General features: G+C 35.4%; 1 protein-coding gene across 2 annotated transcripts; it reads left to right on the forward strand.

Moving 5' to 3' along the window:
* Positions 1 to 2,065: 2,065 nt before the first annotated feature.
* Positions 2,066 to 27,361, forward strand: INTS15 (integrator complex subunit 15). 2 transcript variants are annotated; one of them, XM_074280045.1, is made up of 7 exons: positions 2,066 to 2,403; positions 4,400 to 4,598; positions 5,802 to 6,023; positions 8,369 to 8,534; positions 10,708 to 11,235; positions 17,735 to 17,774; positions 23,706 to 24,705. In XM_074280045.1, the coding sequence occupies exons 1-7, from the start codon at positions 2,159 to 2,161 to the stop codon at positions 23,920 to 23,922; spliced, it is 1,617 nt and encodes a 538-aa protein (XP_074136146.1). In that variant the 5' UTR covers positions 2,066 to 2,158; the 3' UTR covers positions 23,923 to 24,705. The 2 variants fall into 2 exon arrangements, with proteins under 2 accessions (XP_074136146.1, XP_074136147.1); XM_074280046.1 differs by having other exon boundaries at positions 2,379 to 2,737; positions 23,706 to 27,361.
* The last annotated feature ends 30,687 nt before the right edge of the window (positions 27,362 to 58,048 follow it).

Consider the following 58,048-nt stretch of genomic DNA (forward strand, 5'->3'; position numbering starts at 1 on the left):
TAGTTGGGAATAAAGGAGTAAAAATAGATTGGGTACTGATTTTGGAGGGGCTGGCTTGATTATTATATTTAAGGCTAGAATATTAGATCTGGGAAGAGACCTGGGAAATTATTTACACCAAGTGTTTGCAACTTCATTCTGATGAGTTACTTTTGATTTACACAATACCTTGTGATATGTGGTAGGGGAAGAGTGTGAATATTCTGATAATAGAAGACAGTAATATGGCAGTTAAAGGGGGAGATAACTGATGGGGTATTAAGTTATAACAGCAGTAGCTTGCTTTGAGATCACCCAGGTAAAGATTTTAAGACAAGGTTGCAATTGATATGAGAGAAGTTTTTATTGGAGAATTTTTTTTTTAGCAGACCAATTTAGAAAGGTATTTCATTGGTTCAGATATGTTAATAAGAACTTAGTGAGAATAGTGAAAAATGATGACAATTGTAACAATGGGGGATAAATATAAAGAATTTAGAGCACTTTAAGCCTGGGGAAGATCAGATCATTTTCAGTGCTATAAGATGTAGCTAAAGCTGCAAGTCCTAAAAACTGGCTGACTTTAAGCGGAAGAGTTAGCACCATGAAAAACTGACTGTTGGAAGTCACTCTAAAGTAGGGGTTCTCAAACTTTTTAATACCATGGACCCTTTAGAAACTTGGTGAAGACTAAAGGCTCTTTAAAATGTTTCTAAACACATAAAATAAAATGGTATTACAAAGAAAACCAATTATGTTGAAAGAGTAAAAAATACGTATTTATTTTTAAAATAAAAGCTCAGAAACCCCAGGTTAAAAATTCTTAGCTAAAGCTGGATTCCTCATTCTTTACAGGTTGTATTGATCAATCTATCTTAGTTCCAAATTTATTTTATAACCAAAAGCAAACATTTCTAATTGTTTAGCTGGTACTTAAGGAGCAATATATGAGAAAAGGTTTCCAATTTGTAGCTCTTAGGAATTTTTATTTCTAAGGATGCTATGTGGTTCCTGTGGGTATTGACTTTGGCTAACAATGAATACATAGAACAGATATAAATAACATTTTATTTTAGAAGAATTCTCACAGATTTAATTCTGGGCTGCTTAGGAAATTTGATTTCACCAAATCCTATCAGACATGTGATCACATCTTTTAGTTCACTATTAGTCAGAATTTTCTAGTGGCTCAACCATTCATTTTCACTTTGCCTTATTTTATATCAACTTCCTTGCCTATCATTTATTTCTCTTACTGGGATCTGAATAACAAGAAAAGAAGAGAGAGAAATAAAGAATTAGTTAATCAGCTATCTTAAGGGTAAGTTTTTTAAGTAATTAATTAAATTGCCTAGAAGATATATAGGCAATGTAATCACATATAACTAAGTTGTGATTTTTAAAAAATCTTACAAAGATTTTGGAGGCAGGTCATCTAATCCTGGTCTCTTCCTAATGCCATTTTATGGTTACTGACAGTGGACACCACAAGTGGTAAATAAGAAATAGCTTGAGAGAGCACAGTTAGGGAGACGAGGGAGAAAAGACAAGGGAAAAGACAAGTTCCTCAGTGGAACTCACAATTAACCAGGAGAAAGGAAACGCCCTTTTGAGGTTGGAATATGCCCTTAGCTGGCAGGGAGTTAGTACCCTAAAAGAGTTAGTAAAAGAAAGACAACATGGTGGGGGGTGAGAAGAGAGACACCAAGAGTCTTGGAAGGGAGAAGAGACACATGTCTACGCTATCCTTGCTTTTACTCTTTCCTCAACCCGCACCTCTTCCTGGTATTTATTTTGTATATGTAAGTCTGTCCTGCCCGAGAGCAGAGATGTGTTCCCTTTTTTTTTTTTTTTTTTTTGGGGGGGGAGGGTATGCTCGACGAAGAGCCCAGTGCCCGGTACTTAGCAGGTCATTTTATGTTCCTAAACTCACTCATTTTGGGTCTGGTGAGAGACCGCGTCCCCGAGATTGCTTTGTTTTTAAAAGCCAAACCCGGAGACCCGGTCCTCAGGTTACTTACTTTCTAAAGCGGAAGACAGAAGGGTGAGGACAGGAAAGCCCTCCCTCCGGGAGCTTTAAAGAAGCCGGATTTCCTCATTTTACAGATAAGGAAACTGAGGCGGGACTGTGCAAGTTCGCTCTGGGGACTGATAGGTCTTGACGGCGCCGGGTGGGTGGATGAGGTCGAAGAGAGTTTCTAAGATGGGTCGGCCTAAGAAGAGAGGAGGTGGGTTGGGGCCTGAGGGAAAGGGTCCGAGGGAAAGGACTCCGCGCCCCAGCGAGGAGAAGCCGAGGCCCCAGGAGGAAGGAAGCGAGAGGAGCAGGGACTGTCACGGGACCCAAAGCGCTGGCTCGGGCTCTTCGGAGGACTCTCTAACTAAGCGGACCGGAAGTCAGCGTTCGACGCGGCAGTGCCTAAGAGGGTGAGTGGCCGCCTCGGCCCCGCGGGACTCACGGAAGCTTTGTCTCGTTCCTGGCTTTCCAGGCTTCTCTGCTTATCCTCGGCCAGCCTCGGCCTCGGGGCCCTGACGATCTAAGCGCCTCGGACCGCCACTAGGTGGCGTCGAAGCTCGATGGCCGCGCCCGGGTCTGCTTTTGGCCTCGTCGGGCCACCGTCGCTTCGCCTCCGTGCTCGGCCACCCGTCCCGCCGCTTCGGGGCCTCCCGGCTGCTCCTTCGCAGCGTAGTCCGCCTGTTCCCCGAGCCTCAGACTCCCTGCCCGAGGTGGCAATGTGCCGCTGAGCCGGGCCAGGAGAAGGTAGGCCTGCCGGCGGGTCTCGCTCTGAGGCGGGCGCCGGAGCCGGGGCTGGGCCAGGCCGGGCGGGGAGGGGGACGGAGGCGCTTGGGGAGACCGTGACGGAGCCCGCGCCGACCCCTCGGCGGTCTCCGCTCGGCGGGCCGCAGCCTGAGCTCCGGGTCCGCAGGAAGCCCGCGGTCCCAGCCTGCGGCGAAATTTCCTTTTGTCCAGATTCCCGACGGGGCCGGGCGGCCTCCTTAACGAGACCCGGCAGAGCTGGGTCCCTTCTTGCGGAACTCGGGGCGGAATCCCTCGGACCGGATGCTCGCATCTGCCCCCGCTGGATGACGAGGGGCGGCGGTGCAGCGGGAAAGGGCGCCGGGCTCCGGCTCCGCAGCTCGGGGAGGCGGGGATTGCTGCAGGGTGCATGCAGCCCGTGCAGCCCTGCGCCTGGCTGTGAGAACCCCGGCCAGCCCTCTCCCCCTCTGAGCTTTGGTCTCATCAGCACTAGTGCGAAGTCCTGCCGAAACTCACAAGTGCTCCACCTGCCTTGCGACTTCAGGTCACGGGAGGTGTTAAAGAAAGAGGCCGAAAGGGCTGCCCCCACCCCCGAGAGTGGCTCAGCCCGTTTAGAAGCGGCGCCTGTGGAGAGCTGAGCGTTCAGGCTGAGCGTGCGGCACGCTCGCCGCTCTCCGCCCGCGACCGCGCCGATGCAGCGCTCTCCTAGCTCCCCTCATCCCCAGCTTCTGTGGTCAGAGTAACTTCTCCCAGCGTGTAGAAATCCTCGGGTGAGACTTCCGCACAGCTCTTCTAAGCAGGGGACCAGCCCCCTGAGGATGCTCTTTCAAATAGCCCGAGCACGGTCCAAGGATCTGGGGACCGAGCTCAGCATTTGCAGACTGAGAGGCCCTCCCCCCTCCCCCAGCTTGCCTGCCGCCTGCAGCATTTGTGAGAACTAGTCACAGGCACACAGCAGAACTTTATTGCAGGCCTTCTGCATCATAGGTGTCTAGTCAACCTTTGTTGCTTGTCTTGCTTGTATTATTTTCCTTATAGATTGGTAGGAAATGTGTATCAGGTCAATTTAATAGTATGACAGTTGCTGGATCAGAATGAAAGTTTTACATTTTAGTGAGATGAGAAGGTCAAGTGAGGAGTAACCTTTTTTACAAATAAATGGCCCAAGAGATGAATGAGATAGCTGCACAAGCCTGTGGTTGTCCCCTCAGGACGCTCCGTTCCAGAGCTGATACACACACACTCAGCGGATTACTTTCCCCACTCCTTCATATTGCAGATGGAGAAACAATTGCTGAGAGCCTAAATCTATTGCTCAAGGTTGTGTGATGGAACATGAAGCCGGAACTAGAATTAAATTTTCTGACTTGCAGGTGTTGTTTGTATGTAGTTAGCTTCTGTTGCTGCTTTACTTTAAGGATTTGAGTACTGTTGTCTCAAGTGTACTGAAGACTTGAAGACTGGATCTTTGGACACCCAAAATGCTGTTGGTTTGGTTTGAGTAAGCAATTTTAAAATAGGGAAAAGGCCAGTTTAAAATAAAAGGTTTAAAAATTGCAGTCTCAACTTTATCAGAAATGGAGCACATATCAGTAATAGCACTGAACAAATGTACTGTAATTTGGGAGAGAGAATAAGTCATTCCTTGTTTTTGTCCCCTTACAGGACCACAATGAGTGACATTCGCCATTCCTTGATCCGCCGAGATGCATTAAGTGCTGCTAAGGAAGTATTATATCATTTGGACATTTATTTTAGCAGTCAACTCCAAAATGCACCACTTCCTATTGTGGACAAAGGTCCTATTGAACTTTTGGAAGAATTCATATTTCAGGTTCCCAAGGAGCGCAATTCCCAACCTAAGGTATATAGTTAAAATTCAAAGCAGGATAAGTGGCTATCAGTTGTGTTATGTTATATTAATAATTGTTGTGTTATAATAATATAATATTGTTGTTATAATGTATTAATATATTAACAAAATATATTATTATATTAAAACCCTGACTCTCATAAATATTGGTATACTTTAGTGCATCTTTATATTACAGATTTTAAAAATTCTCATTTGTTATTCTCAGATTTCTCTATTTGCAACTTTAAAGCTGTTTTAATGAGTCTAATGTAACAAAAGGGTAACTAGTGCAACGATGCATACCTAGTAAAAATTGCATAAGATAAGCATAAACAAATTGAATTTTTTTTTTCTTAAGGAAAGGAAAACTCTTTTCCTCTTTAAAGTCCTGATGCTTTGAGGGATTTGATTATTGACCAATCTAGTATACTACTAACATTTATTAGTTAGTAAATATGTATCTCACACTGTGCTAAGCACTGGGATACAAAAAAAGGCAAAAGAGAGTAATGGGGGTGGAGGGAACTTACTATATATAATAACTTGTTCCCCTTGATTTTCTGAAGGTAATTTATGAATTCTAATCACCTTCCTTTAAAAAGAAACAAAGATAAAAATAGGCTTACTAGAGTTAAAATACTGTAGTCCATCAGTCAGCCAGTGAGCACTTATTAAGCACCTGTTATGTGTACTAGAAATTTTGCCAAGTGTTTGGGAATATAAAGAAAAAAGAAAAAGTCCTCAAGGAGCTTACATTTGAATAAAGCAGAAGGCATACATATGTAGATATTCTATAGAATGAAGATAAGGCCAGTTTGACATCCATGCTTAACATTACATTAAAGTTATACTTTAGGGGCAGCTAGGTGGCGAAGTGGATGGAGCATCAGCTCTGAATTCAGGAGGACCCGAGTTCAAATGTGGTCTCAGACACTTTACACTTCCTATCTGTGTGATCCTGAGCAAGTCACTTAACCCCAGCCTCAGGGGGAAAAAAAAAGTTATACTTTAGCCCACCTGTGTGAGTGTAACACTGACCCTGATTTTCAGGGTTTATAGCATTGAATTCTTTGAGAATAATCAGAAATCAAACAATAAACAGTAGTTGTGAGATTTTGATAATAAAATCTGGCAACAAAATGCTTATTTTTTTACATGCAAATTAATATAGAAATACTAAGTTTTATTGGATTTCCTCATTTTATTTCACAGAGGCTGAATTCACTTCAGGAGCTTCAACTTCTTGAAATCATGTGCAATTATTTTCAGGAGCAAGCCAAGGATTCTGTGCGTCAGATTATTTTTTCATCCCTTTTCAGTCCTCAAGGGAACAAAGCAGATGATAGCCGGATGGTCTTATTAGGAAAGTTGGTCTCAATGGCAGTGGCTGTGTGTCGGATTCCTGTGTTAGAATGTGCTGCATCTTGGCTACAGGTAAAAAAAAAAAAAAAAAAAAAAAAAAAGCATGATTCAAATAATAACTGTAAGGATAGGTTCTGCTAGGTGACAGGTAGTTTAATGAGTTTTGTTTTCTTTGATATTATATATATTAATTACTATATTTGAATTATAAATACCCTGAATTAATCTGTGTGGACATTACCTGTACTAATACAGGAGACATTCTTTAGATAGCTCTTTGGTATCCTTTATGACTAAAGAAAATACTGCCACCTGGTGGCCACACTTCTGGAAATAAACTTATCCAGACACTACAACAATGATCCTCTTGAGGACAGACATGTAAAACAATTTCCTGGTTTCTGAAAAGCCAAACTTGAAATTTTCAAGTTTCTTAGATCCTTCTATAGTTTCTGGTCCATTGGCAAAGGATTTAGTAACCTAGAATCTCTTCTACACTACAAGTAAAGCACCAGTGGAGATTATTAATTATAGTATAGTATATTCTGATAATCTATGTACTATATTTTAATATAGTACAAAGCTTCTTTAATTGTGGGTTGTGATCCCATTTGGGTCATGTAACTGAATGTGAGGAGGGGTTACAAAATTATGATTTATTATCAATAAATATTTGGTTTTTATACCTATTTTATATACTTATGTACCCAAGGTTGCATAAAATTTTTTTAGGTGAAGAGGGATCACAAGTGGAAAAAGTTTTAAAAGCACTGTTATAGCATTTTAGACATTGTTAATTTCAATAATCTTAAGGAATTGCATCTGCCACAGAGAGAATAAGTGATTAAAGGGAATTTCTCCTTGGAAAGTCCCTTTATTATTGAAATCATAGGTCTGGACCAGAAAAAGTTATTTAATCATTTCTTATTTTATTACATAGTGTAGTTAGGCATGATATTGGAAAGTTAAAAATCAGTTTAAAATAAAATTCCACAAAGCAAGTTTTTAATAGGGATGACTTTTCTCTTCAATTGAATATGATAGAGAATTTTGAAAACACTTTATAACTTTCTGGGTAGAATTTTTTAACATACATGAATATGTTAAGTTAAATTTTAACAAATTTTAAACAGATTTTAGTTTCTATAGTTTTCCTTCCAAAAAAGATGCATGGATAAGCATGGGAAGTGTTATTTTGCATTGAATCATCCTCCTGGCAATGATAATATAACTATTCCTTAAAGAGTATTTATCAATAATCAAAGAAAATTTGAATAATCAGTTTAGTAGTTTCTTAAAAATTAGTAACCTATGTGTATCTGTATGAGTGTCTTTATGTCTATGTCTGTTATGACCACTCTATAAACCAAAATCATTGGCTAAACAAACTTATTTCTCAATCATATAACAGATTATGTACAATATTATATTTTATAAGGTAAAGTAAAAGCTCATTGGATGGTGAGAGGAGGACATATTAGTGTGAATTAGAATATTTTTCAAGTACATGTAATAATTCAAATAGGCTATAAACAAGCTAATACAAAATAGATATCTTTAGTGCTCTACTTCACTCTGAAGTTTACAAATAGTTTGATCTATTAAGCACATCCTTTGCAATCTCTTTTACACTTTTAATATGGTTAGCAAATTTGTGTGGTCTGCTGCAAAGAATGTAGAATGTAGTAAGAGATATCATCTGGAAAATATATGATGGGAAAAGGAGTTGGACTGATTTTATTGAGCATGAGAGATGAGGGCTGCACTACTATCCATAGGGTTTAAATATATAATATTCCTCATATTCCTCTAAAATGCCATTTCTTGTTTGACCAGATCATTGTATGTGATGAGCAACTCTTAGATTAGTGAATATCATGTTTTCTAACCTGGGATCTTGGTAAGGCTACAAAATAATGAACTTTTATATGCTCACATTAAGTCAAGTTAGACAACCATTAAAGCCCTACATATTTCTGATACTTAATTTTGTCAAGAAGATTATCCTGAATTTCTCCAAAGCTGTACTGATAAATCATGAGTGAGGCAGAATCTCTCAGGTTGGAAATGTTTTTATCTAAGAGCTACGAAACCTAAATTTATCAAAGACTCATCACTGACTTTTAAAGGCTATCTACTAAACTGCAATAGGTTTATGATCTGTTGGTAGAGAAAATACCCTCATTCTACCTAAAATTCATATTTCTTTAAAATACTGAAATGCTTCTGTGATCTTTTCTTATTTAAATTTTGAATCATTCCCTGACAACCCATCTCTATCTCTAAAGAATCCTTAAAAAGAACTATGTCAAGAATTCTTTATATCTTTTCTTTCTGTGTGGGGAAAGCACCATAAAAAACTAATTATGTGCTGTTGTAAAGTACTTGTGATTACTTGTATTAAAAATTTTTTTCAGCGCACACCTGCGGGCTACTGTGTGAGGTTAGCAAAGGCCTTAGTTGATGACTACTGTAGTTTGGTGCCAGGATCCATTCAGACATTGAAACAGATATTCAGTGCCAGCCCTCGCTTCTGCTGCCAGTTTATTACAGCTGTTACTGCATTCTATGACCTTTCCTCAGGTAACTTATTAAACAAAATTATTTTCCTAAGAAGCTTTACAGGAAAAAATTAACACTAACTACTTATATCTCCTAAGTTCTATTTCCTTCTTTGATAATGCCCAAATATCTATCTGTATTTAGTACATGTGCAGTATTTTGCCTTTTTTCTTGTTTTATTTACATACATTTTATTGAAGAGAATTTACATACTTGGCTTTTATTGAAAGCCAGTTTGAAATGGTTTGGGTGGGTGGAATTTCCTCTCTTCTTTCAACTGCCCTTTCCAGTATATGTTTATGTTTCCTTAAGGAAGTAAACGGAAACCAAATGATACAAATTGTAGTTGGTAAGACTAGACCCTAAATACCATTTCTAACTGAATTTTGTCCTTATCCTTATTTGATCCCTTTCTCGTAGATTCAAATTGTACACAGTAATAGAATGACTTGAAAAGGCATTCATTGTATTATATATTATATAAATTGTAATTTTTAAATATGACTGATTTGGGGGAAAAGGAAGAAGCAGGGCTGTGCCTATGTTGAGAGTATGGTTTTCTTTCCTTTAGAGATGAGAGTTCCTTAGTAAGATATCATGGAGGGCCTTAAAAATCTGTTGTGTGGCATTTTGGATGAAGCTTGGAAAACAAAACTTTCCAATGGGAAAGTACCACATATGTGTCCTCATATTTAAATTACAGTTCATGACTAACAAGATTACAGTGACTAACAAGTAGTATATTCTTCAATACTAACCTTAAAAACAATTCATTGAAACTACAAAAATATGACTTTGTTTATTCTGCAAGAATGAATATTAGCTAGACTAAGTAGGATTGTCCTATCACCAGATTTCATTTATTTAAACATTACTGTTTCATTCAGTTTTCTCTTTTGCTGTTTTATTAAACATTTAATTTTCTATAATTTTTTTCTAAAAATGATGGAATAAATAAGTAAATGTAATCTTTGCATAATATGCTTTCCTCACAACTTCTTTGCTACCAAAACAGGAAATTAGATATAATAACTAAAGTCTCCCTTCCCTAGCCTTTCACTTGATTAGTTAAAAAGTATCACTAGTTGCTTGTTTCATTTATTTTAATAAGCAGTTTTAATTTAACACACAGTTCATAATTATTGCTTTATCCTTATTAAGTCTTAATAAGAGACTTAGAGTTGCTACTGTCACAATTTCAACTCATGAGAAATAAACTTTGGGACATAAAAACTTATGTTGTTGCCTTAAAATTAAGATGCATTGTGTATCATAGATGGTAAACACAGCATGTCAAATTTTTTTGTTACTTTGGTAGTTTTATTCCACCCCTTAATTTTTACTGACATTTCTTCAAACATTTGATTGCCAAATTTGTGTAGTGTGTTAACTTGGATAAAAAGTTGCTTTCAAATTGCTGTTTACTGTTTCTTAGTATTTTTCACCCACACCTTTAGAATAAAATGAAAGACACTTTATATAGAATTATTGGGCTGCCTTTTAGAAGGAAATTGACCAGAGTTTTATGACAAACACATTTAAGATAAAAATGTTTCATGTCACTTAGATTAGTTAACAGACTTATAGCTGTACAGATTTATATATCTGTACATGTATGGATACACAAATCTTACACAGGTCCACAAATACTTTTATGCTATTAACTATACAGGTGGGCAGATATCTATAGGTATAAATACCCAGTAACTTGGACTGACTTATAAATGACACTCCAAGTTCTCTTAATTTCCACTGGTTCAGGGTTCAGAGGAGCATTTCATTCTAGGAATTACCTGCCCTCTATTACAAACACTTATAGACATTACAGGGTAGAAGAATGATTTAGGCAAGTGCAGAAGTATTGTACTGGTCAGGCTTTGGTCAGGATAGTCTCAGGGATCAAGCTTTGGTGTTTTGGTGCTTGCTTAGTCTCTAGGGTTTATGACTTGTGGCTTTGGGCACTGAGTACCCTAGGTGCAATGGATGTTAGAATACGCTTAGAAATAGACATACAGGAACATAATTACTCTCATGCTTACTTTCTTGAACATGTGTGGGGTATTGTGCATTGGAAGTCTGTTGGTAGAAAGTATTAAACCTCATTTTAAAATTGTTTACCCTAAGCTGTAATCAAGGTTGTATTTAACCTCCTACTTCTATCTTTTATATCTCAGTGGGCTTTTTCTTTTTTCAGATGAACTAATTCCACCTTTGGACTTGCTTGAGATAATCGTCAACTGGATCTTTGAGGATCCTCGTTTGATTCTCATTACCTTTTTAAACACCCCAATTGCAGCCAATCTCCCGATTGGATTTTTAGAGCTCACCCCACTCACTGGACTGATTCGCTGGTGTGTGAAGGCACCTCTCGCTTACAAGAGAAGAAAGAAGACCACGCTACCAAATGGCCACATGAACAATAAAATCACCAAGGAATCCGTAGCAGGAGTCGACAGAGACTTTCACCTTTTGTACTCAAAATTGCATCTAAGTGTTCTGCAGGTTCTGATGATGCTTCAGGTGCATTTGACAGAGAAGAATTTATATGGACGGCTGGGGCTGGTCCTATTTGACCACATGGTTCCTCTGGTTGAAGAGATTAACAGATTGTCTGATGAACTAAATCCACTCAATGCCTCCAAAGAAATCGAGCTGTCTCTTGATCGCCTGGCGCAGGCTCTGCAGGTGGCTATGGCGTCCGGAGCCCTGTTGTGCACCAGAGGTAAGCCAGTGCAGCCTCTTAGGAGCTGTGTCACTCATTACAGCAGGTGACTGGGGTTGTCCTTAATTGAGGTAAAATTCTTCAAATTGAAAGGAGGAAATTGTGATAGATGGTTTAAAAATCTAGGCCCCAAAAGTGACCAGGGTAAAGACTGCTCTGGCCATCTTCTGGATGTAAGTCACACAAATGGGTGGCTGATATTCTTGGTATCCTAACCAGGGAGATTGTCACCAAGAGGATTGAGAGCTTATTGCCAGAACCCCAACATGCTGCCAGTATTAATAGGTAGCACTGATGTTGTACTTGAAGGTTTGCAAAGGACTTCACATCTCTTATTTCATTTGTTCTGCATCACAGGCTTTTCTGGTTTGAGATTTGTACATGGGTCTTTCTAATTCAAAATTTCACATTCTAGGGGCCAGCCAGGTGACATAGTGGATAGAGCACCAGCCCTGAAATCAGGAGGACCTGAGTTCAAATGTGGCTTCAGACACTTAACACTTCCTACTTGTGTGACCCTGGGCAAGTCACTTAACCCCAATTGCCTCAGAAAAAAAAAAAAAATCCACATTACCAGATTTTACAAGGTAGTTAACCCTTGTGATAGAATTTAGGAGTAAGTGGACAAAAATGTTTGCTCCTTAGTGCCAGGAACTTAGCATAATTGGAAGGGTATAGGCTGGATAGATATGGAGATAGCTATTGTTATATCAGGAATACTTTGGGGTTTTTAGAGACCTTTTGTTCTGAGGCTTGAAAATGGAATGAGAGCTGCCTGAGTTTCAGTATGAGCTATACAGTGACCTTCATATTAGCACTTAGGTATATTTTTGGAAAAGAGTAGCTTGAAGAAAAAAAAAAACAGTGAAGGATTTTTTTTGGAGGAGGGCATTCGCCTGTTGATAGCCATCTGCTTTGTTTTCCATTCCTTGCCCTCTCAGAGTATAATGCTTTTAATATTTTTGATATATATTGATTAGACCTTTTTGCCTTTTACTTTCTTGGGATATATACCTAATATTTATACCTATTTTTTGCAAGTTGTTCCCTTTGCCTGAAATGAACTCTCTAAACTTCAATTTAGAATCCCTAAATTCCTTCACAGTTTAGCTCAGATGACATCTACATGAGACATTTCCTGATTCCTTTGGCTATTACTGCTTTACTCTTTAAATTGCTTTGTATTTACTTAGTATAGTTTTAAATAAACTTGTGTGTATACTATGCCCTTTGTGAAGAAATGAACAATGTCATTTTTTTGTTGAATATTCAATGCCTGGCATAAGACCAAGTACTTAATAAATGCTTGAATGGTAGTGGAATTGCTAGGCCCAGAAATAGTAAATTTTCCTGCATTATTCCAACTAGAAATGCAGAAATGTTAGGATATGTCTCAGTTCCATGTAAAAAGCATCACTGTGCCTATTTTTATAGAACCTCTATAGCATTGATTGTATTCCTGTGTCTTTTTTTTGAGTTTGGCCAAGTAGCAAGGTCTTAATTGAAACAATTGTTTTAATTTGCATTTCTTTTACTGTTGCTGAGTCAAGCAGGCTTTAATGTGGTTGTTTACAGTGGGCAAACCTTTTGAAAACTATACTATGTCCATTGCATACTTAAATCCTTAGGTATAAAATAAAGTAACTAAATCAATATTTTAAAATGCTGGACATAAATATATTTAAGAATTTTATTATACTCATAACATCACACTTAAATCTATTAAGCAACTTTAGGGAAGTTGAGTAAATGATTTGGTATAACCTTCAAGAAAATTATTTCTTATCACTTCTGTTTAGCATCTATATGATTTTTAATCATTTGGGGCTGCAATATTGTCAGATGATGCTCCATTCTGCTTTGTCTTTTCCTCATATATTGACAATGCAGAATCATGCCCTGTCTGATATATAGGCATTAATTTACATAGGACTTAATCAGCAAGCATTTTTTCTTTTTTTCTTTTTAAAACTTTTTATTTTTAAAATATATGGATAGTTTTCAACATTTACCCTTGCAAAACCTTATATTTCAGATTTTTTTCTCCCTCCTTCCTTCCACCCCCTACTTTAAACAGCAAGCAGTTCAATATGTTATTAAACATGTGCAATTTTTCTTTATATATTTCCACAATTATCAAAGCATTTTATTCTTTATATTACTATGTTCTGGGTACATATGTAAATTTATGCAAAATAAAAACAAGGGGGAAGCATATGGAGAATCAGAAAGGACTTCATATTGAAACTAATACTTAAATTGAGTTTTGAAGGGAACAGTATTTTGAAGAGGCAAAAATGAGAAGGAAATATCCTCCAGGCATGAATGACTCTATAAAGATTCAGAGATGGGAGATGGTGTTTTCTATACTGTGAAAAAAATAAGGAGATTGATTAGTCAGTTAATTAACAGTTGTGTGGAGAGGAGGAATCTATATAATAGGGCTAGAAAGGTAGCTTGGAGTCAGTTGTGAAGGACTTTACATTGGTTTGTATTTAACCTATAGGTAATAGTGAGCCATTGAAATTGTCAGTCTGTCAACAAATATTTGTCTGTTTATTGAGTAGAGAAGTGCTTAGTCAGAAAATCACTTTGGCAGGTGTCTGGAGAATGTCTTGGAGTAAAATGAAAAAAAATTGAGACAAGGAGACTGTTATAATACTATGTCCTTTTGAATAAATGACTTGTTTGCTAGTGACTAATGTTCATAATGTGGTAATTTTATGACTATACGTATTGCTGCTAGATTAAGTTCCTTTTTTCAAAAAATGGGTGATGTTTTCTTTTAGATGTATAGCCATTCATATCTTTGTAACTTTTTAGCGTAAAGTTATCCTAACTTACATGGTTAATGCGTATATCACATATCACATCATGTATAACGATGTGTATGTGTAAATCACTTAAAGTCCTGTTGTGGGCTTTCTGATTCCTTTCTGAGTGTGATTAAAAGTTTCATTTTTAGTCTTGTACCTTGTGTCATCAGACCGGAACTGACTTCCAACCTGTGATTGGCTAGAGACAGGAGAATCAGGACACAAACAGAAGTTTAATTTCAAAGTGATGAAAGCATTTGCAAGCAAAAGTCCTCCTGAGGGGTGGGTTTAACATCCTGGGGCAAGGCAGTGCTTTATATACCTAAATGGACTGAACCATGACAAATAATTCTCAGGTCTTGAGAAGATTTTCCCCTGACAAGCTCATTCATCCATGGACATTGCAGGTCCTGGGTCTTCTGGGAACAATCTCCAATTTGATTGTCTCACAGAAGACACAGAAATAAATGTCTTACACTTCTATAGGACCAGCTGGAACAAACCAGTTACATTTGTTCAGTGATGAAGAGAGGACTGTGGGAACAAGTGTGGTTCACAACATAGCATTTTCACTCTTCTTGTTATTGTTTGCTTGCATTTTATTTTGCTTCTCTTTTTTTCTTGTTTGGCATGATAATTTTATAAATATATATACATATGTTGGATTTTAAAAATATTTCTACCATGTTTAACATATATTGTACTCCTTGCCATCTAAGGGAAGGTGTGGAGGAAGGGGAGTGAAATTGGAACACAGAGTTTTTCAGAGGCTAATGTTGAAGAATTGTCCATGCATATGCTTTGAAAAATAAAAAATAATATAAAAAGTTTTTTATATATATTTCTGAAAGGAGTTTGTTCCTGGAATTACCAAAGACTCAGGAGTTTTCCCCTTTAGATGACTAATTGCCCAACTCCTTAATGATTAATCTCCACACTTCCAGAATCTTCTAAGATGTTTTTAGCAGTTCTACAAATTTTGCTTATCTGACTTTTTTCTGTAAGTCCAATTTGGCCAATGTTGTAATGACAGGAAAAAATGTCTTACAGGGTTTGTTTGTTTTTTTCTTATAATTTTTCTTCTTATAATCTAATATTCCACAGAAAGCCTAAAGTGGAGTTAGTCTTGTATGTTGGATCTAGTCTTGGATATTGGGACAATTGCTTCAGCTTTGAAAGTTCATTAATCTTTCCTAGTGTTTTCTGGCTATGGCCCCCAGAAGTTTTTCTTGCTGGCCAAATTTTTAAATCTTTCAAGGTAACAATCTAGCTCCACACAACATGACACAAACTTTTTACATTTTACAAAGACATACAGACAACAAGACAAAAACAAACAAGTAAACGTGCAAATCTAATTTTACTTGGTTGACTCACTTGGGGCATACAGAATTTGGGATGTACGGGGGAAAAAAAAACAACAGAGGCACACACAGGCCAGACAGAAGCACACAGAGGGGCCAAATTACAGAGATCTGCCAGTCTCAGAGTTAACCAATAGAAACAATTGGTTAGGGGAAATCACACTGAAACATGCAGGGGGGGGAAAAAACCCACCAAGAGATATACAGCAAATTTATAGACTTGCAGAGAATGGAGGTGTGCTTAGGATGTTCTTAGTGAATCAAGTCATGAGAGGGGCTCTGCAAATTTCCTCACAAAGAAAGATGAGCTTGTTTAATTAAGGGTGAGCCCAGAGGTTATGAGCAGGAAAAAGTAGTGGACTCACTAGACAAGGGAGGAGTTAGATTCTGGAGAAATCCCTTTGGTGTCTAGTCCATCCCCACTAGTATCACAAAGTTCACTTAGCCCTGTTCTTTGTCAAATCCCACTTCTGACACCAGTTAATGTCGATTGAAGCAGAATTGGTCTCTAATTTGTAGGTGGCCAGAGCCTAACGTAGCAGGCTAGAGGCAGGAGAGTCAGGACACAAATAGAAGTTTAATTTCAAAGTGAGGAAACAAACACAAGTAAAAGTACTTCCATCTAAGAAAGAGGGCTTAACATGATGGGGGGCAAGGCAGTGCTTTGTAAGTGGGCTGGACAAATCATTTTCAAGTTTTCAGTAACATTTCCCATGACAGGTTCATGTATGGACAAGGTAGGTATTCCTGGATCCTGTAGGAGCAGTCTCCAACTTGATTGTCTCACAGCAAGATACAAAACCAGTGGAAATAGGTGTGCAGTATCTAGTTTGGTTCACTTGGCAATTACAAGGAACAGGGATTATGAGCATGTCAAGAGATTGATTGATATTGACTCTCAAGTCCCTGGGAAATAGGGGAAATTAGAATCATAAATCCCTCAATGAAACCTGGTCAAAGCAAGATACTTTGCTAGAAGGTAAGATCATCTAGAACACAAAGGATTGTTGTGCCACGCTCAGGGCACAGCCTGCTTGCTGCTTTTTAGCTCTGGAAAACAAGGTATCTCCAAATATTTTGATATCTGTGAAGTATATTTTTGGGACCTAGGCTACATTTATAGTTTTAATTTTTCCCTTATATCTTCCTGATAATTTATAAGATGAACTGATTGGTTCTTGCCCCAAATTCTCTAGGTTATAATTTGAAATTATGTGGTCAACCCATATCTGTGTACCCCTGTCTGTCATAGTCTTAGAATTTCAGATTAACGACTTTTTTGGAGAGTTAGATTATTAACTTTTAGGGAAAAGTAGAGAATTCCACCTTTTATTTTTCTGACTGATTTGATAGACTAGTAATGTGAGAAATATTATTTTGGGCTTCTAGTTTTTTATTTTTATTATACTATTGTGTGATTTTAAATTTTCTTAAAATTTTATTGCATACAATATAAATGAAGAATGTTGTTTATAAATGAAGAATTTAGTTGTGAATAAGTGACCTGATTTTTCACACTGCTTTCAGAAGGGAGAGCTTTTCATATTCTTACCAAGCATTTTTGAAAAAGTATTTGCTTCTTTTGCCTCACTTCTTCAAGACTCCTGAACTCATAATCAGATAAACAAAGGTGTCTCTATGGTTATCCTTCTCTATCAGAACTTTTCACTGTGCAAGCCTAGTAACACATTGCCATCCACATTTAAAGGTCTGAGAGTATATGTGGTAGCTTAAGAAATGTATTGGAGAATGTATGAGTACATTCTCGTCCTGTGTCATACATTCTCTTCTATGTGTCCAGATCTTCTGTGTATGCACACTAAAAACTCTTTACTTTTACATTATGTAAAAGGATTGACTCCCTATGTATAAGAAGAGGATAATTTAATACTTATTGTATAGATTTGCCAAGGCTATATTTGTAAAAACGATCTCTTGGAAATATCAAGATTTATGCCCATAAATCTGACCAGCAAGCTAAACTCTAAAGCCTGTATTTAAAAAGCCAAATTATTTGTATTAGTTTTAAGAGACATTAACCAAGTTTAATAAAGTTCTCTTCATTCTGTGATTTTATAATTTTACTGAAATAAAGATCCCTTCCTCTGCAACCAGTACAACAGAAGTCTGCCACTGTAATTATTGTATTATATAATGTTTATACATGTATGTTATAAATATTATATATGCTAATTTCATTGCCTTCTGTTTTTTTTGTTTGTTTGTTTTTGAAAGCCTATTGACCAAAAAATCATAGAAAACATACAAACCATTTTTATCTTGTATCTGTTCCCTAATTATGTCTCTTTTTAATTTTAGATGACTTGAGAACTTTGTGTTCCAGGCTGCCACATAACAAGTAAGTTTCCATTTTAACATTTTAAACAGAATTGTCTGAATTGGGACCTTGTTATGGATGTGATGTTTAATTTTAAATCAGATCCTTTTTCATGTTGAAATCCTGTTATCCATTTCCTATTAAGTATTTTTGAGAATAAATAGTTTGGTTAAACAGAGATTCTTACATTTTTAGTCAACATGCATGGTACACAGTATACTTAATTCTGCTTTTTATCATTCAGATTTGGTGAATTGGAGATTTAGTTATCATTTCTAAAAGCATAGATTAGACCCTGGCAGATTCATTTAAAATGATGTTACTGATGTGAGATTGATTATTGGTACAAAATATAGTTTATTAATTTACAGTGAGAACTATAGTTTTTGGAGGGAACATATTTCTAAATCCTAGTCATATTACTTTTTCTACACCATTTGATACATGTCAAGGAGGCCAAAAATTGCCTCAATACAAACTATTTGCTAAAAGATCAAGTAGTTATGCCATTCAAAGTATTTCAGTATAATATCAGAGAACTCAGAACTGCATAGTTGTTTAGATTACTTTAACAGGTTTAAATTAGGTCCTAAAAAAAAAAATCACTTGTTTCCACTCTCAAGACTCTGAATCAAGTAGGTAAGGTCCTGTGTCGACCAGTAAGATAACTCTCACATTTTTCAATTACTTTGTTTACATATCTGATAACATTTTCTTTTCAAATTGCTGTAATACTGTGGCTTTTTCCTCTATGTTCACAAGGTTTTTTCCTTTTCCTCGTTTCACAACTTTTATCTGATTCTCAGATCATTTATTTTATTCCTTTTGTGCTTTTTAACATCATAGTCATTTCCCAATATTTTCTTCTCTATCTTGTAACTAAAAAAAACCGCAATTAAGCAAAACTATTTGACAAAGTCTTATAAGATATCTTACATTCCGGTTATAATTGAACCACCTACCTAAAAGTAGGAAGTATATTATATCGTCTCTTTTCTAGAGCCAGGATTTCTCATTGCAATTAATCTAAGTTAATTTGCCTCACTTACATTATTATAGTTATATGTTGTTCACTTGATATTTTCATCATTTCTTTATTTCATTCATCATTTCTTTCATCATTTATACATTCTCAGGTTTCTAGGTTCTTATCATTTCTTATGGAATAGTATATATCTCATGTATATACCACAGTTTGATCAGATAGTCTCAGAGGATATCTATTCCCTCTTCCCACCCCCATTTTCTGGCTACTATAGAGTGCTACTATAAATATTTTATTATATATGGTGTCTTTCTTTCTGAGAAATTCCTTGGGGAATTTACGCAGTAATGAGATCAAAAGGTTATAGATTATGAAAACTTTTAGTTATTCTTGTAGCATAACTTAAAATTGTTTTTCAGAATGATCACATCAATTTACAGCTCTACCAGTTGTATATTAGTATTTTCCCATAGCCTCTCCAACATTGACTATTGATGTTTTTTATTATTTTTGCCAATTTGATTGGCATAGGCAGAACCTCAAAGTTTTCAATTGTAATTACAGTATGACTCAGTTGATTTTTGTCATACAGTTGATTTGTATTTCTTCTGAAAACTGTTTGTAGTCTTTGCCTATTCAGGAATAAAGGTTGTAAATTCTTGCCATCAATTAGAGGAGGAGGAAGTAGGCTGATATTCTTATTTTGCACACAAAGAATATTTTTTAAAAATTTCTATTGGGATGCATAGTTTTATACTGATATGAAATAGTTATCGATTGTCCTCCCAATTAGATGCTAAGCTTCTTGACTATATGGATCATGCCTTACAAAGGACATTCTTCTAATTTCTAATATTAGAATTTGTTTTTTTTTCAGTATCTACAGCTGATGAGCCAGAAGGCTGTAGGGATAGTTCAATTTTCACTTTATAACTTGTTCTCTTTTTTTATATGGTTGCCTTTCTTGTCTAAAGTTATAAATGAAGGGGCAGTGGAATTAATAGTGGAAAGGGAGTCTTAAAATTGTCAGAATGAGGAAAATGTATTTAGCCTTATCTTGTTTAACTTTAGCCTTTAACTTGTTTACTATTCAGTTCAATTCAAACAAGTATTTAGAAGGAATTACATTGGCTATCTAGTCTGTCCTTTTTCTAAAGAAGAATACCATATCAGCACCATAAAGATTTTGAAGATCTCTCTAAGAAAAGTCCTTCAGAGAACTTAAAATTTAATTGTATAGAAAGGACATGGTTAAATAGCAAAATGATAGAAAACTATGACAAAATGAGAGTTGTAGAATCTTAGAGATCTAATTTGGTCCCTTCATTTTTAGCAATTACTGTTTGTGGGTCATTTTACATTATTAAAATGTTTTATGTCCTTTGCCTAGGGAGTGGTGCTAGAATTTTAAATAGTTCACTGAAATCTTGCTTATTTGATATCTAGTATTCCTGATAACTTAGATATCAACTGAGAAGTCTGGGAGAGTTGGTTCACCAAAGTACCTAAGTCATAAATTATAATAGATGTGATATGATTTGTCAGGTCACTAACCATAAGAAAGGAGAAGGCTCATTATTTGAAGATTATGAAAGCCAAGCCCTGAGGGGCTTATTTCCTTCCTACACTAGAAAAGTAGAGTAGTATTAGTACCAAAGCTGTAGTCACAAGAAAAGGATCTGAGGGGCTAATGAGAGAGGAGTGGGGAGAATACAGCTAGAGAATCCCTTGGGGCCTTAGTACCAGACCAAAACCTTCTATAACAGAGACCCTGCTCACAAGCTCAGGCATAGTCTCCACAGCCTAAATTGTGGTGGTTAATACTGTAGGTGACAGATGAGTAAATGGAATGTGCTACACTATGAGATAGGTGACAAAATTTACATAATAAAAGACATGGAGAAGCATAAGAATGGCTATTAACAAAAAAAAAATTAAAAAGTCTGATTTTGAAAAAGTACAAGAAAAGGAAAATTTTGTGACAGTAGGTTGTTCTTATTAAACATCAAAGCTCAGGATAAGTGTTCAAATGATTTGCAGCTTTAATTCTGACTAGAACACCTAAACCATATTTTCTTTAAGTGTTTCTAGATCAAAGAGTACCTCTCTCTCTTTCTGGCAAATCTCTCTCCCTTTTCCTCCCTGTTTTCTTTTCCCTATCTTTAGAAAAATGAGTGCTCTCTGACCTTTGCACCAAGAAACATTCAGAGAAAACATGATTTAGGTGCTCTAACCATATGAAGTTAAAGGCCTTCATTTGTGTTTGTCTGACATGAACAGCATGTGTTTACACACACACACACACACACACACACACACACACACACACACACACACACGTGAGTGGTCTTGACCTAAGGATGGAAACTGAACTGGGACTACAATTAGGTAATAAGAGGTAGAGGTGGGATGTATATAGGAAACTATGTAGAGTTTCCATTAATTTCAATTCCACAAAAGCCCATAATTGCTATTGATACTTTTCTTCATGTTCATTATGTTCATTTCCAAATATATTCTCTTCCAAAAATCAATAAATGAAAAAGTTTTCCTTAATTCCTAGAGTGTACCAGGGATTGAGGATACAGCTACAAATAATGAAATAATCTCTATTTTCAAGGAGCTTACATTCTTTTGGGAGAGATAATTATATACAAGAATGCATAAATATAGTTAATAAATATAACTATATACAAAACAATTAAACACGATAGTTTTGGAGGGAAGGCACTGGCAGTTGGGGAAATCAGAAAGGCATATGAAGCAAATATGTCTCAGCTGTACCTTAAAGTAAGAGGGCATCTCTTAGGTAAGGAGGAGAGTAGATTCTAGGGATGAGGAAATACCAGTACAAAACCAGAGAGATGGCAGATGGGATCCTTATGTGAGGAACAGAGGGAAAACAACTTTGGCTGGATCACAAATTACAGCAGAGATAGTAACATCTATTAAGATTGGGAAGATAAGATTAAAACCAGATTGTATAGGACTTTTAAGAAAGGGAGGGAGGAAACACACTTAGGTACCTGCTATATGGCAGGCATTGGGTTAAGCATTTTATAATTATCTTCATTTTTTTGATTCTCACAACAACCTTGAGAAGTGCCATTACCTCTGTTTTCCAGTTTTACTGGAGGTAAACTGAGGTAAACAGAGGTTGTGACTTTATCAGAGTCATCCAGCTAATAAGTGTCTGAAGTCAGATTTAAACTCGGGGCGCAGAAAATGGGAGGGCTGGGATCAAATGCACCCACAGGAAGGGTTGACTTTGGCAAAGAGAAGAGCTTCCTCTTTGTCTGAGGCTAGGGGAAAGGAAAAAAGAATTAGAGATGATATCAGGAGGTTTTGAGCTAAAGAGAACAGAAGAAGGAGTTCACATTTAATGGCCTTAGGATTATTTTTTCCCCTCAGTAAAATGAGTCATCCCTTATAACAGAGATCAGAAAAGAAAAAAACTTTAGCAAAATCAACCTGCAGCATTCCATATCATATCATGGGCCCTTGCCTCTGCAGTAAAGAAAAATGCATTTCTTCAATTCTTCTCTGGAGCTTCTTGGTTATCATAATGTAATTTTCTTCTGTTTATATTGTAATCATTGTGTTCATTGTTTTCCTGGTACTGTTTACTTTACTTTGCATCAATTTATGTAGGTCTTCCCTTGAAAAAGCATCTTTTTAAAAACCATCATTTGCCTAGAAGTGCTCTGTAATTGTAAAAGAAGAATTAGATTCATAGACAATCTAGAGTCAGATATGAATGCAAGTAGGCTGAAATATATTTTTAGTAATTGATGCTCATATAAGAAGTAGCCAAAAATAGATTATCAAGGAGACATGACTGTGAGAAAAGAAATTGATCAGTATTTGTCATGAGAAATAAGTGAACAATTCTAGGGGTGCGGTGCATTGGTTTCCCAAAGATAGTAAAAGAGCCTGAAGTTCTTCATATTAATTGTATTCTCTTTGGAGTTTTTAGAAAGATTTGGAAGAGACTTATCTAACTTTGTTTCATCTTCTTCAGCTGTTGTCATTGTGTATCTTTTCCCTAGTGATATTTTTCATATCACTTCTCTTACATAATTCTTTGGCAATGTTTTGCAGTCTGCTTGTACTCATTATTTACATCTTGATTGGCCTTTAGATGACCTTCAGGTTAAATTCTCCAGAGATTGATATTGTAATAACTTGTAGTTTTTAAGAGCTTAGGAGAAGCTTAACTCATGAAACCAACCTAAACAGTCCTTAACTTTCAGTTATCCAGAAAGCGATCTTTTCTTATCCATTCCAAATCTGCCAGGTAGCCAAGGCATTATTGAATTAGAATTGAATGGTTTTATTATTAGTTATTCTCAAGAGAACATGAGAACATTTTAATGTTTGAGTCACTGTAGAAGTGTAGGACAAAACAGAGCTATATCATTCATTCTTCATCCATGGAACATTTAGTAAGCAGCCACCATTCATGGGGTGAGCTACAAATATATATAGTTATGTGATCTGTTCTCAAAGAAGTTGCAGTCTTCTAGGGATAAGAAGACACATAATCTGGTAAATGTCATACAAATAAGTACATTAGTGCTGTGAAACCAACTAAAGGAGAGATTTGTAGTTGGGCGGGATTAGGAAAGTGACTTTCAAGTGGATTCTGAAAAAAGGTATAAGATGTCAACAAGAGAGATTGAGAAAGTGAAAAAGTCTTATGGACTCCACAAGTAGATTTGATGTGAGATGAGTATAACTGTTTTAGGGTAATTAGGAAGTTATGTTTTTTGAATCTCAGTTGTTCCTAGTTGATTGTGCTTCCAGTATCTAAAACTTTGTAAAGTGTGAAAGTTTTTCTGCTAATTATATATATATTCCTTTGTTTTTAACAGAGTATGTGCTGTCAACTCTACCGTCTCTCTTAATTCTTCATTTTCTTAAATAGTATAGAATTAGCAAACTAATATTTCTCTTTTACTTTTCAGTCTGCTTCAGCTCGTGATCTCAGGTCCAGTGCAACAATCAACCCATACTGCACTGCCACCAGGATTTTATCCTCACATTCATACTCCTCCACTGGGTTATCCTGCACATGCTGCACACCCTGCAATCCCTGCACACCCAGCTCATCCTGCACTCCCAGCCCATCCTGTACAGACGTTTATACCAGGCATGACTTTTCCATACAGGCCTATCCGTTAACTGACCCATAACTTCCGAAGAATCACAAATCCATTTTCCTTTATCTGGTGGATTTGAGATGAAAGCCTTACAGAGAAGAGGATTACTGCTTCAGTCTTTTAAAAACAAGATCTTTTTTTAAAAAAAAATTCTCTTCATCTCCAACAGAACTATACAGATCTATAAGATTTGGTATTCTTCCAAGATAGCAGTAGAATGGGCACTAGGAAGAAACAGATGGTTCACCATATTAGCCCTAAACTTGGACACATTCTTTAAAATCTAAACTGAATGGATGAAGGAAAAAATTACGGCCCCTCTGCAAAGTGATTTTTCAGTTTTTGTTTCTTTTTTTTTTTTAGTTTACAAGTCCTGTGAGCCTGTTGTTAATGAACAGCACCATTGTATTCACTTGTCAGTGTGTAATTTCAATGACACACAGCTGTCTGAGTCTATAATGAAAAGTGATTGGTTTTTTCCTTTACTGAGCCTTCTCAGAAATGAGAAGCCCAGAAAAGAAATCTAGTCTAAGATGCAGGATTTGAAAATTCATTTCTCCAGCTGCTCTCCTTTCCTTGTAAATGTTTGTAATGAGGCCCTGGAAGATACAGTGTCTATTTTTGCAACTATATAGAATCCAGAGATTGATGTGTTGTGATTGCAAGGCACACATGGCACTTTCCACTGTTAAAGGAAACCTGTAAAGATAAAGATTGCCCCTACAGTCTAGGAAAGGCACATCCTTTTGTTTTCTCTAGGTCTCTGAAATTTCCTTTTATCTGTTCAAATAAATTTTTTTAAAAAGAGAAATCTTGTAGACTTTATGTTAGTAAATTATAAAAAGCCAATTTAATTTGGTCTCAAATTAGATTTCTGCTTCCATGATTGATCATCATAACAAGGAAACTAAATAAATACGACTTTTAATTGATCACTGACAACACACTAATATCTTGCTTTGTCAGTGAAAGTATGATTTTCTGCTTTGGATTTGCTATTACGGTGCAATATTTACAACATAACTCTTCATTAAGAAAAATGGCCTATTGAATTATGGAGTTTTTCCTAGTACATTAGTAGAAGTTCTGTAGTGCTAGTTTTAGGAGGAGTAAGAAAATATTGATAAAAATCAGTTAACGTTATCATTGCATAAGTAAACAAAATTCCAGGAAATGAGAGGGCAGCAATGAATGGCTCCAATTTCATCCTATGAAAATTATGGGACAGATTGCTGAACTTTAATTCTATGACTTAGCTACTTATGACTTCCTAGTTGAAGATTACTTAATTTCTAGAGGACCAGACCAGAGTACTTATGCATTCCTGTGTATTTTTTATTCTAAAGACCAAAATTTCAAACAGCCTACAAAAGTACAATCTACAATATCCAAAGTGCAATGAAAGTGCCGTATTTCATTTATTGACTAACAAACCTTTTAAATGTTTCCTTAAACTTGGAAAGAAGTGGTGCTAACCTTGCTATGTAACTTTTCTTATAGCAGTTCAGCTTTGAATCATCTCTGGAACCTATTTTTTCAATATTGTTCAGTGACTTTAAAAAGTGTTTGCAGAACAACAAAACCAAGATTTTTCTATTTTTTTCAGTAGTTTTTAAAAACTGTTTATTGTGTGGGAAATCTGTTTCTCCCAGTTTCCCATTTTAATACCTGAAGAAAATAACCATTCCTTTGAATTTGATTTCATTATGATTGTTGATTGAATCTGATTCCCTTTTAAATCAGAGTCATAAATTGTTTATTTATATGAGGTACTGTTTTTTCAGGGTTTGGAGAGGTGTGCATGCCTCCATCTCTTGCTGAATGAGCTTCAAAATGTATGTAGAATTGAAAAAGATCAGAATGATGTTTTTTCCATGAAATGGAATGATGGTGCCAGCTGCTTGTGAAAAGCACCAAAAGAGACGTCTAAATTACACTACTTTTGCTTAGAAGGAATTGTTCCTGAGTAAAATATGACACTTCCCTGGCTATTCACAGTACTGTTGAAAAACTACCAAATGCTTCTCTAACTAGTCTTTCCTGGCTCCAGAATTCAATATGAATGACCATCTTACTTGGTACTTTGCAAGAGCCAGGGGAAAAATTTGTCTGGAATGAATGGAAAATAATGTTTCATTTTGGCAGTCAAATGCAAGCAAAATGTAGGAAGAATGAAGCAGATCCTTTGTGTGCTGCCTTTGTGGTGATAAATTGCTTAATACTTTAATAATGTAGTAATTTGTCAGTCCAAAGGTGTGATTGGGGCCATTACTGAATCTATAATAGTTACTCAGAAGCTCATTTAACTTGAGGAACCTACATTTGTTAACATTCTTTAAAGCAAGTAGCTTAAAGAATCACAATTTTTTGAGTGGTATTAGGTTAAGACTTAGTCAGTGAAAAAAGTCATTATATCCTTTATCTAAGAATACTAAATTGGATAGCCAGGATGGATTAGCTAGGTCCAGGATAGCACCTCTTAAAACATGGATTCACAGAATGTTAAACCAAAAATTGGAAGAGACATTAGAGGTCATATAATATAGTACAACCTCCAGCATCTGGAGGAATCCCTTTTATAATCCCTCTGTCAGTCATTCAACCTTCTAATACTAATAGTGATTAAGAGCTTGCTCTCATAAGCCAGCCTTCCATTTTTTAAAGAACTATAATTATTAGAAAGTTATTATTTTGAATCAGAAGTTGCCTTTTTTTTTTTTTTAAACGTTCTCCTTTTGGTCCTCCTGTTTGCCAGAGCTATACAGAACCAATTTAGTCCTTGTATGTGATAGCCCTTGTAATATTTGAAAACCACTAACCTTTTTTTCCTTTAGTTCTCTTTTCCTCGTTACTAAGAGCCTTAAAAGTAATTTGTGTTTATTGTATAGGGGTCTTAAAAAAACATCCCTTGTTTCCACAAAATTAGGTTTGTATCATGGCTAGCACCCATACCATTAATAGAAAGGAGCTCAACTTCCAATTATACTGGAGCATGATGGGATTTATGGGACTAAACTAAAATCAAGTGTTATGAGTAATTAAGAGTGATAAAAGGCTGAGAGTTTGTCTTGAGTTACATATTTTAACTCCTCTGTTGGAACATGTTATACCATCACTCACTTAGTTTGATGACTGTCATACACTATTCCAAAGTCAGTGACCTTTCTATATTAAACTCAGGGCTGCTATGTTTTATGCGGGGAATATCGAATAAGGAATTGTTGAGTGTGAATATTAAGGGAAAATAATATTCCTTTATGCAAGAATTTGCACTTTTGACTTTGAGAAGTTTCTAAATCATGCAAGTGCTAATCCAAAGTTATTTAGATTGGTTGGCAACAATAGATGGTTATTTGAAGAATTTCCAATCAGAGGGTAGAACTATTGGCAATAGTCTGGTATTTTGGATGTTAAGTGCAAACATTGACTACTGATTGCATTAAAGTTTCTGCCTTTATAAACATCTATGTAAAAAACAAGTGTCAGTTCTTGCATGACCTATTAAAATATTGAGTGTGCAAAAGGGAAAAGAAAGGCCCATACTATATTAGAGAACTGAGCAACTTTGGCGCGGGGGAGGATAATTAGACCCAAAAAATGAGTGGAAGGGGAAGAAAAGAGAGAAAAAATACAGGTAAGTGGCATATTTGCCAGTGTGAGCTTGGCAGACCCGTGGATAATGCTTGGCTAAAATTTAAGGTCTTGGAAGAAGGGATTTGGAGAGGATCAAGTGGAAATCAGCAGGGTCATGATCCATTTCTGCTAATTCTGGTGTAGCAACTCTATACAGCAAGAGCTCTAGGTCTGGGTCTTGACTTTCTGAACTTAAAAATACCTTTCCCCCCTTCCAAATTTTTTTTTTTAAGCTCAAATTGGACACCTCTCTACTTCAGCCTCTACATTGAACATATCTGTAAAGAGTTTTTGAGTTTGTGTGATCCTCTCTCCATCCTAAAGCTTTTACCTAGTAAAATGTTTATTCAAGTAAATGTTTATTTTCATAATGACCATCAAGTGCATACTAATCCAATAATTGCCATTATAAAATATGATCAGTTTAGGCTGCACATTTGAGTAAAGCAGTCATGAAAAACAACGTTTACTTTATGTGAGGAAGAGAGTTTTAGATATAGGGATTTACAAAGTATAAATTGTTTAAGTTCCATATCCTCACGGAGATCAAAGATAGAAAGGACATTCATATGAAAAGATTAACAGTATAATTGTTTTCAAGTGACTGGTAGGTGCTGTCTTTAAACTTATAGTTTAGTAAGATGATGACATGTATAGTAAAATCTGTATAGAATTTGAGGGCAGAAAAATTAGGTAGAAGAGATCATTTGTAGCTCAGAGTATTGGAGAATACCATAAAGGAAGTAGCATCTGAATTATGAAGGAAAATAAGAATTTTGAAAGATAGGGATGGGCATATCAACTTTCATATGGATTAGCAAATGCTGAGACACATGAAAGAGTAGTATGAGATTAGGAAATTATTATTTTACCTAAGAATGGAGTGAACCGTTAGGAGAAATAGGTAGTATGAGGATCTGATTGTGGAGGACCTTGATTACTAGAGTAAAAAAAATTTACTTTATGTTCCATGTAATTAGATTTTTTTGGCAGTAGTAGTATGGGTGTGTTGGAAGCAGGAGGATTAACGAGGACATTGGGTGAGGGGAAATGAGTGTATAAACCAAGGGTTTTTAACCTCTTTGTCATAGACCCCTTTGGCAGTCTGGTAAAGCCTATGGACCCTTCTCAGAATATTTTTAGACTTAAGCATGTAAGATTACAAAGGAAATCAAAGGCTCTTGAAAAGTATAATTTTTTTATCCAAGTTCTTGAACATGTGTGGGCTTCATAGTAGGAGCCCCTCACCTAAATCAAAGTGATTGCATTAAGAATGAAAGGGAGACAGATAAAAGAAACACAAGACATAGAATTGCTAGGATTTGACAACTGAGTTCATCTGAAGGAGGAGGGACAAGTCAGAAGATTGAAAGGTTTCTACCATAGGTGCCTAGGAATATTGTGGAAGAGAAATAGAAGTGGAAAATTAGGAAAGGGAGGAGGGAAAATTGTCTTTGAAGTGATAGAAGCCTCAAACCTCATGAAAATCCTGCCCTGAGCATAGGTTTAAGTCTTCTGTAGGGGACGATTATTGAAGTCCTAGACCAAGAAATCTCACATATTGTGTGATTGAGGGACCCACAAAAACACAGTATTGGTTTGGTAGTGTGCCTTGGGAAGCCATGCTGCCACCCAGGAAAGTAGAATGTGGACCTGAAATGTGGAAATGGATGAGCTTATCAAGGTAGCAAAGAGAAGAAAAAATGGAAAGTTGTGAAGGTAAATGATAGTAAATTTAGGTAGATTTGGAACTAGTAGAATGGTGTCATTGGTTTGATGCTAAATTGGGGGAAAAAGTTCTAGATGAATGCCCCGGGGAACTCTGCTTTTAACTATCTTAGATAAAGATATAATGGCATATTTCAGATTTGCAGGGGACACAAAGCAGAAAAAGAAGGCTAATGCTGGATGCTGGAAGATCTTGAAGTCTAGAGCAATGAGCTGAGATTATATAGTGAATCCACAGGACTAGATTCAACTGCCGTTTACTACTTGTGTGACCTTTCACCTTTTTAGACCTCAGTTTCCTTATCTGTAAATTGAGAAGTTTGAACTAGATTGTTTGATTGGCTTTAAAGTCCATTTTAGTAAGAATATGTCTTTGACTTAAGTTTTGCAACATTCTAACAAGTATCATGTGGAGTTGCCGTGTAGCTGGACAATAATTGGACAGAAAGGGCTGGAAGTTTTAGTGAATTTCAAATTGAGTGAGTCCCATACTATTATATGGCAACCACAAAATTAATGCCAAGTTAGCTTTCATTAAAAGAAAAACAATGTCCAGAAATAGGGATGTGATGCTGCAGCTATATTCTGTTCTGGTCAGAGCATGTCTGGAATTGTGTGTTTTGGGTGGACATTTTAAAAGAAACATTGTCCAGAGTGGTTGAACCAGGACTCAAATACAATTCTCAGATAATTCTTGCTTTCCATAAATGCACATTAAGCAAATTCAACTACATGTAAAGAGTTCTAAAAAAATTCACAAAAAATTCCAAACAAAAACACCCACCTATGTTAACTTTCTTGTATAGTTCTGTGCTTACTCTTTGCTTCTGTCCCTCCTCTCATTGCTCTATTGCCTCCCTCCCACCTCTACCCCCCAAAAAAAGCCTCCAAGTGAAAGCAGAAAAATGAGACCACCGCTGCCAGATTGGGAGCTTGGCTTGAGATCTGCACAAAGAGAGACCTTTGCTCACTTCAGCCACCAGCCTGCTATCCAGCCTCTGTGTGTTTGTCTTCTGACAGTTTGCTCAGGTACTGTGTATCTGTTCCTGGCCCTGACACATCCTTGAACCATGTGCTAGCTGCCTCAGTATGGATTAATAATAGCTAGCATTTATGTAGCACCTGCTGTGTGCTAGTCTTATACTGTTTTATAAATTTTATCATGTGATCCTCCTAGTCCTATGCTAGGTACTATTATTTCTTGAAAAAATTGAGGTAAGTAAATTACTAGCCCAAGGTCACACAGCTAATGAATATCTGAGGCTGAATTTGAACTCAGATCTTCCTGACTCTAGGTCCAATACTCTTGTCTGTGGCCCCACCACTGAACTCCCTTGTGCCTTGTGCCTTCATGAACAGTGAAGTGAAGCTGACAAGGTCAGAAGAGAGTATGTATGGTCTCTTCAGTCTCTTTGGGTTCTTCTGGTTCCATCTTCAAGAGAGATGATGGACCAGGTCAATAAAAGAAGGAAGACTCTGGGAAGAAGCTAACATGTAGAAACTGAATCACGTCCTTATTCTTGGCTCGTTACTTTCAGGAGCTTTCCTCTTGGAAGAGCCTGAATTCTCTCTCCCAATGAGAGAGCTTCAATCTGTATTGCCTGGTATATATTCTCATGTATACTTTGGAAGATTTCTATTTTAATATTGACTAGGATAAATGGGTATCTGCCATTTGCTGTTGTGACTGCGTTAGTACCCTGGATATCTTAGAATCAGCCAGAGTCAGGATAAGCAAAAGTCTTTATTCTTGGTCTTTTGGGGTCTGGGTCAGGGGATGAGATATAGGAATCTACACACCTTTCTCTCCACTGCCAAAGAATGATCCTGCCTGTCTTACTCCACCCTCTGATCTCTCTCCCCCTTCTCTATCTACACCCACAGATCCAGCCAGCACAGAATAACTGAGCAGGGTCATCCTCCAAGCATGTTAATAGACTATTGTCCAATTGGTAATTAGCCTCAAGTGCTCAGTTATCTCCATTAAGTGCATCTGCTCAGTTCTAGCCCTTTACAATTTGCTATGTGTGTTTACTGTGAAACTGGTATTTGATGGAAAGAAGGAAGTCAAACCTTAGATATAAAGTTTGGATGGGTTCCCCTTTCCCCAATTAGAAATAGCAATTAAATTCACATCCCCTAGACTAAGAATAATAAATATATACAATATAATATGGAATCTTTGTAATATGTTATTAGTAATATAAATAATACAATAGCGGGCCAGTCTCTTGCCTCCAGCCTTCCATTTCCCCTTCTGTAAGTAATTAAAGTTTTCCTTAGAGAAGTGGGGAGTGGAGTGAGGGGGGAGGAGATGCGACAAACTCCTACATATATAGTCCGGTTTAGGTCTGCTTTGAGCATCGGAGATGTTGAGCACTACGTCATACAGCCAAGCAATATTAGGCCTTCTTTATTCATTACCCCTCAGTGCCAGTATCATTATACCTATCTCACCGGGGACGAAGCAGAGAGCGGGAGAGGAAGAAAGGGACAGAGGGAGGAAAAGTCAAGTGAAGGAGAGACAGAGAGAGATGGAAGAGGAGAAAATGCGAGATGATAGAGACAGATTTTGTGTGTGTGTGTTGTATGTGGTGTGTGTTTGTGTGTGTGTGTGCGCGCGCGTGTGTGCTCCCGCGCGCAATAAAATATGAGCAGCTAAGGGCAGGGCCTTAACTGGACCAAGGACAGCTTCCTCACCTCTGATTGGTCCCAGCGCAGGCTCAGTGACCGCCCCCTCGCTCCCGAAGGGTGAACTCAGCACGGAGTAGATGAACCAGCTGGTCTACTTTCCTTTCTGGGAAAGAGCGGAGTCCAAGCTGTGCTGGAGCTACCTGCTCAGAGCACTTTCCTGTGCTTTCCCACCTCCGTGCCTTTGCTCTTAATATTATTTGTGTCTGGGATTGCCTGCCATCTGGGGGAGGGAGTGGAGGGAGGGAGGGGATAATTTGGAAAAATGAATTAAAAAATATATATATATTATTTGTGTCTGACACCCAGCTCTCTCCATCGAGAGCCGTCTCCCCGATTTCACCAATTAATGTTGCCTTTTCCCCTATGTAATTGACACAAAACCTTGCTTCAGTGGTTTTAATATGTTATTTTATATTTTAGTTTACATGATCATTCCTTTGGTTATTCATAGCCTCCAGGAGCTTTCTCTTATTTTATAGCCAGTCTGCCCTGCCCTGACTTGCCCATGAGATCACTATTCTGTCTCCTGCTTCCATACCTCTAAAGCTCTATGCTGTATATTGCTCTTCCGCCTTCTCTTTTGAGCATTTAGAATTTTCTGAGACTCAACGTTCAAGGCTCAGACAATCAACAAGCATTTATTACTTGCTTACTATACATTCAAAGCACTGTGCTAGGCACTGAGGATGCAAAGAAAGGCGAAAGAGGTTCCTGTCTTCAAAGGGTATACATTCTAATGGGCTCAAGCATCACCTTCTTTTAGAGGTCTTTGTTGATTCCCCAGTTTGTATAATAGTATTTATATAGTATTTTAAAGTTTACAAAGACATGTGTATATATATATATGTGCACACATATATAGTCATCTCATTATATATGTGTCTATATTGATTATAAATACATCTACACATGTCATCTCATTTTACACATCTATATTAATACATTAATATATTAATACATGTCCTCTTATTTTATATCTATATTGATATATAAATACATATATATGTCATCTCATTTTATATGTATTGACATTGACATATAAATACACTCATATCTTATTTTACATATATCTACATCAATACATTTGTATAAATGCTTGTCATTTTAATTTATATGTATCTACATTGATATATAAACACACGTCATCTCATTTTATATTTCTACAATGATATTTGCACACATATATGTCATCTCATATGTATCTACAGTGATATATAAATATGCATATATAGAGGGCCAGAACTGGAGACGTATACTTGATACAAGGTGTTAACTCAGTGGAATTGATGAGATAATGGTTCTCTAGTTCACATATATCTAGTATGATATGATGATATAATCACTCTAGATTGGCTAATACTCAGTATACTGTAATGATGTAATTGTAATCATGTATTTAAACTGGGAACAAAGTCAGACTCAGAAGGAGGAGGAGACTGAGACTGGCAGACTGGCAGACTGCTAGAGGAGACTGGGTCAGACTATTTCAGACACAGACTGTATAAGAGATAATAAAGATTTTGGACTCTTTCTCATGGTGTCTATCCTTCTGAGAGCAAGGCTCTTCCGGAGGACCTCCAGAAAGCTAGCCAGAACATTACACATATATGCCATCTTTTTTTTTTTTTTTTTTAATTTATAATTTTTTTTCACAGTATATATGCATGAGTAATGTTTTTTTTTTATAATATTATCCCTTGTATTCATTTTTCCAAATTATCCCCTTCCTCCCTCTACTCCCTCCCCTTGATGACAGGCAATCCCATACATTTTACATCATATATGCCATCTTATTTTATATATATATATTTATATAAATACTTACACATATATGTCATCTCATTTATATAAAATATATAAAATCTACATCTGTATGTTTATATAAACGCACTCACACATACCCACACACCCACCATGGGAGGGTGAGCTATTTTTTTTTTTAATTTTTATTTAATTTTATAATTATAACTTTTTTTTTTGACAGTACATATGCATGGGTAATTTTTTACAACATTATCCCTTGCACTTACTTCTATTCTGATTTTTTCCCTTCCTCCCCCAACCCCTTCCCCCAGATGGCAGGCAGTCTTATACATGTTAAATATATTACAATATATTCTAGATACAATATATGTGTGTAGAACCGAATTTCTTGTTGCACAGGAAGAATTGGATTCAGAAGGTAAAATTAACAGTTTACACTCATTTCCCAGTGTTCCTTTTCTGGAGGTAGCTGATTCTGTCCTTCATTAATCAATTGGAATTGGATTAGCTCTTCTCTATGTTGAAGATAACCACTTCCATCAGCATACATCCTCGCACAGTATCATTGTTGAAGTGTATAGTGATCTTCTGGTTCTGCTCGTTTCACTTAGCATCAGTTGATGTAAGTCTCTCCAAGCCTCTTTGTATTTCTCCTGTTGCTCATTTCTTACAGAACAATAATATTCCATAACATTCATATACCATAATTTACCCAACCATTCTCCAATTGATGGACATCCATTCATCTTCCAGCTTCTAGCCACTATGAAAAGGGCTGCCACAAACATTTTGGCACAGGGTGAGCTATTTTTATCTGCCTTTTATAAATGAGGAACAAAAGCCGAGAGCCTTAGTGACTTGTCTAGTGATCACACAGCTAAGCAGTGCCAGAAATAACATTAGAACTCAGATGAGGTATGTGGGGTGTTCAGGGAGGACTAGCCCTTCTGCTGTAAGGACTTACAGAGCCCTTTTCAGGGCTTCTCATCCACCTTTGTTGTCTACCTTTCACCCAACTTACTTGTGGCTCCAAGAAGCCTATAGCATGCATATGGGTCACACTCCAGTAAAACCATCTCAGTAGATGGGCTAAAACAGGTTGGGGTTGATAGGCCTCAAACCTCAAACAGGTAAAGTAGGGGGTGTCCACCCTAAGCATGTAAAAACTTTCCCTCAGCAGAATGGGCAAATGAGAAAAGTTTGTTCCAATGGCCATGATGGTAGCAAAAGCAGAAGCTGTAGAGTATTTAGAGCTTGGTCAAACTTGAAGGTACCACTGCATCCTGCAACTTGCCACTTGATTTCAATGACTCAGGAAGAGAGATTGAGACTGACAACTTTGTGCAACTCTGCCTCATTTAAATCCAATTCAGAAGCAAGGGAAGTGATATCCACGCTGTGATATCCTTCTCCAAATGAAGGGTGAACAAAAATTCAAATCTTCCTGACTTCAAGTCCAGCACTCCATTCACTGAACCATCTAGATTCCTTGGATATACTTATGTGTGAACATCCCATAAGTTCCCCCATCACCTAAGGGAATGCTAGCTTCTTGGAAAGGGACTGTCTCATTTTTGTATTTGTATATCCAGAGCCTAGCTCAGTGCATGGCACTTAAATGATTGCTATTTGATCCAATTATCAGTGCACAGTGTTCTGCACTACTATGCCTGGCACTTAAGTGTTTGTTGAATTTCAATTTGGAAAATTGAATGTTAGAACCCATTTAACCCAATCCTGTCATTTGCTGTGAAGAACTCTGGGTTTGGAGTAAGGGGATCTTGCAATCTGGGGATTACTAAATTACAAGAAGGAAGGACAAAAAACAGATGAGTGAGTGTCAGCAAACATCAGTTTCTCTGGATTTTATTTTCCTCATTTACATAATGACAGGGTTATAGATAATTAATGGTTTTCAAACTTTGTGGACTCAGAAACCCTTTAAATATTAAAAATTTATTAAAATTTCCTTAAAAATGGAAGAACCCAATGATTTGTTTTTGGTGAGCAATACTTGTTGATATTTACTGTATTATAATCAAAACTAGCATTTTAAAAATATTTATTAATTTATCAAAATATTTATTATACTTCAGCAACAATACTATATGATGATCAATTCTGATGGATGTGATCATTTTCAACAATGAGATGAACCAAACCAGTTCTAATAGAGCAGTAATGAACTGAACCAGTTACACCCAGCAAAAGAACTCTGGGAGATGACTATGAACCACTACATAGAATTCCCAATCCCTCTATTTTTGTTTGCCTTCATTTTTGATTTCCCTCACAGACTAATTGTACATTATTTCAAAGTCCGACTCTTTGTACAGCAAAACAACTGTTTGAACATGTATACATATATTGTATTTAATTTAACTTTAACATATGTAACATGTATTGTCAACCTAACATCTTGGGGGAGGGGAAAAATTAGAACAAAAGGTTTGGCAATTGTCAATGTTGTAAAATTACCCATGCAAATATCTGGTAAATAATAACTATTATAAGAAAAAAAAAAAAGAAGAAGAAATGAGGCCTTTATCAGAACCTTTGAATGTAAAAATGTTTTCCCAGTTTATTACTTCCCTTCTAATCTTGTCTGCATTAGTTTTGTTTGTACAAAGATTTTTTTAATGTGATATAATCAAAATTATCTATTTTGTGATCAGTAATGATCTCTAATTCTTCTTTGACAAATTCCTTCTTCTTCCACAGGCCTGAGAGGTAAACTATCCTATGTTCTAATTTGTTTATAATATTATTCTTTATGTCTAGATCCTGAACCCATTTTGACCTTATCTTGGTATTCAGTGTTAGGTCTGGATCTATGTCTACTTTCTGCCATATTAGTTTCCAATTTTCCCAGAAGTTTTTGTCAAATAGTGAATTCTTATCCCAAGAGCTGGGGTCTTTGGGTTTATCAAATACTAAATTGTTATGGTCATTGACTATTTTGTTCTGTGAACCTAACCTATTCTAACTGATCAACTGCTCTATTTCTTATCCAATATAAATGGCTTTGATGACTGCTGCTTTATAATATAGTTTTAGATCTGGTACAGCCAGTCCACCTTCATTTGCTTTTCTTTTCATTAATTCATTTGAAATTCTTGACTTTTTGTTCTTCCAGATGAATTTTGTTGTTATTTTTTTTAGGTCAGTAAAATAGTTTCTTGGAATTTTGATTGGTATAGCACTAAATAAATAGATTAGGTAATATTGTCATCTTCATCACATTCATTCAACCTATCCAAAAGCACTTGATATTTTTCTAGTTGCTTATGATGAGAGTTAGGAAAGGGGGAACCTTTTGGTTCGGCGCAAGGATAATCTAGTGATGGTGCAGAGTTCCCTGTAAAGGAATTTACAGGCCCCAAAACCTAGATTGATTAAAAAAAAAAAAAAAAAAGGTTTATTGTAGGAGTTTGGAAGTAAAGGTAAAGGTAGAAAGATGCCAGGGCCAGAGGTGGTCGCCGGGTGGACAGGAACCCTTACATGGCCAGAAGGATACCATTTTTGGGGGGCTCCTGCCAAGAGTGGACTTCCAGGGTTCCCCTTTTTATAATCTTGAAGATGGGTGGAGTCCCAGGCTCCTGGCTAGTTTTGGCCAGGATTAGAATTTGAATAGAATTCAATGGGCCCTTAGATAAGGAAGAAGCTGTTTGTGGGGGTTGGGGAAACCTGAGCAGATAGTGGAGGGCTGGGAAAGCCCAAGTTAGCTCAGATCCGGTGGGGGCTGGGAAAAGCCGGATATCATTCAAATTCAAAAGGTTGCTTTTTGACCAGGATTTGTGAATAAAAGATCCTAGCTTCTTTAGCCATGATGGGGTTGGGAATCAGAAAGGAATCTTAAAGGGATCTCAACCCCCATCACTTAAATCTGACTTTTTTTGTGTGGAAAGTGTTTTGTAGTTTTGCTCATATATTTTGTGACCCTCCCTTGGCAGATGGATTCCCAGATATTTTATCCTATCGACAGTTACTTTAAATGGAATTTCTCATTGTATCTCTTGCTATTGGATTTTGTAGTGATGTATAAAAATGCTGATGATTTATTTATGTAGATTTATTTTGTATCCTGCAACTTTGCTAAAGTTATGGATTACTTCTAATAGTTTTTTAGTTGATTCTCTAGAATTCTCTAAGTATATCATATCATCTGCAAAGAGTGATAATTTGATTTCTTCATTACCTATTCTAATTCCTGTATCAGAATTATTATGAAAATAGTTTTGATCTTAAAGATCACCTGAAAAGGTCTTAGGGGCTGCTAGGGATCCTCAGACCACACTTTGAGAATCTCTGGATTGTTTGATCTCTAAAGAGTATTCTTGCTCTAAATATTAGGTGTAAAATCAATCAGTATTTAAAGGGAGAACCTCCAGGACAGTCTTTAGTTTCCAGCCCAAAATGAATGCCAGTATTATGGGAGATATGACCTCAGATAAGATTTGATCTCTTTCCTCTAGGAGTTTACCTATTTTTCTTATATTTAATGGATGTTTTTAATATCTTTTGTTTTTACATTATCTTTCCCCCAAAAAAATTCTCTTCTTCAACCTTATGTAGAGAGCTATCCCTTATAACAAAGAATAAAAAAGAGAGAAAAAAATTTACATAAAGTTAAGAAACATACCAAATAATACTATATGTAGTGTCCCACCTCCATAACCTCACACTTCTATTAAGAGGGGAGAAAGATGCATTTTCATATCTCTTCTAGTCATTTTGTCTCTTTGGTCATTTACATTACAAAATATTGTTTTCAATTTTGTTGTTATTTTGTTTGCATTTATATTGTTATAATTGTGCATGTTGTTTTTCTGGTTTTGCTTACTTCACTCTGTATCGAAACACATATTTATTCCCGTGCCTTTTCATGTCATAATGAAAAACCTCATGAATTAGTCCAGTACCCTGGGTTTAAATCCTGATAAATAAATTTATCTCTTTTCTTTTTTCCCTCTTCTTTATTTCTTCCTTCCCTCCTTTCTTCCTTTTTCTTCTTTTTTTTCTTTTCTCCCTCCTTCTCTCTTTTTTCTTCCTTGCTGTATTCCTTCCTTCCCTCCTTCCTTCTTTCCTTCATTTCTTCCTTCCTTTCTTTTTTCTTCCTTCCTTCCTCTCTTTCTCTTTCTTTTTTTTGGCCTTGTTCAAGTCATTTAATAAAACTAGATGATTTCCAAAGTCCCTTCTAATTCTAAATCCAGTGATTCTAGAAATATTAGAGCTAAAAGAGGCCTTAGAGTTCATCTACTTCAAACTCCTAAGGTTTTTTGGTCTTTGTATCCATAGTTTTATAATGAGGAAACTGAAACTCTGAGGTAGGGAAGTAAATTCTCCAAGATCATATAGTCAGTGGTAGGCAGGCCCTTGGGACTAGATTCCAAGTCCAATGCTATTTCCATTGTAAGAGGGGAAGGGAGTCCTAGTTCTTCACGTATGGCAAAGATGTAGATATCTATGTTATCTAATAATATCTATTATAATTATATCTAGCATTTGCATAGAGTTTTGAGGTTGGCAAAGAGCTTTATATATATATAACTTCATTTTATCTATACAAAAGCCATATGAGATGGTGCTCTTATTATATCCATTTTACAGAGGAACAATAAGAAGGTTAAGTAGGTTTCCCAGAGTCACACAATAACATGTGACTGAGGCAGAATTTAAACAAAGGTTTTGTTGACATCAAGTCTAGCACTCTTCACTACACCTAGCTCCATAATCTAATGCTGAACAGGGCTGGGTAACACCAGCTGTACCAATAGGTCTTCTTGGGAACAAACTCAACAATCCCTGCTCTTCTCCATTCACAGGATCATATCCTTATTTATTTTCTGAGTTCAAAGGGAGCCTATGTTCTGAAAAATTTTTAGAAATGACCCAAACTTCAAAAACACTCATCAGCTAATTGCCCCCATCCCTGAATAGGAACAGGCAAAACTCACTCATGGACTGCCTTGCCCATTCTGAGTCCCAAACTTAAGAATCATTGGCTTAGACAAAATCATTATTAACAGTCATGTAATTTAGCAGTAGGATCAACAGCAATGCAAATGGAGGCATTAAAACAAATTATATCAGCTTGAAAAATGAATTGCATTTGGGATTTAAATTTTCCCTTTATCCTTGCAGAAGGGACTAGTGATTGGACTGAAGTATTCCTAGCCAGTGCTTCAGGGAAGTAGGGGAGGAAAGGAGGAATGAACTTGACCTAGCCAGACACTGTAGCTTCTGGTTCTATCAATCTGTTCTCTCCAACTTTTGGCTGGCTCCAGGCCACCTACACAACTGCTCTCATCTCAACATCTACCTTTCACTCCCTGCTTGATCACCCCCTTAGTTCCCTGCTTTCAGCTGAAGGAGGGAAATATGCCCATTCTAAACTAACTGCTGGGCTTGGCAGGAGAAGCATGAAACTAAACATAGCCGTATTTTCCTTTTTTTCCGGACTTAAAAATGTCGTTTTATGGAAATTTTTTCTCTAAAGGTCAAAAGCTCTTAAAATCTAGGGAACTCTGGATAATGTGTATGCCTGTTTTCATCTAAATTGTAATTGTAATTATTGTAATTGTGTATTAGTTTTTTTTAACTATCATTTGCAATACCATCACCTGCCACCAGAGGGAAGTACTTTATCCAACTAGTAGAGCTTTAAAACCATCAATCAGCTCTAGTCATTAAAATTTATACAAAAGTCCATTTTCACCTTAATTTCCACAGATTTGATTCTTAAAGATAAGATTCAGCAAAAGAATGATGTCATTCATTAAAAATGAAATAAAAGGGGCAGCTAGGTGGCATAGTGATAAAGCACCAGCCCTGAAGTCAGGAGGGACTGAGTTCAATTATGACCTCAGACACTTATCGAGTCCTGGCTGTATAATCTTGGGCAAGTCATTTGACCCCAATTGCCTCAGGAAAAAAAGAAAAAAGAAAGAAAGAAAGAAAAATACAAGTAAATATTAGAACTTTCTGTCTGTCCCTTCTCTCATTGGTCTTTTGTTCTTTATTTCCCTTTACATTGCTACATGCAAACAGATGAGCTTTTAAAAATATTATAATTGAGGCAGAACCTCTAGCAGAGTTTACTATGGCAATCTCTATCACATTCCTGTCTCTAGCTTGCTACACTTAAAGACCAAAGAATTTTACCTTCTGGTGAGCTCTGGGACTCTCTCTTGGTTGAGCTGAATTTTTTAACTCCCAATCATACAGCTCATTAAATCTGTATTGTTGATTTACATTCTCAAAAGCATACTTTGATTTTTTTTTTTGATCAACATATTTGCATAACCTGTTTAACATATATTGAATTACTTTCCATCTAGGGGAGGGAGTAGGGGGAAAGGATAGAAAAATTTTGGAACACAAGATTTCACAAGGGTGAATATTGAAAATTATCTGTGCATAAGCTTTGAAAAGAAAAAGCTTTAATAAAAAATGTATTTGCATATATATGTTGTTTGTAATGTGTATTCATTGTGTGTATACCAATAATTGGTGGGAAAGGGTTCATTCCTTAGATATAAAGCTTAGAAGTCCTCTTTTCCTCATTAATGAATAGTAACCGGAAATTTAGCTTAATCCAGAGAACTATATCCACATCTTCTAGACTTAAAAATACTTAAGAGAACAAATAGACATAATTCTAGCTTATACCCCTTTCTCTGGTAAAACCAGAATAGTGGTATCTGCCCCCATTTGACAGGAATTAAAGTCTCCCTTGAAGTGGAGTATGAAAAAGAACCTAAAGATGTCTATTGAAGAATAGACCTTTACATCATATAATGACAACTCCCATACTACATGTCAGGGACAGCTTTATTACACTCCATTGTAAAAAATGCTAGCATTTGGTTTTTATAAAGGCAATTTTATCCTGATGCTTCAAAAAAAATTTAAAGCATAAATGAGTGTTGTATTTTTTCCAGAGCCTTTTTCTGCATTGATGTAAACATGTAATTTTTATCTTTTTTTGTTATGAATATGATCTATTATGTTGATGATTTTCCTAATATTGAACTAATCCTATATTCCTGGAGGTAATCTAACATGGCCATAATTTTTAATCTTTAAAAACGTTTCTATAACCTCTCTGTCAGCTTTATTCATTTCTGCCTTTAAATTCATTATAAATATTGCTTTAGTTATGTTTCTCTAACTTATCTATCTCTGGTTTACATATCAGGATTTATTTTATTAAAGAAGTTTGGTAGAATGCCATCTTTCCCTGTTTTAGCAAGCAACTTATATAAAACTGGAGATAATTGTTACTTGAATGCTTGATACAATTCATTTGTAAAGTAATTTAATTCTGCAGAGTTAGCTGTGGTTTGTTTGAGTTTTTGAAGTTCACTTAAATTAAGGCTTGTTCAATTTCTTTTCCTGATATTGAATTATTTAAATTCTCTATTTCTTGTTCTGATAATCTTTATATTTTTGTAAATATGTACTTGTTTTGCTAAATTATTTTTCTGGCATATAATTGGATGAAATAATTTAAAAAATAAAACTACATTGATCCTTTATTAATCCATCATTCACATATGCCCTTGTATTCTCATTGTATCCGAGGTATCTCTTATGATAATTTTTTTAAAGAAGAAAAAGAGGATAGAATAACTCAGCAAAACAAATGAATAAATTGAACAATTTTTACATTATTTGCAATGTTCCCTATTATAAGCAATGTTCCCCAATCATATCCCCTCCTCTTTCCTATGCGAAGGAACCAGTGAAGATATCTTGCTTCCTCGGCTCAAATGTATTTCTGTTTCTAGATTTCTATTTCTCTATTTTCATTTCAAAGTTGCTTTTTTAGTTCTGTCTTTTTCTTAGAAATTTATTTGTAATTTTGCAACATTCATTTTTATGGTGTTAATAGTGGTTTATTTTGTATTGTCTAGCATGTATTTATATATATGTATCTTAATATACTTTATAGATGCATACACACACACACACACACACACACTTTCTCTGATTTTTATTTTGATATCCATCCATACTGTTGTAATCATTATATTTATTGTTTTCTTGGCCTTACTTCACTTTCTATCAGTTCATATAAATTTTTGTATCTTCTCTGAATTCATCACATTCATTCTTTCTTTTGGTACAATAATTTGTTACACTCATATGCCATAATTTATTTACCCAATCCACAGTTGTTATTTACTGCCAGTTCTTTGTCACCACAAAAAGTGCTGGTAAAAATGTTTTGAGGTATACAAAGACTTACTTTTTGTCAGTGACATCCTTGTATATGTGACTACTAATAGAATCTCTGTAGCTATGGATAGTTTAAATACTTGTATTGTAGATATTTTAAATACTTGCATAATTGTGGATATTTTAAATACTTGCATAATTCCAAATTGTATATATAACTTTCAGCTCCATCTATAATGCTTTAGGATGACTGTCTTTTCCCATATGCTCCACCATTGACCATTCATATTTTTATCATTTTGGACAAAATAGTTTCTAATAATAGTCCTTTATTTCTTCTTCATTTGATGTGAGTATTCCTTTTTTACATTAATTTATTTTTTTAATTATATGAATCTTTATCCCTTTTTTCTTTTTCATTCTTTGTTGCAAGGGATGATTTACTAGCTGGAGAAGAGGGAGGGATATATTCAGAAATTAAGGCAATAAAAATAAGACATTAATAAAACATCATTAAAACTCAGAGGGGTAGCAAACAGAATACCTAATTATAATTTAAATACTTAAAAATACATTGGTAAATATTTAAGAAAAAGTAGCATAGTTATGAATATCCTCTGGTACAGATTCTAATTGTTTTAATCCCTCAAGGAAAAGAAAGATCTAAGTTTTGTATAATCAGTAATGAATAGAACATAGTGTCCTAGGATCTTCAGCAGATTGTTCAAATTTTTCATTTGGGATGGCATGCAAAATCAGTGACAGACTGAGGCTTATATAGTTTGAGATTTGAAAGGCTTAAAAAATCCCTTTTCACAGATGTTTCTTCATACCTGCTTCCCCCTCCTCCCCTTCTTACTCTTTTATTATTTAATTATCTATCTATCTATCTATCTATCTATCTATCTATCTATCTATCTGTCTGTCTGTCTGTCTGTCTGTCTGTCTGTCTGTTTGTTTGTTTGTTTATTTATTTTCCTGAGGCTGGTGTTAAATGACTTGCCCGGGGTCACACAGCTAGGACTGTTAAGTGTCTGAGATCAAATTTGAACTCGGGTCCTGAATTCAGGGCTGGTGCTCTATCCACTGCGCCACCTAGCTGGACCCTCCTTTTTCCTTTTTTAAAAAGAGACAGTTTGTGTAGTGGATAGAGTAATGTCTTCAAACCTAGAAAGACCTTGGTTTAGAGCTCAACTTTCAAGTATATTGATTATGTGACCTAAGGCTTAGTCACTTCTATATTTTTAGGACACTAAGTTGCACAGAAGGTGTTGACCTGCACTGATAGAGGGAATTTCCTCTTTGGGAGTTCTTTATTTGAAGGAAGTCACAGGTTTCATTCCTATCTCTGGTTCCATTTCCTCACTTTAAAGCCTGAAAAAATGGAGTTAGGTTGGGTATGGTATGGGGTAGTCATGCTAGGACATTAATGATTTTATTTATTTGCAAACAAAGTCCTTAAGGAAAATAAAACTGATAAAGATGTAGAGCAATCCTTAGAAAGATCCCAGCTATATATACTAATGAAGTGACTTCTTACTATTCCCTAACTTTAACTCTTCCTCTCCCTTTCCCTTCTACCTGCTAAGGAAATAAAGGAGGCTCTTTTTGATAAATTGTAGGTGCAGTTGCATTATTTAACTTAAGATCAAACTAGCTGTTACTCAAAATTCATAGCTTTAAACCTAGAAGAGCACTTGAAGGTATTCTGGTCTGACACACTCATTTTACAAGTCTAGGAAGGATATACAGGTTATAGGACCAGGAACTGAACACAGTGCTTCTCAGCAAGCCATTATTCCCAGAATTTCACCATGGTGCAGGATCCAGCTCATACCTTGGACTTCTAACAATTTCTGATTATCTTTCATCATTAAACATGCCCCCTATTTATATTCTGACTTTCTGTTATCTCAAGCATAAATATTCATGTATGTGAAACCCAAATGTGTGTTTAAATTACTCCCACACTAGGCAAGTATGGTTATTATTATTATATATATATGTATTTGGGGAAGGGTTTCTTTTATTATTATTAATTATATATATGTATTTGGGGAAGGGTTTTTTTAATGAAACTATGAACTTTTGTTTATTTTTCATCTACTATATTTAAGCAATTCACCTTCATTCTTTTTAAAAATTTTTATTATTTTTTAATAATAGCTTTTAATTTTCAAAAAAAGTGCAAAGATAATTTTCAATATTCACCCTTGCAAAATCTTGTGTTCTTGATTTTTCTCCCATGGGGAAGGGTTTTTTGTTTTTTTTTTAAACAACAACACAGTTCAGCTAGGTGGCACAGTGTACAGAACACTGAAGTCAGGAAGATTTGGGTTCAAATATAGCCTCATATATTAATTGTATGTCCCTAGATGAGCTACTTCACTCTGATTGCTCCCAACTCTCTCTCCCTAAACCTCCCCCGCAAAAAAACCCAAAAACCCAAAAAACCCACCACAGAAACCAACCACAAGAGAAAGCTCCATTTGGGGAGCCAGAGAAAGATGTTATGTCTTATGCTATTTTTATATTTTGCTGGGGAGCAGGCAATGATTTGTCAGGATAATTCTAGAATTGGCACTTTCTGTTAATATAGGAAAAAAATATTTTCCTCCTCTAATGCCAAACTTCCATACCTTCCTTGAAAAACATCTGAAGTTATAAATTGCTTCACCTCACTGCCACAGTCTTTCCCAAAACATGCAAAAATGTTGCCCAATTTTACTTGGGTACTTTGATGGATCCATGGTTTCCTTGATGCCTCCTCATTCAGTGTGATTCCTGTTCATATCTTTATTTTTTCCTCCTATTTTATTTTTTATTCTGAATTTACCACTAAATAAATTTAGCGTTTCCATATAAATTGTGGTGCAGAAGGCAAGGATTATACATGAAATGCCAATTTCTTTTAGGTAGAGCTTATTTGTCTTTTAAATTATACAATAAATTTAACATATAAGTTTCAAAGCTGTCCTGCTTGCTGCAATTCCTTCTGGTCTCCCTTCTGTTCTCTTCTAATTTGGGGGCTGGGGAGAAACCTATCCCTAATCAACCTTATCCCTCCCTTCTTCTCTCTACTGGAAACAAAACAAAACCCTCTAAGAAATGTAGTCATGCAAAAACATTCATATATTCTCTATATTAAAATATATGCCTCTAACTTTCATGAATAAGAATATCCAAAGAATCTCGTTATCCATTTGAAATCCCTTTTCATTTTGGTATGGCACAAGACATCTTCCATGATAATGGCAGATGCCTTTGACAATCCTTATTCTTTATTGTCATGCTCAATATTGAAATTTGGAATCACTGAACAAAGTAGTCACTATCAAGGATCATTGAATATAGAAGCATAAATTTAGAGTCAGAAGGGACCAAGTTCATTCTCACCATCTTATAGAGGAAGAAACTAAGGCTCAGAGAGGCTGTTAGGCCAGTATTTGCCAGTGGTGTCTGAAGAAAGATCTGAAATTAGGACTTCATGAGTCTAAATCTAATCTATCACTTAATCCACTATGTTGTATAAACATAAAATCTTTTTTAAAAAATGTAAAATGGTATTTTATTTTTTCCAATTACATGGAATATAGTTTTTCAATATTCATTTTTTATTATACTTTTTGAGTTCCAAATTTTTCCCCTCCCTCTCTCTTTTCCCTCTCTTCCCCCTCTCTCCCCTACCCTAAGACAGCAAGCAATCTGATTTGGATTATACATGTGCAATTATGATAAACTATTTTCATATTAGTCATGTTTTGAAAGAAGAAACAAAACAAAAAGGAAAAGAGCATGAAAAAAAACTTCCAAAGAAAGTGAAATTAGTAAGTTTCCATCTGCATTCAGATTCTCTCAGTTTTTTCTCTGAATGTTGAAAGCATTTTCCATCAAGAGTTTTTTGGAATTATCTTGGACCATTGTATTGCTGAGAAGAGTTAAGTCAATCAGAGTTGATCATCACACAATTTTGGTGTTACTGTGTACAATGTTTTCCTGGTTCTACCCATTTCACTCAGTATCACTTCATGTAAATCTGTTCAGGTTTTTCTTAAATCCATTTACTCATTATAATGAACATATATAGAACATAATATTCCGTTGCATTTATATACGGCAACTTGTTTGGCCATTCCTCAGTTGATAGGAATTCCCACAATTTTCCTTTTTTTTTTTTTCCTACCACAAAAAGAGCTGCTATAAATATTTTTGAATATATAAGTCTTTTTCCTTTTTGGCATTACTGGATCAAAATGAATGCACATTAACTATATAATCTTAACATATACATAGTAGATATTTTATTGGAAATTTTTAAAGACTGTATATAGCTCTACTGAATCAAATGATTTTATGTAATCAAAGAATAATACTAAGTATTTATATAGCACTTTAAAGTTTGAAAAGTGCTTGACAAATATCCCATTTTACCTTCACAAATACCCTGGAAGGTAGATGCTCTTATCTCTATTTTACAGAAAAGGAAACTAAGATATTGAGGTTAAATGACTTGCCTACTAGAAAAGCTAATGTCCGATGCTGGATTTATACCCTAGTCCAACTATCTATTGTGACACAAATATAGTGGAATTTCATATTCTCAATATTCAGTAACTATGTTACTGTGAAAATTTAGTCTGTTGTAATGGAATACCTTACATAACTCTACATGTACATTTGTAATGCTTTAGTGAAGGATACTATTCTTACAAAGATTTTTACAAAGAAAGTAAGAAATATGGATTAGAAATTGCTAGTGTCTTCTAGGCCATCTTTTTAAAAAAAGCAATTCAATCTAAGACCTTAGTAATTTTCTCCTTTTTTCAAAAAAATTTTCCCCTTTTTGAGATTTCTTGAGAACCAGTCCTTGAATATCTTTAAAATGTTGTTGCTTCCAGAATATATACTTATCTAGGTCCAGCTGCTCTTCCCAAATTCATCTTCTTGAATTCCATTTCTATTTCTTTATAGAACAATTGGATAATGAGGTAGCAGAGTCCAAATGTGGCATTTTCCACTGTCACTGAGGATAAGAATAGATAAGATTAGAAAAGATGGAAAATCTGTTCCATTTCATATCTTTCTGTTCTTCCAGTTTCATCTGTAAATGCTATTGGTATTGTCTGACTTAGTTAGATCTTATGCCAAGCTTTCTACAGACTCATTTTCCCCTCCACTGATTTTTGCTTTTGTTCCGTGAACAAATACTGCTCATAATCTTCTGTCATCTTCCTCTGTGATGCTATGCAAATGAATTTGTACTCAAAATCAGTGTTGCCCTTGACTGTTTTTACTTTTATCCATTTCCCATTTTTTCATTCAGAAGTCTGTTAAAATAGATCAGGTTGGAGTTGTTGTGATTTCATACAGTGTCATTTTCTCATATTTATTTTTTGCTCTAATTTAATATTGATTTCGACCTTTGTTTCCAAGGTTTGGCTTTTAAGTTCTATGATCTGACTATACATAGATAATTGATTCAGAAAGTACTTTCATGGAGGCAACCAGTTTTTTTCTATTAAGATAGAGACAGGGTTTTGTTTTTTTTTGTGAGGGGATGTTAATTTTTCTTTCTTCTCTCTCTCTTTCCTTCTTTCTTTCTCTTTATTTCTTTCTTTCCTTCTTTGTTTCTTTTATTTTTTTCTTTCTCCCTTCCTTTCTCTCTTTCTTCCTTTCCTTCTCTCTTCCTTTCTTCTCTTATGCATCCTTTTTATTTCTTTATGTTTTCTGAATCTTCTGATAATCTTTTTTAAAGTTTTCATAATAGAGAGGTATGAAGTTTCTAATAAGTTTATAGGACTTTAGCCTTTTTCATTTTTTAATCCCTAAACATTTCCTGTAAAGTTGGCATAAGTTGGAGCATCTTGTCAAATTCATCATATAATTTCTCTTAGGTTTTGCTACATGAGTTGCAATTATTGTCATATTGGTTCATTCATTTATGTTTATTCTGAAAAGTACAAGGCACTAAATATCCCAGTCTTTGTTATGGGATGAAATTAATGTTATCATCTTCTTTATTTGCTTCTCCAAGGAGGTCCTGTAAGCCATCCTTTTATTTAGTGGCACCTTTTTATATTTTTTGGTTGAATTTATAATAAAAATGTCAGTATGAATTACTCCAATTCCTCTAGCAGTATGGTCACCACACAAAGATTTCATATGAAAAAATTAAATGAATTTCATACATCATCTAAAGTTGTTGGAACTCTTGATATGCTCTGCTACATTTTCTGCCATTTTACCATTTTAACTGCAGAAATGGAAGGGAATAACACAGAAGGGAGGGATATTTTGTATATTTTTCTATTATCACTTCTTGGCTAACCTTCTGATAATGTCTTTCCACATTCCGGTAGGATAGTCCTTAGAAATTGCCTGTAACCTCTTCTGTTTGATACAACTTGCTAAAGCTTGTCTTTATTGACATTGCTTTTTAGAACCCTGGATTTATCTCCACTCCAGAATGAGGTAGAGAATTATGTAGAATTCCTAGTTCTTTTCATTCTGGATCAGCAAATTATTTACTTCATCTGAGAAGATTTTCTCCCCCATACCATGCAATTATATTAACTTATCTTAGACCTGAGTGATATTGGATTATTGACAGAAATCACTGGAAGGTCTCTTAACTGTTCTAACATTTTCATTTTTTTCTGCCTTGCAAAATGCACAATTTAGCATGGCCCTTCTCTATATTGGTATAGAAAACTAGAAACATGTACAAAGGATTTTCTGATAGAGAAGAATTGCCAATCAGAGCTGACTTTTGCTTTATGAGATGATAGAGTTACAGTAATGAGGGATCTCAGAAGGTCATAGATTATAACCCTTTTATTTTAGAGATGAGGAGAATGAGTGCCAGAGAGATTAAACAACTCAACAGGTTATATACTAGGAAGTGGCTGAAGAGCAATTTCAATCCATGTCTTTCTGACTCTTTGTCCAGCACCTTATCTACTATTCCATACTGCCTCTTTAGCTTTGACATGGAAAGCAACAGTCTTTTGGGAAGAAAAATATATGGAATTCTTGTTTCTCTGAAACTGAGTAGAGAAAACCTTCAAAGTGCTTACTCATGCAATGCAGTTGTACTAATTTATGGCAGTAAGATCAGGCTATTGATGAGATTCACTGGGTTGTCCCTGGATGAATTCCAGTCATTAAAGCTCTTTTTGCATTCATTCAGACAGAAGGCTTTCTCAAGCATTTTCTCTTTCTTGGTTTTAGACAATTTTTCTAAGAGCCTTTTCACGCCAGAAGTTTTACCAATCAAAACTGGGTTTTATACAAGAAAAATAGTTAGAATTTATATAGTGCTTTAAAGTTCAATGCCAACAAAATGTACCATATTTCCAGCTTCTATGTAAGGTCAGAGCAGAAGTTTGTACCTGTTGAGCAGGAAATTGGACTGCTCTCCATGACAGAGTCTGCCAGAGATCATATAATGCTAGTCCTAGAAGGGATTGTAGAGCTCAAATAGCCCAATCTTTCATTTTATAGGAGGAAATTTTGGGGTAGTGAGGTTAAGTAACTATTTCCCTCAAAGATTTGTGAGAAAAATACTTTACAAATCTTAGTTCCAAAATAATTATAAATTTTTGTTTTTGTGGTTATTCTATGACCAAGGTCACATTGATAAGAAATAGTAAAGCAAGGATTCAAATCTGGGTCTTCTGACTATCTCTACTATCCTTCCTCTCTTTGGGCAAAAAAAAAAAAAAAAATAACTTGTGAAAGAAAAGACAAGAGTATCTTAATAGAACCGGGATAATGGAAGCATAAAATGTCAATAAAAAGATTCACAGATCCAAATGACCTAGAAACCAAATAGTGTCTTGATGTGTAGGTGAGAAAGAATGAATTTTCTGTTTGGCTTGCAGGAAATCTGATCTGGCTAGCAAGTCACCTACAAAAGTCAGAGAAGGTTTGAGTTGTCAGGGTCTGGGGAAGATGTAGCAGGTCAGAAATTTGTTCTTAAGAAAAACAGGGAAAAGGACCAGGATTCACTGGATATTGCTGTTGGACTGCAGGAACTATAGCTGTACAACCAGACATCTTCCTTTTTCTCTTCCCCAATCTGCTCCCAGATCCAGTCAGCTGAATAAACCACAGCTGCTGTTGCAGATCCTAAGTAGTTCAATGGGCAATAAATAGCCCAATGTGTTAATCAATTAATAAGTATTTATTAAACCCTTACTTTTTACTAGGTACTAAGTGCTAAGCAATACAAAGGCTTATTTATAAGAGGAAACTTGTGTATGTGGATGAGTCATGGGCAAGGTGATCCCTGAGGGACCTGTCACATCTCAGAGCGACAAACTCCTTGGAAAAGAAACTCAGGGACAGGATTGGCTTGGCTTAGGGGAGCTGCAGGGAACTGCAATAACTAATGGGACTGACTCTCTTGGGATAAGGAAGTATATTTTAGAGATGAGAATGTCTGCATTAGTGATTGTGAGAAAGTGGATTTCTATATCTAAGCTGGCAAGTTGTGAGCATAATTGTATATAGAATATATATTGCCAGGTTGTCATGACTTACTGTAATCTTCCTCTCTCTTTCCTGAGTCCTATCTTCCCCTCATCCTGCATAATTTCTTCCCTCCCCACCCACAAAACCCTAGAAGATCTGAGTGAGAAACCCATGAAGGATATTCAAGATTTTGTACAGTGTCTCCTACAACTAGTCCCAATGTGTGACTAAGGCCCCTGTATTTCACACTTGCATTCCTTTTCTCCCTGCCATTCCCTTATACTCTGCTCTTTTACACTCCATTTCTTATTGCAATATGACTGGATCCGATGTTCTTCACAGTTAGGTGCTAGGTTTTCTTGTGTGCTTCCTCAATCAACCAGTCTCTTGACCAACAATTAACAAACTGAGACTGAAGGCTACTTCCTGAGCTTCTAAATAACCTCAAAGAACTGCAGGGACTTACTTTCCTTTCCTACTTTTGAAGCCAAAGTCTTTCTCGCATGGGAAGGTCAGGAGTGATTCTGCCTTATAGACATCAGAGACCAAAGTGCTGTTTCTGTTGGGCTATCCTAGTATAGTTCCCTAAGAGATAATTCCAGACCTTAAAACCTAACTGGGTTTACCATCCATTCAAATTACTGCTCCAAGTTCTCATCTTCCTTTCAGAATCTCTTTGATAGACATGGAAAATTGATTTTAATTTTTAAAAATTCAAGATAACTAGGGTTTTTTTTAATTAAGAGAAAATAGCAGTTTCAACAATCCCAAATTATCTCCGGATAGAAACTCTTTTTTTAAAAAGATACAATAAAAGATTGTTAACATTTCAAAAATAAAGGAAACATTGACATATGCATAGACTAAGTAAAAGTTTACCTAAAGTGGCTTAATTGTATGTTTTGATTAACTAAGAATTTATTTCAATAATTGTATGGATGGCTATGAATAATTTTTATTTATTTATTTTTGTGCATTTGGAATTTAAAGACAAAAAGATAAAAAATGTTCATTTACAAAGCATAATAAAAGGAGAGTCAATATGAAACCATGAAACTATATTTCACATTGTATTTTTAAAACTATGTAATAAATACTACACATATTTTTCAAAGCTACTTTGCTTTTCTGTGCTTCCTTTGAGTTTTCTTTTGTTCTCTCCTATGTTCCTTTTTTCATCTTCCCTTCTCAGCCTGCACTAGAGAAGGCTATCATCAGACATGGAGAAGTGTGTGTGTATGTGTGTATGTGTGCATATGCAAGCATGCATGTATGCAAAACCATATTATACATACTTTTATTTATCAGTTCTTTCTCTGGAGGTGGTCAATATCTTTTTTCATAGATCTTTTGTAGTTGATATGAGTATTTGTAATACTTAAAGTCATTCATAGTGGTTTTCCAAACAATATTGCTGTTGCTGAATACAACATTCTCTTGGTCCTGCTCATTTCACTCATTATTCCCTGCAAATCTTTCTATGTTTTTCGAAATCCAAAAATTCAGTTCATTTCTTATAGCACAGTAGTATTCCATCACAATTAAATATCACATCTTGTTTAGCCTTTCTCACATTGATAGGCATTCCTTCAATGTCCAGTTCTTTATTACTACAAAGAAAGCAGTATCTTAGAACATTTAAGTTCTTTTTTTCTTTTTCCTTGATCACCTTGGGAAACAAACCTACTGATTTAGAATACTACTGGTATTCTAGGATCAAGGAATATATATAGCCTTATAATCTTTTGGGCATAATTCCAGGTTTTTCTCCAAAATAGTTGGATCAGTTCACAGTTCCACCAGTAATGTATTTAGTGTCCCAATTTTCCCATATCCCAATCCCACATTTGTCATTTTCCCCTTCTACCTTTTTGGCTAATCTTTTTTTGTTTGTTTGTTTGTTTCTGTGGCTGGGGTTAAGTGACTTGCCCAGGATCACACAGCTAGGAAGTGTCTGAGATCACATTTGAACTCGGGTCCTCCTGAATTCAGGGATGGTGCTCTATCCACTGCGCCACCTAGCTGCCCCCTTTTTGGCTAATCTAATGAAATGATGTATCTCAAAGTTGTTTTAATTTCCATTTCTCTAATCAATAATAATTTTGAGCATTTTTTCATATGACTCTATATAATTTTGTTCTTTCATCTTCATCTTTAGTCATTTGTTGATTGAGGAATGACTCCAATTCTTATAATTTGACAAAGTTCTCTATATATTTGAGACATGAGATTTTTACCTGAGAAACTGTCTATAAAATTCCCACCCTCCCCCAGTTTTCTGCTTTTCTTCTATTTTAGGTTACATTGGTTTTATTTGTACAAAACTTTTAAAATTTAATATTATTCAAATTATCCATTTTGTTTCTCAAAATGCTCTCTGTCTCTTGTTTATTCACAATTTTTTCTCCTATCCATAAGTCTGATAGTAATACATTCCATATTCTTGTAATTTTCTTCTTTTTCCCTTTATATCTAGATCATGTATCCATTTTCACTTTATCTTGCTAATGGTATAGGATTCTATTCTATGCCCAATTTCTGGTAGGCTGCTTTCCAGTTTTTCTAACAATTTTTACCAAGTAATGAATTCTTATCCTTAAGACTTAAGTCTTTACATAAACTCTTTAGATCAATATTATTTCTTTATTACCAATATTCTCTCTCTTTTATTTTTGTAAAAGCTTTTTATTTTGAAGACACATGCATGGATAATTTTTCTTTTCTTTTTTTTTATATGAAGAATCTATTTTTATTCATGAACATATGAAGAAGGTACACAGGATCTTAGGAGGATTGGAGAGAGAATTTTTACTTGGAAGAATAGATCTGTTCGAAGGCAGAGAAATGACTAAGTAAGCTGAGAATGTGGTTCTCATTTACATGTAACTTGTTTGTTTCTTTTCTTTTTCTTATAATTTGAGAAGTTACAACTTATAAACCAAATAACTCTTTGGAAACTATGAGAAGAATAAAAACTATTATATCTTACTCAAATATAGAAAACCCATTTAGAATATTTGATACTCATCCACCTGAACTTTTTGGAGTAGTCAAATTTAGATTAATGATTTAGAGCTGGGAGGAGCATTATGAGAATATCTGGTTATACCTATTTATTTATTAATTATTATTATTATTTTAATTTTGTCTATAATTATTTTATTTTATTTATTTTTATTAATTTTATAATTATAACATTTTTTGACAGTACATATGCATAGGTAATTTTTTACAACATTATCCCTTGTACTCCCTTATGTTCTAAATTTTCCCCTCCTTCCCTCCACCCCCTCCCCTAGATGGCAGGCATTCCCATACATATTAAATATGTTATAGTATATCCTAGGTACAATATATATGTGCAGAACCGAATTTTGTTGTTGTTATTGTTTTTGCAAAGGAAGAATTGGATTTGGAAGGTAAAAATAACCTGGGAAGAAAAACAAAAAATGCTCACAGTTTACACTCATTTCCCAGTGTTCCTTATCTGGGTGTAGCTGATTCTGTCCATCATTGATCAATTCGAATTGGATTAGCTCTTCTCTATGTTGAAGATATCCACTTCCATCAGCATACATCCTCATACAGTATCATTGTTGAAGTGTATAATGATCTTCTAGTTCTGCTCGTTTCACTCAGCATCAGTTGATGTAAGTCTCTCCAAACCTCTCTGTATTCCTCCTGTTGGTCATTTCTTACAGAACAATAATATTCCATAACATTTATATACCATAGTTTACCCAACCATTCTCCAATTGATGGGCATCCATTCATTTTCCAGTTTCTGGCCACTACAAAAAGGGCTGCCACAAACATTTTGGCACATACAGGTCCCTTTCCCTTCTTTAGTATTTCCTTGGGATATAAGCCCAGTAGTAGCACTGCTGGATCAAAGGGCATGGATAATTTTTCAACATTGACCTTGCAAAACTTTGTGTTCCAACTTTTCTCCTCCTTCCTCCCACCCCCTCCCCTAGATGGCAAGTAATCCAATATATGTTAAACATGTTAAAATATATATTAAATGCAAAATATGTATACATATTTATACAATTATTTTGCTGCACAAGAAAAATCAAATCAGAAAGGAAAAAAATGAGAAAGAAAACAAAATGCAAGCAAACAACAACAAAAAGAGTGAAAATACTATGTTGTGGTCCACACTCAGTTCCCACATTCTCTCTCTGGGTGTAGATGGCTCTCTTCATCACAAGATTATTGGAACTAGCCTCAATCATTTCGTTGTTGAAAAGTCACCAATATTCTCTTGATGTTACATGACTTCAAATTATTGAGCACTAAAAATCCTGGTAAATCAAAATTATACATGAGTGAAATAGCAATGAAGAAGTAGGTGATATGTATGCATCAGCACTTTATTGCATTTTACTACTAATAATTAGCGCATAAGTTATATAAAAGATAATTTGGCTTTAGTATACCATGATCTCATTTAAGTGAGCATCCTCTTTCTATTGATCTATATTTGTCCATTTTTTAAAAAAGATATCTTTTTTATATCAACATTTCTAATTATGTCCTTCCCTTCTCTCTATTCAGTAAGCTATCATACCTTTTATTAAAGAATAAAAGAAAAAGAAAAAAATCAGTCTAACAAAACCAATCAACAAATACATCAACATGTTTGATGGTATATATTGCTACTGTGAGTTATGTGTTTATACAATGAGGTCAATAGATGTGATTCATAGGGAAGCATAAGTAAATATCTCCTCTACCAATCCTTCTAGAAATTGATTGAGGCACCAATTTTTCTACATGTTGGTTTTATCCCAAAGTCTCCTTCCAATAACATCGCCCTGGAAAAAAAAACAAAAAAAAACAAAAACAAAAAAAACCCAAAACTCTCAGAACTGGAAGCCAGAAGAATAAAGTTCTGTTCTCTCTCATAGTGTCACTCTGCCCCCTCATGTAGTTACAGAAGATTAAGTAATCTTTTTCCACCAAAGAGAAGTGGAGAAGTCTTATATAAAGAGGTTGAGACCTTTGGTTATATATGGAATATTCTATGCTCAGAAAAAATGTCTTAATTTTTTTTAAGAAGATAATAGAATTTGGCTTATTGAATCAGTAATTTTGGCTTTGATTCTTAAAATTCACAAAAAAATCCAGAAGTTATTATTTAAGGGATAATTTAGGAAAGTCTAGAAAAACCATGGTATATCTTTTTTTCAAGAGCAAGTAATGCCAAATTAAGTTGATTTGCATTAATGGGATAGTTATTAAATCAGAAGCTCAGAGTAATGCTGCAAAAATGGTTTATCTGGATTTGAGGAAAACAATGTTTTGCTCTGAAACAATGTTTTGTGGAAACAATGAAAATGAATAGATAATAGTATAATTAGGTAAATTCAGAACAAGACAATAGTAAATGGATTCAGTACTGCCTGAATGGATGGATCCTAAAAGGAGTAATTAATAATTTCATGGTGACTTGGAAAGAAATCTCCAGTGGGATATCCCAGCCTTCTGCGTTGCTTAACTTTTTTTTTTTTTTAATCAATAATGTAGTTACACTTATCAGATTTGCAAATGACACAAAAAAATGAGAAGATAGATAACATGCTGAAAGATAGTCATGATCCAAAAAGATCTTGACAAGATAAAACAATGGGTTCTTATAAAATGGAACTTGACTTACATTTTAAATGTAAAGTCTTATATTTGTATACAAAAAAATGTTCTATTGAAATGGATCATAACAAAGCATTCTTACTATTTTTGTTATTGTTCATCTGCATTTTGTTTTTTTAATTCATTTTCTGTCCTTTTTGATCTGGTTTTTCTTGTGCAGCAAGATAATTGTACAAATATGTTTACATATATTGGATTTAACATATAATTTAACATGTATAACATATATTGTATTACTTGCCATCTAAGAGAGGAGGTGGGGGGAAAGAGGGGAAAATTTGAAACACAACACTATACAAGGATCAATGTTGAAAAATTATCCATGCATATGTTTTGAAAATAAAAAGCTTTAATTAAAAAAAAAAAAAGTTAGAACCAAAAAAAAAAATTTAAAAATGTTCTATATTGTATCACTTGCTGACTGAAAGAGGGGTTAGGGGAAGGAAGGGAAAAAATTAGAACATAGTGTTTTCTAGGGGTGAATATCAATTATCCACGTATATATTTTGAAAATAAAAAGGTTTCATTAAAAAAAAACATTAAAAAAGTTCACAAGTACAAGATGGGGAAGTATTGCTGGGTAGTTGTTTCCCAGGAAAAGATCTGAGTCTTTTAATGGATTGTGACTTCAGAATAAATTAACAATGTGATATAACCATCAAAAAATGCTAATGCAATCTTTGGCAACATTAAGAGAGGTATAACTGCCAGGAATAAGAAGATAGACAGCTTTGCTATATTCTACCCTGGTGAGATCACATCTGGTGTACTATGTTCTGAGAAGAACTTTGATATGCTGGACAGCATTTAGAGGAAGAGGATTAGGACAGAAGGACTTCAAGATCATACCACATGAAGGTCATTGAAAAGGATTAATGATGTTTAGGCTGGAGAAGAGAGACCTGAGGTGAGGGGAATATAACAGTTGTCATGTATTTGACAGGGTGTCATGAGGACAGATTAGACCAGATATGGCATTAGAGAGCAGAACTAGGCACAACAGGTAGAAATTGTAA

The sequence above is a fragment of the Sminthopsis crassicaudata genome, chromosome 1 (assembly GCF_048593235.1).
Source record: "Sminthopsis crassicaudata isolate SCR6 chromosome 1, ASM4859323v1, whole genome shotgun sequence".
In the NCBI taxonomy this organism is placed as follows: domain Eukaryota; kingdom Metazoa; phylum Chordata; class Mammalia; order Dasyuromorphia; family Dasyuridae; genus Sminthopsis; species Sminthopsis crassicaudata.

Excerpts from the sequence above, each read along its gene's own strand:
- INTS15 (XM_074280045.1), top strand. The coding sequence starts at position 2,159 with ATGAGGTCGAAGAGAGTTTCTAAGATGGGTCGGCCTAAGAAGAGAGGA. Across the intron at positions 4,599-5,801 it reads AGCGCAATTCCCAACCTAAG|AGGCTGAATTCACTTCAGGA; the intron begins GTATATAGTTAA and ends TTTATTTCACAG. Across the intron at positions 8,535-10,707 it reads ATTCTATGACCTTTCCTCAG|ATGAACTAATTCCACCTTTG; the intron begins GTAACTTATTAA and ends TTCTTTTTTCAG.